We start from the raw sequence: 56569 nt of genomic DNA on the forward strand, positions 1-56569 counted from the left end.
AAGATTATTTAGTACATTTTAGAATAAGGCTGTAACGTAACGAATGTGGAAAAAGGGAAGGGGTCTGAATACTTTCCAAATGCACTTGGTGGGGCAAACAATGTAGTTTTTTTTTAATGTATGCCAGCAAAGCAACAACACAACACAAAACTAGTAAATATGACTATTTGTTCAGCACTTTTGAAATGAACAGCGACAGAATTCAGAACATGGCCCGTTCTTACAGTATTCTTCCTGTACACCAAGTCAGAACCGTAGGATAAATAAAGGGGCATATAAGCAGACAATGAAAGCTCTTAAAATATTCAATGATTACATTTCTATACAACAGGCTGTAGGCTACATGTGCACCACCAAGTCAGAACAGTAGGCTAAATTAAGGGTGGGAAAGGGACCAAATTATTAGGGTGAGGCACATGGGCTACTAGCAGCTTACTACATAACATACACGTTGTATTACTTTCTTAGCTACAGTATACATATCTCCCTGGCATATTACATAATTTATGCAGCAGCATACAAGACCTATTTGGACTCACCTTGTTGTGCTGTGCTCACTTGATCAGGAAGGTGGTGCGGCGGTCCTTCATGGGCTAATAGCCAGCAGCATACCACCCTGCATCCCACTGTTGGCTTGATTCTGAAGCTAAGCAGGGTTGGTCCTGGTTGGTCCCTGGATGGGAGACCAGATGCTGCTGGAAGTGGTGTTGGAGGGATAGTAGGAGGCACCCTTTCCTTTGGTCTAAAAAAATATCCCAATTCCCCAGGGCAGTGATTGGGGACATTGCCCTGTGTAGGGTGCTGTCTTTCAGAAGGGATGTAAAACGGGTGTCCTGACTCTCTGTGGTCACTAAAGATCCCATGGCATAATCATCCCCCGATTACAATTGGCTCATGTCCAATGGCCGATGAGCACCGATACGTTATATTTATAATTTCACTTCATAATTTCTCTTCATATGACAAGGATTGAAAAAGATTTGCCAGTAGATTGTTGACTTCATGATGATGGCTGCCAGCTTACTAGCAAACATTTAGAAAGTATGATGTTGACATGATCAGTCCAATCAAAGTAGATATTGTAGATATAACGTGATTTGATATCCTGTTATCTGTGGTCAATGACATTGAGCCTTTTTAGATGTGTACTTCTAATATAACTCTATGGCAGCACCGACGGTGCTTGAATTATCGAGCTCTACACGTAGATTTTGCGGTGACGTAGTGTCCCAATGAATGACAGAACACTGAGCCAATCACGGCGCAACTACAGAACATTACCAAACCTTACACTCCGCATTTTCCGCTGGCTGCCCCACTACGACAGAAAGCACTGACCTAGGCTGAAACACCTGCTTCTTGGAGCTGCCTTACTTAAAAAGCAAAATAGAGACCATGTTTGTATGCGGCTTTATTAACTCAAATATTAATATTTTTTAACATTGTTTACAAACTGATATGTGACTAGTATTAATGCCAAAATAACATGCAAAACAGGCAACACCAAAAAAGGCATGTATATAAACTCAGCAGAAAAAGAAATGTCCTCTCATTGTCAACTGCGTTTATTTTCAGCAAACTTAACATGTGTAAATATTTGTATGAACAAAACAAGATTCAACAACTGAGACATAAACTGAACAAGTTTCACAGATATGTGACTAACATAAATGGAATAATGTGTCCCTGAACAAAGGGGGAAACAACATCAAAAGTAACAGTCAGTACCTGGTGTGGTCACCAGCTGCATTAAATACTGCAGTGCATCTCCTCCTCATGGACTGCACCAGATTTGCCTGTTCTTGCTGTGAGATGTTACCCCACTCTTCCACCAAGGCACCTGCAAGTTCCCGGACATTTCTGGGGGGGAATGGCCCTAGTCCTCACCCTCCGATCCAACAGGTCCCAGACGTGCTCAATGGGATTGAGATCCGGACTCTTCGCTGGCCATGGTAGAACACTGACATTCCTGTCTTGCAGGAAATCGTGCACAGAACGAACAGTATGGTTGGTGGCATTGTCATGCTGGAGGGTCATGTCAGGATGAGCCTGCAGGAAGGGTTCCACATGAGGGAGGAGGATGTCTTCCCCTGTAATGCACAGCGTTGAGATTGCCTGCAATGACAACAAGCTCAGTCCGATGATGCTGTGACACACCGCCCCAAACCATGATGGACCCTCCACCTCCAAATCGATCCTGCTCCAGAGTACAGACCTCGTGTAACGCTCATTCCTTCAACGATAAATGCGAATCCGACCATCACCCCTGGTGAGACAAAACCGCGACTCGTCAGAGAAAAGCACTTTTTGCCAGGCCTTTCAGGTCCAGCGACATTGGGTTTGTGCCCATTGGCGACATTGTTGCCGGTGATGTTGTTGAGGACCTGCCTTACAACTGGTCTACAAGCCCTCAGTCCAGCCTCTCTCAGCTTATTGCGGACAGTCTGAGCACTGATGGAGGGATTGTGCGTTCCTAGTGTAACTCGGGCAGTTGTTGTTGCCATCCCATACCTGTCCCGCAGGTGTGATGTTCGGATGTACCGATCCTGTGCAGGTGTTGTTACACGTGGTCTGTCACTGCGAGGACGATCAGCTGTCCGTCCTGTCTCCCTGTAGCGCTGTCTTAGACATCTCACAGTACGGACATTGCAATTTATTTCCCTGGCCACATCTGCAGTCCTCATGCCTCCTTGCAGCATGCCTAAGGCACGTTCACGCAGACGAGCAGGGACCCTGGGCATCTTTCTTTTGGTGTTTTTTAGAGTCAGTAGAAAGGCCTCTTTAGTGTCCTAAGATTTCATAACTGTGACCTTAATTGCCTAGTGTCTTAACCGTTCCACAGGTGCATATTCATTAATTGTTCATGGTTCATTGAACAAGCATGGGAAACAGTGTTTAAAAGGCTAGGCATCCCGCTAGCGGGGCAACTTCCAGTGAAACTGGAGGGCGTGCAATTCAAATAAATAATCATAAAAATTTTGGATAGAAAAAGATTTAGGAACATACAAGTGTCTTATATCGGTTAATAGCGTACATTCTTGTTAATCTAACTGCACTATCTAATTTACAATAGGCTTTCCAACGAAAGCATGTCATGTGATTGTTTGAGGACGGTGCCCCACATAAAAAAAATCCACCAGCACATGTTTCATAAATACACAAATAGCGATTAAATATTAACTTACTTTTTGAAAAGCTTCCTCTGATTTGTCATGCAAAGGGTCCCAGCTACAACATGTAGTGTCGTTTTGTTAGATAAAATCCTTCTTTATATCCCAAAAAGTCAGTTTAGTTGGCGCCATCTATTTGAGTAATCCACTCGTTCAACATGCAGAGAAAGGAATCCAAAAAGCTACCGCTAAACTCTGTTAAAACAAGTCAAAATACATTTCTATTTAATCCTCAGGTAGCCTAAAATGTAATTAAACTATAATATTTCAAACGGAAAGAAGTATGTACAATCGGAAAACAATATTAGCAGGTGCGCGTCCTCTTCGTCAAGCGCGCACAGACTGATTTCCAAGTCTGTATCCCAGTACTAAAACTCATAATTCTTCCTTGTTTGGGAAGAAACAAGCCTGAAACCTTGAACAAAGACTACTGACATCCAGTAGAAGCCATAGGAATTGCATACTGGGAGCTAGATTTCATTTTTCCCGATATGTTCTAATGGAAGAGCATAGGCTCTCTCAAAAAACAAATTCCTGTTGATTTTTCATTGGATTTTATCCTACCATATCTATTGTGTTATAGTCTCATACATTATGTTAACATTTCTACAAACTTCAAAGTATTTTCTATCCAATGGTACCAATTATATGCATTCAGCCAGGACGGTTTGTGCCAGCTCTACACTCCAGACCTCCAGTGTGCTTCCACGGTCCAGTAAATCCTGTGCCTCCTCCTCACACTCTCCCTGAAGTGTGTGTCCTCAGTCAGGTACGTCCTGTGCCTGCTCCCCGCGCTCTCCCTGAAGTGCGTGTTCCCAGTCAGGTACGTCCTGTACCTGCTCTTTGCACTTGCCCTGAAGTGCGTGTCACCAGTCTGGTGCCACATGTCCCGGCTCCACGCACTAGGCCTCCAGCGCGCCTGCCCAGTCCGGTGCGTCCTGTGCCTGCTCTCCGCACTCGCCCTGAGGTGCGTGTTACCAGTCTGGCGCCACCTTTGCCAGCCCCACACATCAGGCCTCCAGTGCGCCTTCCCGTTCCAGAGCTTCCAGCGACAGTTCCCAGTCCAGAGCTTCCAGCGACAGTTCCCAGTCCAGAGCTTCCGACGACAGTTCCCAGTCCAGAGTTTTTGGCGACAGTTCCCAGTCCAGAGCTTCCGTCGACAGTTCCCAGTCCAGAGCTTCCGGCGACAGTTCCCAGTCCAGAGCTTCCGGCGACAGTTCCCAGTCCAGAGCTTCCGGCGACAGTTCCCAGTCCGGAGCTTCCAGTGACAGTTCCCAGTCCGGAGTCTCCTGAGACGATCCACAGCCCGGAGCCTCCTGTGACAACCCATAGTCCGGAGTCTCCAGCGACGGTCTGCGGTCCAAAGTCTCCAGCGACGGTCTGCGGTCCAGAGTCTCCAGTGACGGTCTGCGGTCCAGAGTCTCCAGCGACAGTCTGCTGCCCAGAGCCTCTAGCGACGGTCTGCAGCCCAGAGCCTCCAGCGACGGTCGGCAGCCCAGAGCCTCCAGCGACGGTCAGCAGCCCAGAGCCTCCAGCGACAATCGGCAGCCCAGAGCCTCCACCGATGCTGGCGGGTTCGCAGGATGAGAGGGTTCTTCGTCCTGCACCAGAGCCGCCTCCTATGCTGGCGGATCCGCAGGATGAGAAGGTTCTTCGTCCTGCACCAGAGCCGCCACCAACACTACACACCCCCCCCCTAACCCTCCCTTTTGGTTTCAGGTTTTGCGGCCGGAGTCCGCACCTTTGGGGGTGGGGTACTGTCACGTCCTGACCATAGAGTGGTCTTATTTTCTATGGTAGAGATGGTCAGGATGTGACTAGGGGGTTTATCTAGTTTATTTTTCTATGTTATGTTCTAGTTCCTTTTTTCTATGTTTTTTTTTGTAGGATTCCCAATTAGAGGCAGCTGGTCATCGTTGTCTCTAATTGGGGATCATATTTAAGTAGTTGTTTTTCCCACTTGGTTTTGTGGGAGATTATTTTGAGTTAGTGTATGTTGCACCTCTTCGTCACAGTTTGCTATTTTTTTGTTTATAGTTTATTGTATGTCTTGCATAGTTTCACAGATAAATAAATATGTGGAACGATACACACGCCGTGCCTTGGTCTCGTTCATACAACAACCGTGACAGCCATGCTGACTCCATGAAAGTACTACAGCGATTGGCAGAAAACAAAGCTTCAGTACTGCCAGCCCCAGGTTGAGTACCTAGGAAGAACCATAGCTCATGGAACCAAGGCAATAGCACCAGGACAGCTGGAAGGAATCAGCAAAGCACCATTGCCACAAACAGTAGCTCAAATAATGACCTTTTTAGGAATGACTGGATTTAGCTTAGATTGGATAGAGGAATATGTAGTTAAAACAGCTCCTTTGCGAGAGATAATGAAAGAAACAGGACAACTTAATCTTAGAGCAAAACTAGACTGGAACACTGATGCTCTGATGGCATTTGAGACCCTAAAAAAGGAAATGCAAACAGCACCAGCAGCCCCAGATTACACAAAACTATTTTTGCTATATGTAGCAAATAGGTGTGATAGATACATATGCAGCAGCAGTACTTATGCAGGAAACATGTAGTGCTAGAAGGAAACAGCGAATTCCGTACTACAGTACTAAATTAGATCCAGTAGCTCAAGGTTATCCACCGTGTTACCAAGGGTTGGCAGTATTGCATTATGCTTATGATAAATCGTCAACCATAACTATGGGATATCCTGTGACAATAAACACACATCATAAGAAAGTGGAGCTGATAGAACAGGGAAAATTTGTATTAACTAATGCAAGAACTTTGGATTACATGACCCTACTAATTTATCCAGATGTCTCCATTAAAAGATGTACGAATGTTAATCCAGCTGAAAGAGTTCCATTAGAATTTGAAGGGAAAGCACATGATTGTGTAGCAGAATCTCAAATGTTTACCAAATTTCATCCAGATCTTGAATCTATACCATTGCTAGACAGAGAGGGAAGTGATTTGGAGAATGACTTTGTAGACGGTTCCTGTTATAAAGACTATACAGGTAATCATGCAGGGTATGCAGTGGTAAGAAAACAGGATAAATATTTTAAAAAGGGAAAAATTTGAGTATTGTCCTCAACCATGTTCAGCCCAATTGGCAGAACTTAAGGCATTGACAGCAGCATGTGTGCTAGGGAAAGGAAACACAGTTAATATCTATACTGATTCAGCTTACCCACATGGTGTGTCATGTTTTTGGTGCAGTTTGGAAACAGAGAGGATATAAGAAAAGTGATGGTACCCCCATTCAACATCACGCACAAATAGTTACAAGGACATCACTTTGTTGTTAATCACTAGACACGTAAAAACAGAAAGTAAGCAGAAAATGTGTACCTTAGTTAATTGATATAGGCACCAAAAGCCATGTATCTTTAATAAGAACATATGTTTGTACTAATCAAATATTATTAGAAAAGCACTTATATCAGGAAAGTATATATGCAATAAATGTATTATTTTTGTATTAATACTATGGCGCTGCCACCAATATAATCTAAACTGAGCAGATGTGGGCTTTAACAAGCAAGAATTGAGACAGAAAGATAATGGTGGTGAGAGGCCAAGGGGTGTTAATCATCTACATAGAGGGCAATGACCATGAGTGTTATTTGAAGGTGGAAGCCTATAAAGCCTGAGGTCTGTAACAACAAAATTCAGTTGTCTTTTCAAATTCAAAGTCTTTCTGAATTTACAAGTTCCAGTATATGAGAAATATTTGATTCAATATTTCCACGACATGCTCTAAAAATGTTGAAATACAATGTTCAGAATAACAGACAATTCAAAGTCAACGGGTTAGAATTGAGAATTATCTTATAGAATTGTATGCTCTGTTGCCCACTGGTGTTAATAGGGTTTTTCTAACAGAAACATGAGACATGCTCCTTGTTGTTGTAAATTAAGATTATGTTGTTGGTTTTAGGCTACTTCTTCGATCAGTTTCTAAGTCTGAGCGAAAAACACAAATTATCAAAAAAAAATTAATTTCAAAATGAGAAAGATAGGTTAAGCTGTTTCTTTGTTGATACTGTAGTAGGTCATCCCATTCTAATTCAGTTGAAATAAAATACCATTCTAGTACAAAACAGGACATTTTAATGAAGTTTCATCAAATAGCTAAAACATTAGAAACACTTCAAATGTGTTACATGTACACAGACTGAGTCAGGTTTTTATAGTTCATAACTATTGCAGTTTGGTGTAAAAGGTCACACGAACTGACTGGGCACTTTGGTCTTTTTGGGAGTCCCGTTAATTTTCTTCACCTTTGTATAATCGAGCAGAAAGAGAGGCATGCAGGAATGTCGCGTCTCAATTTGGGTTAGAGCATGTAATTTGCAAACAACTTTAATAGATAGCACATGTGAGAATTTAGATCATGTCATTAGTGAGGAGTCGTGCTGTACTTCGCTCCGCGGGTAATATTACATTTATTACATTTCATTACAACGGAACAATTTGATTAGTGTAATGTTAGCTGGTAATGTTAGCTAGCTACATAGTTGTCTTTCCTGTCTTTGCATCAAAGATAGAGGTGTAGCTTTGAAAAACTAACAAGGTTAGCTAGCCAGCTGTACTCATTCGCTTCGACGCCGTTTTACAAACAAAGCCAACACCACAGCCACTGCTAGCTAGCCAGCTTTACCAACTAGCAGTACAGTAGAAACTAAATACATTACAACGGAACGATTTGATTAGTGTAATGTTAGCTAGCTACATAGTTGTCTTTGTATCATAGATAAAGGTGTTGTACAGAGTAGCTATCTAGGTTAGTTAGCCAGCTACATTTTCAAACAAAGTCAACAACGCAGCCACTGCTAGCTAGCCAACTCTACCAGCGAGCAGTACTGTGTCATTGAGTGTTCATTCCAATCCCCTTTGTATTAGCGTAGCCTCTCCTGTAGCTTGTTAACCTAGAGTGGCAGTCTGCCTATCCCTGTTCTCTCCTCTCTGCACAGGCCACACAAACGCTTCAAACCGCGTGGCCGCTGCCACTCTAACCTGGTGGTCCCAGCGCGCACAACCCACGTGGAGTTCCAGGTCTCCGGCAGCCTCTGGAACTGCCGGTCTGCGGCCAAAAAGGCAGAGTTCATCTCAGCCTATGCTACCCTCCAGTCCCTCGACTTCTTGGCGCTGACGGAAACATGGATTACCACAGAAAACACTGCTACTCCTACTGCTCTCTCCTCGTCTGACCACGTGTTCTCGCATACCCCGAGAGCATCTGGTAAGCGGGGTGGTGGCACTGGAATCCTCATCTGTCCCAAGTGGACATTCTCTCTTTCTCCCCTGACCCATCTGTCTATCTCCTCATTTGAATTCCATGCTGTCACAGTCACTAGCCCATTCAAGCTTAACATCCTTATAATTTATCGCCCTCCAGGTTCCCTTGGAGAGTTCATCAATGAGCTTGACGCCTTGATAAGTTCCTTTCCTGAGGATGGCTCACCCCTCACAGTTCTGGGTGACTTTAACCTCCCTACGTCTACCTTTGACTCATTTCTCTCTGCCTCCTTCTTTCCACTCCTTTCCTCTTTTGACCTCACCCTCTCACCGTCACCCCTTACTCACAAGGCAGGCAATACGCTTGACCTCATCTTTACTAGATGCTGTTCTTCTACTAATCTCACTGCAACTCCCCTCCAAGTCTCCGACCACTACCTTGTATCCTTTTCCCTCTCGCTCTCCTCCAACACTACTCACTCTGCCCCTACTCAGATGGTATTGCACCCTCGCAACCTTCGCTCTCTCTCTCTCCTGCTACTCTCTCCTCTTCCATGCTATCATCTCTTCCCTCTGCTCAATCCTTCTCCAACCAATATCCTGATTCAGCTTCCTCAACCCTCCTCTCCTCCCTTTCTGCATCCTTTGACTCTCTATGTACCCTATCCTCCCGGCCAGCTCGGTCCTCCCCTCCTGCTCCGTGGCTTGACGACTCATTGCGAGCTCACAGAACAGGGCTCTGGGCAGCCGAGCAGAAATGGAGGAAAACTAGCCTCCCTGCGGACCTGGCATCTTTTCACTCCCTCCTCTCTACATTTTCTTCCTCTGTTTCTGCTGCTAAAGCCACTTTCTACCACTCTAAATTCCAAGCATCTGCCTCTAACCCTAGGAAGCTCTTTGCCACCTTCTCCTCCCTCCTGAATCCTCCTCCCCCTCCCCCCCCTCCCTCTCTGCGGATGACTTCGTCAACCATTTTGAAAAGAAGGTTGACGACATTCGATCCTCGTTTGTTAAGTCAAACGACACCGCTGGTCCTGCTCACGTTGCCCTACCCTATGCTTTGACCTCTTTCTCCCCTCTCTCTCCAGATGAAATCTTGCGACTTGTGACGGCCGGCCGCCCAACAACCTGCCCGCTTGACCCTATCCCCTCCTCTCTTCTCCAGACCATTTCCGGAGACCTTCTCCCCTACCTCACCTCGCTCATCAACTCATCCTTGACCGCTGGCTACGTCCCTTCCGTCTTCAAGAGAGCGAGAGTTGCATCCCTTCTCAAAAAACCTACACTCGATCCCTCCGATGTCAACAACTACAGACCAGTATCCCTTCTTTCTTTTCTCTCCAAAACTCTTGAGCGTGCCATCCTTGGCCAGCTCTCTTGCTATCTCTCTCAGAATGACCTTCTTGATCCAAATCAGTCAGGTTTCAAGACTGGCCATTCAACTGAGACCGCTCTTCTCTGTGTCACGGAGGCTCTCCGCACTGCTAAAGCTAACTCTCTCTCCTCTGCTCTCATCCTTCTAGACCTATCTGCTGCCTTTGATACTGTGAACCATCAGATCCTCCTCTCCACCCTCTCCGAGTTGGGCATCTCCGGCGCGGCTCACTCTTGGATTGCATCCTACCTGACAGGTCGCTCCTACCAGGTGGCGTGGCGAGAATCCGTCTCCGCACCACATGCTCTCACCACTGGTGTCCCCCAGGGCTCTGTTCTAGGCCCTCTCCTTTTCTCGCTATACACCAAGTCACTTGGCTCTGTCATATCCTCACATGGTCTCTCCTATCATTGCTACGCAGACGACACACAATTAATCTTCTCCTTTCCCCCTTCTGATAACCAGGTGGCGAATCGCATCTCTGCATGTCTGGCAGACATATCAGTGTGGATGACGGATCACCACCTCAAGCTGAACCTCGGCAAGATGGAGCTGCTCTTCCTCCCGGGGAAGGACTGCCCCTTCCATGATCTCGCCATCACGGTTGACAACTCCATTGTGTCCTCCTCCCAGAGTGCTAAGAGCCTTGGCGTGACCCTGGACAACACCCTGTCGTTCTCAGCTAACATCAAGGTGGTGACCCGATCCTGTAGGTTCATGCTCTATAACATTCGCAGAGTACGACCCTGCCTTACACAGGAAGCGGCGCAGGTCCTAATCCAGGTACTTGTCATCTCCCATCTGGACTACTGCAACTTGCTGCTGGCGGGGCTCCCTGCCTGTGCCATTAAACAATTACAACTCATCCAGAACGCCGCAGCCCGTCTGGTGTTACACCTTCCCAAGTTCTCGCACGTCACCCCGCTCCTCCGCACACTACACTGGCTTCCAGTTGAAGCTCGCATCTGCTACAAGACCATTGTGCTTGCCTACGGAGCTGTGTGGGGAACGGCACCTCCGTACCTTCAGGCTCTGATCAGTCCCTACACCCAAAGAAGGGCACTGCGTTCATCCACCTCTGGCCTGCTCGCCTCCCTACCTCTGCGGAAGCACAGTTCCCGCTCAGCCCAGTCAAAACTGTTCGCTGCTCTGGCACCCCAATGGTGGAACAAGCTCCCTCACGACGCCAGGACAGCGGAGTCAATCACCACCTTCCGGAGACACCTGAAACCCCACCTCTTTAAGGAATACCTGGGATAGGATAAAGTAATCCTTCTACCCCCCCCCCCCCCAAAAAAGATATAGATGTACTATTGTAAAGTGGATGTTCCACTGGATATCATAAGGTGAATGCACCAATTTGTAAGTCGCTCTGGATAAGAGCGTCTGCTAAATTACGTAAATGTAAAAAATGTAAATGTATATAAACAATGTATTTTACATTGACACATTTTTGTTATCCTTAAAAATCAGGTAAACAAGTAGGCCTAAAACAATTTAGTGCAAAACTCCCTTCAGTATAGGTATATCAGAAATGTATATATTTTAAGAGGTTATGCATTTAAAATAAGGAATAGGTGCCCATATGAGTAGTTTCAATATTAGGCAACTTGTATTTTAAACACTGTTAAAACATCTATTTAGCAGAATTGGCAAAAGAGTGACGGCATCATATGCCTTTTAGTGTGATGTCCCCATTGGGGCCTGGCTTTCACAATTCGCTTGAATTCAGTAAATCAACATGGGAGTCCAACAGGATGTGCATAAAAGCTGTGTGTTAAGTATACATGCGTAAAAGTTAATGGACACCACTGACGGATCACACAATGATATATAGTCTGGCTTGATAATGACAAATAAAAATTAGTCTGGGTTGATAAAGACAAAAAAAGTAAGGTTCAGACCAGATCTTGTCCAGATCTGTGAGGACATCTTGGGTGCTTGGTCTCCACCTTGGCTCGCCAAGGACTTGAGCACAATGTTTCCACAAACATTGTGCACTTGAGCACAATGTTTCCACAGGGTCTCCTTGAAATGTGGAGGTCTCATCAGTGACCAAGGGGCGTAAATTGTATGCAACCACTACATAACACATGTTGCCTGTCGCCTCTATAGGGCCGCTCTCTGGTGATCAGTTGCCAAAGAGTGATGCCAAAGGAGTAGATGTGTCACGGTCGTCGTAATGGATGGACCAAGGCGCGGCGGTTATGTGAATGCTCATTTTTATTAAACACAAAACAAAACAAGAAAACGATGAACGGACGACAAACAGTCTTGTAGACTCACACAGCAATACAAAGAACAATCTCCCACAATCCCCAAAACAAACAAACTCCTAATTATAGAACGTTCAATCAGAGGCAACGATAACCAGCTGCCTCCAATTGAAGGCCCCAATCCCAAATACTAAACATAGAAATAAACACCCTAGAAACAGACATAGAACTGTACAACATAGAACTAAACCAAAAACCCTGGAAACATAGATAAAACGCCCCTCTACAAATAACCCCTTTACTGGTCAGTACGTGACAGTACACCCCCCCCCCCCCCCCAAAGGTGCAGACCCCGGATGCACCTGACAACAAAAATACCCACAAAAAAAACCTAAACTAAAGGGAGGGTGGCTGCCGTCATTGACGGTTCCCGTGCTACACCCCCCCTCCCCAAACCTCCTACAGTGGAGGTGGCTCAGGCTCAGGCCTTAGTCCCCTACCTGACCAGTCCACCCCCACTGAATACCTCTGCCTGAAGCCCGTCACTGTGGACCCTGGACTGTACTCTGGGAGCTCCGGACTGTAGGGCAACTCTGGGAGCTCCGGACTGTAGGATGACTCTGGGAGCTCCGGACTGTAGGACGACTCTGGGAGCTCCGGACTGTAGGACGACTCTGGGAGCTCTGGACTGTAGGACGACTCTCTTGGTTCCGGACAGTGGGACGTCTCTCCTGGTTCCGGACAGTGGGCCGTCTCTCCTGGTTCCGGACAGTGGGCCGTCTCTCCTGGTTCCGGACAGTGGGCCGTCTCTCTTGGTTCCGGACAGTGGGCCGTCTCTCTTGGTTCCGGACAGTGGACCGTCTCTCTTGGTTCCGGACACTCTGGACAAGGCACTGTTGCCGGACACTCTGGACGAGGCACTGTTGCCGGAAGTTCTGGACGAGGCATTGTTGCCAGAAGTTCTGGACGAGGCACTGTTACCAGACACTCTGGACGAGGTACTGTTGTCAGAAGCTCGGGACTGGGCTGACGCACTGGAAGCCTAGTGCTGGTAGTGGAGGTACCAGACTGGGGACACGCACCTCAGGGCTAGTGCGGGGAGCAGGAACAGGACGTACTGGACTGGGCTGATGCACTGGAAGCCTAGTGCGTGGGGCTGGTACTGGAGGTATCAGACTAGGGACACGCACCCCAAGGCTAGTGCGAGGAGCGGGAACAGGACGTACTGGACTGGGCTGATGCACTGGAAGCCTGGTGCGTGGTGCTGGCTTGGGATGTGCCAGACTGGAGACACGCAACTCACGGCTAGTGCGAGGAGCGGGAACAGGATACACTGGACCGTGACTGGCGGTCTCGAGCGCAGCACTGGCTCCACCCTTACTGGCTGGATGCCCGCTTCCCCCTGGCAAATGCGGAGCGCTGGCACCGCGCACACCGGCCTGTAAATACTTGGCCTTGACGCAGTGCGCATTATTCCGAAGCACGGGACCTGTCCAGTAATAGGTTGCCTCCAAAAAGCACGGGGATTTGGCTTGGGGCTTAATCCTGGCCCCGCAAAACTACCAATGTGCCCCCCCCAAAAAAATTATTGGGGCTGCCTCTCAGGTTTAAACGCCAACCGTGTACCCCTGTAACATTCCCGGTCCTCTTTAACCTTCCTCCATGGGCCCTCTCCGGCTATAATCTCCTCCCAGGTCCACGACTCCTGATAGTCCACCTGCTGCTCATTCCTCCGCTGCTTGGTCCGTGGTTGGTGGGAGATTCAGTAACGGCCGTCGTATGAATTGGACCAAGGCGCAGCGGGTATGTGAATGCTCATTTTTATTAAACACGAAACAAAACGATGAACGGACGACAAACAGTCTTGTAGGCTCACACAGCAATACAAAGAACAATCTCCCACAATCCCCAAAACAAACAAACTCCTAATTATAGGACCTTCAATCAGAGGCAACGATAACCAGCTGCCTCCAATTGAAGGCCCCAATTCCAAATACTAAACATAGAAATAAACACCCTAGAAATAGACATAGAACTGTACAACATAGAACTAAACCAAAAACCCCGGAAACATAAATAAAACGCCCCTCTACATAAACACACACTCAAAACCATATAAAACAAATACCCCCTGCCACGTCCGGACCAAAATATAATAACAAATAACCCCTTTACTGGTCAGGATGTGACAAGATGTCTGACTTTGGAGACATGTCTTCCCCGTTCAACCCCTCAGGCACTCGGTGGGTGTAGGTGTCCCTGCCATGACTCATTTGGGGCGTGAGGCTGGACAGACCCTCCCCCCCGAGCTCCAATTTCAGTGAACAGCCAAAGTCAACAATCTTACACAAATCCTCCCTTGAGACCAATACATTGGCCGGTTTGATATCCAAATGCACTATACCGTACCTTACGGCAAAAAAGAGCTTCTGGATATCAGGACAGCGATCACTCACCTCGGATTAGACAAAGATTTTTTGTTCAACAAGCAAGATACACAGGGCATTCTCCAAATACCCGACAGGGACAACATCCCTGTTATTTGCAAGAGGAAGCAACGCAGGTACAGAGGACAAAGAGCCGGATGCCTGGTCAGGACCCGGAAAGGCGAGTGGGAAAGCTGCCGTTACCGTCAATACTACTCGCCAATGTGCAATCATTGGACAATAAACCAGATGAGGCACGATCACGAATATCCTACCAACGGGACATTAAAAACTGTAATATCCTATGTTTCATGGAATCGTGGCTGAATGACGACATGGATTTTCAGCTAGCGGGATATACGCTGCACTGGCAAGATAGAACAGCACACTCCGGTAAGACGAGGGGGAGTGGTCTGTGCATATTTGTAAACAACAGCTGGTGCACGAAATCTAAGGAAGTCTCTAGATTTTGCTCACCTGAATTAGAGTATATTGTTATAAAATGCAGGCCACACTACTTGCCTAGAGAGTTTACAGCTATACTTTTCGTGGCTGTTTATTTACCACCACAGACAGATGCTGGCACCAACACCTCACTCAGTCAGCTGTATAAAGAAATAAGAAAACAGGAAACCCCTCACCCAGAGGCGGCGCTCCTAGTGGCCGGAGACTTTAATGCAGAGAAACTTAAATTACTTCTACCAAATTTCCATCAACATGTTAAATGTGCAACCAGAGGGAAAACAAATCTAAATCACCTGTACTCTACACACAGAGACGCTTACAAAGCTCAGCCTCGCCCTCCATTTGATAAATCTGACCACAACTCTATCCTCCTGATTCCTGCTTAAAAGCAAAAATTAAAGCAGGAAGCACAAGTGACACGGTCTATAAAAAAGTGGTCAGATGAAGCAGATGCTAAACTACAGGATTGTTTTGTTATCAGACTGGAACATGTTCCGGGATTCTTCCGATGGCATTGAGGAGTACACCATATCAGTCACTGGCTTTAACAATAAGTGCATCGAGGACGTCGTCCCCACAGTGACTGTACGTACATACCCCAACCAGAAGCCATGGATTACAGGCAACACTCGCACTGAGCTAAAGGTTAGAGCTGCCCCTTTCAAGGTGCGAGACTCTAACCCGGAAGCTTACAATAAATTCTGCTATGCCCTGTGACGAATCATCAAACAGGCAAAGCGTCAATACAGGGCTAAGATTGAATCATACTAAACCAGCTCCGACGCTCATCTTATGTGGCAGGGCTTGCAAACTATTACAGACTACAAAGGGAAGCACAGCCGCGAGCTGCCCAGTGACACGAGCCTACCAGACGAGCTAAATCACATCTATGCTCGCTTCGAGGCAAGCAACACTGAGGCATGCATGAAAGCATCAGCTGTTCCGGACAACTGTGTGATTACACTCTCTGTAGCCGACGTGAGTAGGACCTTTAAACAGGTTAACATACACAAGGCTGCGGGGCCAGACGGAATACCAGGACGTGTGCTCCGGGCATGTGCTGACCAACTGGCAGGTGTCGTCACTGACATTTTCAACATGTCCCTGATTTAGTCTGTAATACCAACATGTTTCAAGCAGACCACCATAGTCCCTGTGCCCAAGAACACAAAGGCAACCTGCCTAAATGACTACAGACCCGTAGCATGTCCGTAGCCATGAAGCGCTTTGAAAGGTTGGTAATGGCTCACATCAACACAATTATCCCAGAAACCCTAGACCCACTCCAATTTGCATACCGCCCAAACAGATCCACAGATGACACAATATATATATTGCACGCCACACTGCCCTTTCCCACCTGGACAAAAGGAACACTTATGTGAGAATGCTATTCATTGACTACAGCTCAGCGTTCAACACCATAGTACCCTCAAAGCTCATCATTAAGCTAAGGATCCTTGGACTAAACACCTCTGCAACTGGATCCTGGACTTCCTGACGGGCCGCCCCCAGGTGGTGAGGGTGGGTAGCAACACATCTGCCACGCTGATCTACAACACTGGAGCTCCCCAGGGGTGCGTGCTCAGTCCCCTCCTTTACTCCCTGTTCACCCACGACTGCATGGCCAGGCACGACTTCAACACCATCATTAAGTTTGCAGACGACACAACAGTGGTAGGCCTGATCACCGACAACGACGAGACAGCCTATAGGGAGGAGGTCATAGACCTGGCCGGGTGCTGCCAGAATAACAACCTATCCCTCAACGTAACCAAGACTAAGGAGATGATTGTGGACTACAGGAAAAGGAGGACCGAGCACGCCCCCCATTCTCATCGACGGGGCTGTAGTGGAGCAGGTTGAGAGCTTCAAGTTCCTTGGTGTCCACATCAACAACAAACTAGAATGGTCCAAACACACCAAGACAGTCATGAAGAGGGCCTGACAAAGCCTATTCCCCCTCAGGAAACAAAAAATATTTGGCATGGGTCCTGAGATCCTCAAAAGGTTCTACAGCTCCAAAATAGAAAACATCTTGACTGGTTGCATCACTGCCTGGTACGGCAATTGCTCGGCCTCTGACCGCAAGGCACTACAGAGGGTAGTGCCTACGGCCCAGTACATCACTGGGGCTAAGCTGCCTGCCATCCAGGACCTCTACACCAGGTGGTGTCTGAGGAAGGCCCTAAAAATTGTCAAAGACCCCAGCCATCCCAGTCATAGAATATTCTCTCTACTACCACATGGCATGCGGTACCGGAGTGCCAAGTCTAGGACAAAAAGGCTTCTCAACAGTTTTCAACCCCAAGCCATAAGACTCCTGAACAGGTAATCAAATGGCTAACTGGACTATTTGCATTGTGTGCCCCCCCCCCCAGCCCCAATCCCTCTTTTTACGCTGCTGCTACTCTCAGTTTATCATATATGCATAGTCACTTTAACTATACATTCATGTACATACTACCTCAATTGGGCCGACCAACCAGTGCTCCCGCACATTGGCTAACCGGGCTAACCTGTCCACTGCAAGCATACCCGCGCAACCGTAGATGACCTGGTGAAGATTTCCTTCACGTGCATATTCCATTACTCGAGTGCCAATGTTGTCCCCGTTTACCAGATTCACCGGTATGCACGTGGTGTTTGCTATAATGCACACAATGTTCTTATGGCGTAAATGAGCGTGCCTGGATGCGAGCTTATTCTTGGCGCACTTCTTCACTTTTTTGACACCGACAGTCTCCTCAAAGTACACGCCTCTGTAAATGAACCCAACCCCCCTGGTCCGATGGGCTGCATGGGTTGTAGTTCCTGGTTGCGACCTTCCCATGGAACCATTGAGTTGGGATATGTAGGGTGAAATCGTTGCAATAATTTGCCTGTGGAATGCTGCTAGCTCCAAAATCGAGAGATGGATAAAGTTCTTCAGGCAACACGCAAATGAGAGCTTGCGCATGTTGTTATTCGATTAGTTGATAGCTGGAACAAGAGGTAGCCCTAATAAGGAGTAGCCTCGGATATTTAAAGTCAGTCTGTCAATTTTCCAGACATTATAATTATGAGATACCCCTTGATTTTTAGAAGAATATAACTTTTGAAGATGTACACTCTATTGTTTTTTATTGAAGAGACTTCAATAATGTTTAAAAAGTAAACGTTGCTCTCATTGAATGTCATTCCTTGAGCACTAAAGTTAGCCTACTGTAGATAAAATAAATCGTTTTTTGGGTGTGTACTTTACTTGACTATTTTTGACATCTTTTACTTTTACTTCACTACATTCCTTAAGAAAATAAGTTACGTTTTACTCCATACATTTTTCCTGACCCTCAAAAATACTTGTTACATTTTGAATGCTTAGCAGAACAGAAGAACAGTCCAATTCAAGCACTTATCAAAAGAACATCCCTGGTCATCCCTACTGCCTCTGATCTGGAACATTTACTAAACACAAATGCTTCGTTTGTAAATGATGTCTGAGTGTTGGAATGTGCCCCTGGCTTGCCATAAATAAATAAAAAATAACACAATCGTGCCATCTGGTTTACTTAATATAAGGAATTTGAAATGATTTTGATACTTAAGTATATTTTGGAAATTACATTTACTTTTGATACTTAAGTATATTTATAACCAAACACTTTTTAATTATTTTACTGTGTGACTTTCACTTTTACTTGAGTCATTTTCTATTAAGGTATCTTTACTTTTACTCAAGTTTGACAATTGCGTACTTTTTCCACCTCAGATTTTTTGTCAGAAACGCACTCTTTGATAATCTGCACATAGTCGCTAAAAGCTGAAATTTGTTCAATATGCATGGGATTATCTTCCAGTAAAATGTATCTATTATAAATTATTTTGGATTGTAGACCTTACACACATACTGACACACACTTAAAAAATGGACCAACAATTGTGGACTTTTGCATTAATTCTTATTTTATGTTGATTGAGCTTTCATTACACTGTGTAATAACACTGGAGTTGAAGACTGGAGATCTTCACTCTCATAGCAGCAAGGTAGTATGGAAACAAATCAGGTTATTTGGCCGGACAACAAATAATCTGTCTCTTTGGATGTCAATGTTTAAAAATTCATAAAAAGCTGCAGCGTTAATTTCTATTTTACACAACTTATATGCAAACATTATTTTGCCAATATTTATACAAATACAACAGTAGTTTGTAAAATGGATTTTAAGGAATATATAAATGATTAGCAACACGAGTCCATCATTCTCCCAGGATGGCATTGCAATGAAAAATAAATCCAACATGGCTGGAATGCAGTTTGCCTCTAAACAAATCCCTCTGTATAAGTACTACTAGTCCTTTCAGAGATGTGTCCCTTCTCGTGGAGTCATTATCTTCTTCTTCATCATCGCCATCAAGGTCATCTCAGCCTGATTTAATACTGAGGTGACAAGTGAACACTCGCCCAAGCCCTTTTCTGTCAATAAACAGCATGACAAAGGTACCCCATCATACCGCCATACAAAGTGAAGGAGAGAAGCTTGTGACATTACAGGAAAGTCCATACAATACCACAAATAGTCACAGTACATAAAACATATGTACATGAAAACAACTAGGCACACACATGTCAACCATTCAGCTCAATTTGATATTTTTTGTAAAAACAAAGCAAAGAACTAGAAAAGAGGTCTGTGGCACCTTAAGGAGCTTTAGAAGTAATGTTAGCAGCTTGATCCAATACCAAAATATTGCAATATTGCAGTGTTTCTTACATACACATTCAACATGGTTCAATGGTACCACTGAAGCTTATAATGAAGGTTGGCATGAATTGCTAAAGGTCTGTGTCTCTCACTGAAGAAACCCTTGTATCAGATACTCAATAATCCATCAGTGGACACAATAAGTGCCTTCTGAAACCATAAAAAGTATAAAATATGGAGGATATAAAAATATCAGTATCCCAAGCACTTGAACCTTATAAGCTACTCCAATACATTTTCTCAAATTTGATATATAGTTCTCGGATTACTTTTTCATTATCAAGGGTTAATAAAGTGATAATGTCAGAGAAGCCGGTGTTTGGAGGATATATTGGCACAGGTGTTGTTAGGCCCGAGACAAAGTTGAGTAACAAACATATTCAAATAATGATTGACATATTTTCATTAAAAACGTTATTTTGATGAATTTATTCATACTATTTCATCCTTCCACAAGACATATGCTCCCGAGTGGCACAGTGGTCTAAGGCACTGCATCTCAGTGCAAGAGGCATCACTACAGTCCCTGGTTTGAATCCAGGCGGTGTCACATCCGCCTGTGATTGGGAGTCCCACAGGGCGGAGCACAATTGGCCCAGCGTTGTCCGGGTTTTGCCGGGGTAGGCATCATTGTAAATAAGAATGTGACTTGCCTAGTTAAATAAAGGTTAAATAAAATAAATAAAATTGTCCCGACACAAATCTAGGGTTGCTTCCCAAGCCGGCTGTTAATTTGGTCTATCGGTTCGGTTGCCAGGGACGAGACTCAGTCCTTTTGTTATGCATCTATGGACGCGACCCAGATGTTAGTTCAAAATGTTCTTATCCCTTGCTTGCTAGCTAGCCAACTACGGCTAACTTACAGTCACGTCAAACAGTGCAGCCAGAATAACAACAAAGTATTGTTTAAGCTGTTTTCTAGTGACATTTATTTGTATACATCCATATGAGCCAAAGATGCGCGATTTTGCCTGGCATAGAAAATGTCCTCTCTCGTCAAGACACCGTTGTTCAGTGGAGCTAGAAAACAACACTGCTAACACAATCACTTCAAACTTAAGCTGGAAAGACAGCAAACTAGCTGCATTTCGTTTCGTTTGACCTGTTTCTATTGACATTTCTTTGTATATATCCATAAAAATTATGCCAGCGGAGTCATGATTTCGACTGGCTGAGAAACGCTGCCTGCCTGTCTGTCTGGTCTTGACATGTTCATTACTATGGGACAGCTGGAGATCGAATTTCAATATTGAACATTTCAAATGTCGTGGAGACAGACAGCAAGGTTTATACAAATCTCAGCTGTTGAAAATCAAATGCTAGTCTAAAAGAAATGGGAGGTAATGTCTAGATGCTTTTTATAGTGGAGATCAAGTTTATATATTGCCTCGGTGGGCTAATAAGACAGTGGATTGCAAAGTAAGATGGAACAGAGTAAATAGGCATTTCAACATCATAGTTTTAGCTGGTGGTAACTTGTGGAATAGACACTGGCTGGAATGCGCTTTTAACCAATCAGCATCCACCCGTTGTATAAAAGTCAAACAAATTGTCAGCATAGATATAGATGCTAAGGAATTTGGCATATGTAAAATGACTGCAATGATGTGAAAATAGAGTCTTTAATATCTGACAGATAGACCCCTCAATGAGACACACGGAACATTTGTGCAAGTAAAGCAAAAATTAAATGTTGATAGTAAAACACTGTAAAAACTGTACCTGTAAAAATAAAACATTTAATATTGTATTTACACGTTAATTTTCTCTAAAGAGGTAACTTTGACATCTATACTTTCTGTAATAAAGATATTTTAAAGAAGAAAAAAGTATTGGAGGAAACAAAGGCAATCCATTTTCCAAAAGTGCTAAGATTAAAATAAATCTGGCTTACCAAACATTTTATGTAAAACTACAAATCTTCAAGACACACTGACAGCACACACCTCCATAACACTTGAAAACATTACACAGACATTCAGCTTCCCCTTTCAATGACATCACGTGGCCCTTACTAAAGTTATATTATTTTCAGTCAAGAAATGTTGAAGGAACAGGGGGGATTCAAAGCAGTTTTTTGCCTTAATGATTATTTTTAACAGAGTAGAACAATGTCATGTTTTGCTCCAAGGGAAAACACTGCTGGACAGTCTGTGTTATGTTAAATTAATGAGTTAAAGTAAACACTTCATACCAATTGTACAGTCACTAAACTGGGCACACAGACTTTTCTTTAAACATACAAGTTGGAGCTAAAGCTACAACCTAAAGTGGACCTCACTGTAAATGAACAGCCCAACTACTGTACTTTTTCGGTCATTATGATCAAGCGAATCAATATTACTCCCATAGGTTACATGAACATACAGAGTTAGTTTACATGAAAATGTAATGTTTTTAGGATTATAAAAATGTACTTGAATTATATCCAAATAGTTAATCAACTAAGACAAAGGTTTCTCACATAATATTTAACTATTTCAAATGGGATCTATGTATAAAAGTGATTTACGGTTTACATGACAGAATTAAATAGTAAAACTTGATTAATTAAACTGGATATGCAGTATGTTGCTACTATTAATCAAAATGCTATAGGCACAGATTGCTTGCTTGTAATCAGCCCTGCTGTACTGAAACGAACGAGGTTGAAAGTTGTGTGTGAGGTCCTCATTTTCAGACCTTCTCCCTTTGAGTGAGGCAAAGACACTTATAAATGCCACTTCTCGAAGAAGGGTACAAAATACTGTAAAATATATCCATTAAAGGCAAAGGTTGACTTTCATCTGAAGACAACACTCTCCATCACCATAGCATTACATCCCAGGTTTATCAATATCATTCCTCAATGATGGGTTTGAATTGATCTAGATACTTAGATCTCAGTTGTAACTAAAAAATATATATTCTCTGAGAGCCATACGCTATCATTGAGCAAAGCAGAAACAGAGGTGTTTAGATTTTCAGATGCACACGCACGCACACATGCACAGTCACACACACACAGCGCCAAGAACACAAGTTCCTAAAGACTGGCAGTGACCTAAGCCGTTTCATCTAACATAGCTGTTCAGGAACAGTTTGACGGCAGCAGAGTCAGTGCCTCTCAGCACAGTGTTACTGTCACTTCTTGAACAGACCAACCATGTCTAGTTTTTAATTTTGCAGTTCAAGTGAGAAATGTTTCCATTACACACACTATACATGAATGAAAGTATACTAACACAAACTCTGTCTCTGACCAAAGAGTGTCTTGAACCCATGCTGGTAGTAATATAGGCATGTCCTCTCACCGTCATCCATAGTTCATCATTGCTAGTTTCTACTGTATATCATACAGCACTATGCAACACAATGTACAAAATTGACAAGATCATTCTGAGCGACTAAAAACCAAACCTCAGAAACACTCTACAACCATGGCAGCTGAGAATGAACTCAAGCCGAATTCATATCATGCAGAGAGGTGTGCAATCCAGTACTTTATCTAAACCTACAATGTCAAAACAACTGCTACCTAAGTTGGTGCTAAGGGGCTACTTCAGGGACTGGTAAGCTAAAGTAGTCATGTATCAGTCTTATTGAAACAGCAATTGTGGGGAAGCATTTTCTATGCTGAGCAGAAAATGATTGATATGCTGTCTGCCATTGGTCGATATACTTATATTTGAGGAATCCTTATTTGTGAATGGTACTGTATAACAAGGGCAATGTCATTCCTGGCTGGCTGTAATATTGTATTTACATTCTCTACCTGTTAATAAAATGTATGTTCTGTCTTCACCTGACAAACTAACAACTTTTGTAGTTAAAACTCTAAAGATAGCTTATGTCATATGGATGCAAGCTTATGTCATTTTCACAAAATAAAAACCCAAATATTGTAATTGTATTATTATGGGCCTTGAAAATAATCTTGGATTACTGGATCCTGACTTGAAATTTAAAGTTGGGACATTACTTGGCACTGAGTAAATGAACAACCTGTCACATATGACATTAAAAGTGCTTTGCATTCATTTCTCTGAATGTCTGCATGTGTGAGGGAAAAATCTCCCATTCACACATGATTAATCCATCCCACCACCTTGATGAGTTGTAACAGACAATTCTGTTCTGACCCCTCTATAGTCTCCCAGATTGCAGAGAAGAGGACCCTCACATAGACAATCACTTAATTGCCCTTGACTGGAAACACAAACACGTGAAGTAGGCACACACAAACCTGCGCATACACATTCAAGGTGACCAGATATGTTTACAGATCCCACAGGAGGCTAGTGAGGGGAGTAAGGCTCATAATAATTGCTTGAATGGAGTGACTGAAATGGATACCATTCCATTTATTCAGTTCCAGCCATTACTATGAGCCCGTCCTCACCAATTAAGGTGCCTCTAGCCACCTGTGACAGACACCCATCTAGCACTTCAAACTGCACAATGGATATATTTTTCTTTGTAACTGGTGGCTCAACTTCACTTGTTTCCTGCTGTTGAAATATTGCTAACATTATCCTTGATTTGATGCATGATTGGGTTATAGTTCCCCATACTATTTCTAACCTCATATCCGGTATTAACACCTGTTGACTGTGGAAAGACAAATTGCCCCCAGTTATGTGGCAGTGCTTTATTGTTGTTTCTATTGTCTGGTTCCATTTCAGTCCTTAGTCCCTTCCACTAGCTCCTGGCCTTTGATAACCACAGTTATGAAATGACTGGATAGGTGAAAGCATAGATGATGGCTCAACAACCTTAATCCAAGTGGAGATTTTACAATTTTGCTTTCCAATCCAGTCCATAAAACAAAGCAGTAGGTAGCAGCAAAAGGCTAGGGGCCGAAATGGTACCGGGCCTATGTTAATAATCTTGCCTTAAAAAGTTATATTATCTTGTCACCTTTTATATGAAATAAATTGAAATGAGGATGAACAACTTAGTCTATTTCTGGTTCAGTTATTTCAAGGGTCTATAGGGGAACAACTAGGCAGCAGCAATGTTTACAACCATCAGCAACAGCATGACACTATTCTGCCTGGCAATTCAGTCCATATTTGGTTGACTTTGGTTTTGATAGGGTAACAGGGATGGTTCTCACACTATCTTCCAAAAGCGGCTTTTCAGTACCTTATGTCTAATAACGTATGATTCCAATTGCTTGAAATCCTAAAACAAAAAACGATAACAAAGACATTTTTAAATGTTTTGCATTGCTGACATTCAACATCACACAAAGTGCTATATGAAAATATGGTTAAATCGACAAACTAAGTTAAAGGAATTGCAAGGCAAGATAGAAATATAAATACAATATAGAAATACATCACTGTAATCTCATTCCTACATAAATTAATCTATGGAAAACTCCAAAACCCTAGATATGTTTGATTGTTGTTGTGTATACTAAAAGGGACTGTGTCAGTCATCAGCATTATAGTGGTGAATTTGTAAGGGTGGTGATATAGCATTGTTGACACTAACCAAATGAAATGTCATCCATTATCCCATGGCTTGAGCTATGTGGTTGAGCCAAACTACTTGTTTATCTGTATTTAAAGAATCCCATAATTGTTGAACAGAAGTGCAATTATGGAGTAGTTTTGTGCAGACACATGAAAAAAATTGTTACTGCTATAAAAATACAAATAAGCTTATTTTTTTTATCAACCTGTGTGTGTGTGTGTACTGTAAGTGTGTGCATGCGTGGATTATGGGTATGCGTGTGTGTTTGTGTTTTGTCATCTCACTGGAAGGCCTGGTGGAAGCGGGGCAGCGTGGTGGTTGTGCTCAGGTTTGAGGAATAGGAGGAGTGGCCAAGGAGGGGGCTGATACCCCCCCCACTTCCCGCTACCTTGTGGGAATCCGGGGGCTGGGGCGGTAGCTGGACGAGAGACAGTGCCTCCTCTGGCAGGTAGGGGAACCCGCCTAAACCCCCGCCGGCTGCCGGCTGGTGCCCATACGGGGGGCCATTCAATGGCAGGAAGTTGAAGAGCTGTGAGAAGTCGACCAACGAGGAAGAGGCCAGCGACTCACCCACTGCCACGATTTTGGACAGAGACACATCGCCGGGCGAGGTCTCATCCAACAAGCCCACCTGGGAGTCCAACTCCAGTTTGGAGGCGGAGGATAGCTGGGCCCCCTCAGCCCAGGAGGGCATGCCACTCTGCAGTTCCATCAGATACGTCTCCAGTTCTTCCTTTAGATTCTGCTCCCTCTCCAGGGTGGAGATGGAGTATGAGGTAAGGTTGGAGCCCAGCTGGTACTTTAGGGAGAAGGGGTGTGGGGGATTGGGCTCTATGTCCAGGGGGGGCATGGTGGGGCAGTGGTGCTGGGGAAGGAGAGGGCCGCCGTAGAGGTTGAGCTGGAGCTGCCTGCGCGGCACTGACATGGTGGCCAGCTCACCCTTGACACCTCCAGCCATCCCGTTGGAGAAGGGGGATGCCAGCGAATCGTCTGGCTCCGTCTTGACCCTCAGCAGCTCGCGGACGTGGCTTTTTTTCACATGACGCGTCAGGTGGTCCTTCCGGCCGAATCGCTGTGCGCAGTACTGGCACAGGAAGTCCTTACGGCCCGTGTGCACCACCATGTGGCGCCGCACGTCCTTGCGCGTGATGAAGCGGCGCTCGCAGAGCTCGCACCTGTGCTTCTTGTCTTTGGTGCCGCCCGAGGCCTTGCCGGCGTGGGTCTTGAGGTGCTCCAGGAGCAGGCCTGTGCTGGCGAATGGCTGCAGGCACACCTGGCAGGTGAGATCTCCGCTGTTGGCCGCATGCAGGGCCAGGTGGCGCTTGAAGCCCAGCTTGGTGTTGTAGCTCTTGCTGCATTCCTGGCAGGTGAAGGCCTCCTTGTTGGGGTCGTGAGTGTGTAGGTGGTTCTTTAAGTGATCCTTGCGCTGGAACATTTTCTCACAGTACGTACATTTGTGGGTTTTCTCCGGCGAGTGTGTCACCATATGCCTTCGAACACAGATGACATTCAATCAACACTTCATATTTCAGCAATAACTCTTTCTGCTTATTAGGGCCAGGACGGTACCAGTATCGTTATACTTGTTAGTATCGTGGCAAGGAAACAAAAAACAAAGCAGATTTCACTTCTTTAGGAAAACAGCCCTAATGTTGGAAACAAACATCATTATGTAGTCCACCAGAGTCACATTGATTTATTTTCCAAGGTATAGCACACAATATTTTACAGCAGGTTTTTAAAGGCCCAAAGAGTTCGATCTGCTTCATGTTTACATTTTTGCCATGGAAAAAATATTGCGATACTGGAATCGTCACTGCCCTAGTGCTTATGTAAGCATGCTAGTCAGGACAGATACATATGATCTTAAAACTTCAATAATCCATGAATGTATACAATGACAGACTACTAAAGATAACAACTACATATTACAGTAAGTGTTGTACATACAGAAGAATACAGAATGGCCTACTAGAAGATAACGGGCGCTTTTTCTGTTACCGTAGCAGCTTGTATTTGGAGACGAAGGCTTTGGTGCAGTCCTGGTGGGAGCACCGGTACGGTCTCTCTCCCGTGTGTGAGTATGAGTGCACCTTTAGCTTCTCCACGCTGTTGAAGGCCTTCTCACACAGCTGACAGGGGAAGTTCTTCCTGGGCTTGCCCCCTTCCGCTCTCTTTCGCCTCCCTGTGGCCACCGCGAGCCTGGCTTTATCTGAAATGTGGTCTAGGTGCCCCTGGGTTCCCGTGGCCATTGCACCCTAGGACAACGCGGCTGGCTGGACAGGGACGCGGTTCCCACCTAGTGTCGATGACGCTTGTTCTTTATCCAGTTTTATGTGCTCAACACCGCCAGGACTCAGAGGCCTGAGGCTGTGTGTGTGTGTGTGTGTGTGTGTGTGTGTGTGTGTGTGTGTGTGTGAGAGAGAGAGAGAGAGAGAGAGAAAAAGGTCAATGTTCACATTCAAACGGGTAAGAAATTCTACTGAAATTCCATATCATTCTACAAGTAGGGGAATACATTTGTTATTTTGATTATTTCCACAGTTTCCAAATATTTCACAGATGACGCTGAAGGTATATCAAATTCAATGAAAGTAGTGAGATGTATAGGGTATGAATAATATACATTTTTGAGTTGATACAATGTATTTATATAAAGCCCAGTATTGATCAGAAGCCCCTGTGTGTCATTCATTGATTACATTTATAAGATTGAAAATCCAGACAAAATCCAGTCATAGAGAAGGTTCTAAAACAGTAATCAAGCTATTGCTTTTAAATATAGCAATCAATCCATCTTGATCCTGTATTTCTCCACTATCGGGACATGATTCAGAAGGCTTCCAGTATAACATTCCCGCAGCAACAGGAACGCAGCTTCTGCCAAATCCGCATGGCTAATTACCAAGTCGGATTATCCCGGACGTGGAGCAAATAGTCCTAACTACCAATGCAAGCGGAGAAGGGAAATGTGCAACAGGGAGCAGAGGAAGCGCACAGGAGCTCTCATTAAAAACCTGTCTGCGCTACATAATAAATACCTACTGGATATAGCATAAGAGGAAGCTATAGTACACATTAAGGATCAGTTGATCTCCACACAGTGACCAGGTTATAGCCCATGGGAAGACAAGACTGGGCGATACAGAACTAGGAGAAACAGTAATGGAACCAGCGATGGAAGAAGAAATTAGATGTATAGCAGAAGAATATGGGGAGAGCAAACATGTTTTGTAATGATCACACTTATTAGAGAGGGTTATTAATACTAAGTTCAGGTGTGCTAAGACAGGCATCCATAGCTTGATAGTTATGTCTTTAGATTCAGCTTAAGCATTTATCATTTTTCATTACTCTCAATATATAGGTAATGTTGTGTAAAGGGCAATTTTTTTATAGCTAAATGTATGGTAAAGGTCTTGTAAGCTCACTGCTCTGATGCCTTGTTTTAGCTGCTTAAAAAACTCTGAGACTGCACATTTTAACTCATCTTTGTAGGATGAACAATCACAGCAGTCTTATACAATTAAAGATGGTTAAAATGTGCCGTCTCAGAGTTTTTTAAGCAGCTAAAACAAGGCATCAGAGCAGTGAGCTGGTTGTATTCATTAAACAACAATAAAATATAATGGTTGGGATACAATCATTCATAGACGGACAATTCATAACAATGTATTAGAATGCTAGTGAAAAATAATGGAGGTGTTCCATCATCTTTAAAACATTATGAAATCAAAAATAACACTTTCTGATTAATCAAATGATTATCAAAACCCTTTCTGGTGATCTGTATTCACAATGCACAAGTCTAATAAAAGACAAATTAAAGCACTTAAAAACTGGTATTTAGAATTTCAACAGGGTGACATATTTTAGTGTCTAAAGATGTTTTGATTGATTAGAACTTAGTGTTCTGTCTTTGATAAGTTTTGTGATAATGAGGTTTGCAAATCATCTCTAAATTACCATACTTCTTATTAAGACAAATCCTCTTTCTTAATGTAACATTAAACATACTTTTTTCTCTTTCTCAATCCTCTCACTATCTGTCTAAGAACATTGCTTTATAGACATATAATACCATTGATGTTAGATAAGTAAACTATGACAAAGTAGAAGTGAATCATTGGGTTGTACTAATATTTCTAACACTATTCTCGCGATATTCATACATAGAAAAAAAATCATAAAATACATAATCTCAGTGAGACAAGATGGTTAGCCTACACAACTGTACTTGATACATTTCTTACACTGGTGAGCATTTGAGCTCAAGCCCCAATTGAGTACTCCAATTTTAAACACATCAACCAAGACAACAGAGGCCATCTTCAAAAAGATACTGGATCACTGGAATAGGTCAATTAAAATGTGTATATTTAAGGTCTTATGATTTGAGTAGATGAAAAAACATTACATCAACAATGTAAAGATATTAAGTACATCAAATGCTCTATCAATATCAACACTTTGGAGCCAATTGTAGATTTTATTCTACCTTATACCAACAAGAAAATGTAACCTAACTTGTTTAACGTAACTGTACAGTTTTTAAGATCTTAAGTAGTATATAAGTAGTATTATACCACCATCTAAGATATATACAAGTTGCATGAAACTAAGTGTTTTAATGCAACAGATTCATCTTATTTGGCTCAATAACACATAATGAATGTCAAAGAAACAACGTTTCTTTCTCAATATCTCGTGCAAAGTCTTCTAAAATACAAACTTGATTAAAATATATCAAATCAAAGACAAACAAAAGGCTTATCTTTAATACAATACAATACACCAAAAACACCATGCATATAGTCAAGTTATTACATTATGATAGGAAAAATATGTGAACCACTGGTAGCTTAACTCAGATAATAAGAATGCAATGATTTTGACATTATGTAAAACTATATTTAGCATATAATTGAACGTTTTTTTTCAGAGCTGTATGCCTACATCTATATGCATTACGTAAATGGCGATCAAACTGGTTTATAAACTTGGAAACGAAAGTCAAGGGAAAGCTTTCTCTTTAAATTAAAAAAGTTTTCCCCATGTGAAAACCAATTTAGCAAAGCATCCACTTCAAAATCAGGGTTTACACATCTTGCCATTCACCATATGAGCCAAATATGTATTATATTGAAGTCAACATCAACATATTGTCTAAACATGCACAATAAGATTTCCATAGCGCAACTGTGGCATTCAAAAGAAACCATCCCAAAACAACCAATAGCCTAGCTTACATGACTAAAACCAAAGCCAAACAGCAGTGTGTAAACCCATCGAGAGTTCACTTGTAGGCTACAGGTTTTGCCATGTTGCTATAGGCTCCTCGTGCGTCCTATAGCCATGAGCAGCAACATTCAGATAGCAGGGGATCATTGTTATGGCTAACAATAACCTGGGAATAGTTTTCTACACGACACAAAAACTAGGTAGCCTACTGTATCAGTGCATTATACATGCAATGATACTAATCATCATGTCCAATCTGAATATGATATATAAGCAACATACAAATATAAACATTTTAAATAGTCGCATCAAAATCAATGGGACATTATTATGATTTGATAACACAGCAGGGCAGCATAATAGCATCCAATGCATGTTGTTAAAAAAAGTTGTAATGTCACGTGCACAGTGCAAATGGCTTAGTATAACTATTTCTGTACAAAATAGACGGACATGAACAACACAATGTTTAGCATCGCCTAATTAGTTTGCCCGCAATTCTCCCTCCATTTTGGTTGTTTATGGTTTTGACAAGCAACTTCTTCTCTTCGATACTTGTAAACTAACTCAAAGTTGCACTGTCATCTCAGATTTTAGTCAAAGACGTGTTTGGTCTACATTCTGGATGAAAACATTACTTAATACAGAGAATTAAATCACAATGCACATATTACATTTCATTTTTAATGCATGTTTCGGCAATGCAAATATGCTTCTATCCATCTGGGTATGTTTACAGTGATTTCAGGTGAGTAAAAATAAAACCTGAATGCGCACAGCATGCATTTTTTTTATTTATAACTTTGATATAGGCCAAGTACGCGTGTTTCAAGTCAGCTGTTCTCGCAGCACGGTTGTCGATATATTCAGAAAAAAACTTAACTTGTTCACTTTTCTCAACTCAACTATTTAATCGTTGTTGACATTCAGTAGCATGCAACATAGTCATGACTAGCACTAACGTCACAATTTATTTTACTTTTCTTAATATTTATGCCATGTCTTCCTTTAGTTTCCTCTGAGGTCCCGAACTGGGTGCTGATTAACACAAACGTTTCCCCCCCAGCTCACCCCTCTCTCATAATTTGAATAACCCCGATATTTTAATTCAATAACCCCGTAACAATTTACTTATATTACGCCAAACTCACCCCATGAGCTTTAACATCCTTTCTGCAGAATTTTTCTTGACTTTCAACTATTTTACGAATTTTTAACAATTATTTTTCTCATATTTTTTGCTAGACGCGGCGGGCCTGAAAATTGTTTGCTTTCCCCTCTTTCCAGCAGCCATGCAACCAAACATACATTTTGGGCACGCCCACTCAATATCCCTCCCACCTCTTATTTTTAATTTGTGTAACGTACTGTCACTTTCATATTTCAGTGTCCTTGATAGTCCCTTTTAATAAAGCTACATTTTGGACTCGCTAGTGATACTGTCAATTGCATTGACTTAGTTTTATTTATAACAATAGGTGGGCTAAGTATGTCATTAGAATCGTCCTATTGGCTAATCGAACTGTCAGTTAACTGAAAAGTATACGGTCGTCGTTTCTGTATTTTGTTATGTTGGTCAGTTTTGCTGTCAATTTGTTGCGAACGTGATAATCGTAGTGCGATGTTGTTAAATTACGTTCGAACTGAATAGAAACACACGTATTCAAGATGTTTCCGTGACATCAAGAAAAGTAAGTGTGGCACACGCTGAGTAGTCATTTACATTTTACCTAAGCATGACGATGGCACTCGACACAATGGCAAACTCGAAGCGCACATTGATTTGTGTGAAGTTAGCTAGCTTTCGCGTGATGGATAACATTACCAAACGATTCGACTTCATGACTAGCTAGCTAACTTAGTTAGTTGCATCACTATCATAGCCAACTTGGGGGAGAGCCGTACAAAACTGTCGAGGTAAACTTCTGCATTTGCAGTCTCTTTTTGTCACATCAGTTATCAGAGAGCCTCGTTAGCCCTCTTGCTGGCTTTTTTTTTTACTAGCTAATGTAACCGATGTGAAATGGCTAGTAATTAGCGGTGGTGCGCGCTGATAGCGTTTCAATCGGTGACGCCACTCGCTCTGAGACCTGAAGTAGTAGGGTTTCCCCTTGCGTTGCAAGGGCCGCGGCTTTTGTGGCGCGATGGGTAACGATGCTTCGTGGGGTGTCAGTTGTTGATGCGTGCAAGGGTCCCTGGTTCGAGCCCGGGTTGGGGTGAAGAGAGGGACGGAACCTACACGGTTACACTAACAGTTAGCTGCTATACTATAGTTGCCATAGCTTAAGGTCAATGACATTCAATTCAGTAGTTTGAGCTGTTGTAAGTAAAAACAATGTTGCAATTATTAGCTTGCTGTTCCTGAAATTATGAAATGGAAGTTTCGGACATGATATCTTGATACATTCTCTCGTGCAGCGAATAAACAATTTATCGAATGAACAAATGTAATGCACGTCTTTTTCACACAGTCACAGCAAGAAATTTACAAAAACGTGCGCGCGCTTTGAAGTCGAGGTATAAACCCATGCATTGAAGTAAGTATAGAGCTCAGCAGCTTGTAGTCCTAAAAAATAGAAATGAGATACCGGTTTCGTTCAGTCATTGCTATGGGGTTTATTTGTCCCCCAAGTTTTCTGAGTAAAACATACATTTTTTAAATTATTTTTGTTGTTGGACTGTAAAAACACCAGGATATCGGCTCCAAGTGATTTTAATTATGGAAATCAGTTCCCAAGTATTCCCACCCATAATGGAGAGACACATGAACGTAAACAAGATTAGAAATTATGTTTTAGTCAAATATTATCTGTTTGGGATTTTTGCGGTCAGTTTGCAGTCTACAAATTATTCGGAGTTATGTTCCGGACCCACTACCATCCACTTGAAAAAATTCGGCCCACGGCTGAATCTACACTGAACAAACATATAGGATGATGCCGGCCCAACCTCACCCGTTTGCCCGTCGGGAGCTGGGATTCGAACTGGCAACCCTTCCAGTTGCACCTGTCGTCCCCAGCGGTCCAAAACAATTGCCCCTCAGACACAGCAAGAAATGGACTTAACACATGAGTCACCGCTGCTTCCTCTGTTTTTCTTTCAGCACAACATCATGGTGAATAGGAGACGAGAAGGTGTGAAGCCTGACATGCCCACCGCTGAGGATTGCCAGGAGATGCTAGCTACCATTTGAAGCAAGCCCTTCTGAGCCACTGGCAAGACCATGCAGAAGAAAACACTGGAGTGGTGTGTGGATCACCCTTTCCATTAAAGCTCTGGGACAGACACTTTCTTTATGAAGATCTGAGTAATCCTCCACACACCTCACCATTTTGAAAGCCGACCGTAGCCCAAGAGGTTCCTCTGCCGCTGCAGGCTGATGATGGCACTGGAGTCTGTCAAGTACCGATATCAATTTTAAAACACTACAGTATGCCCAGTGGTGTAGTGCTATTTCTTTAGGTGCGGGAGCTTATTTTTTTTTATTAATTGAGAAAATGATTGGCATGCAGTTTGGACATTAATGGTAAGTAATGTATTATGTCATTTTGTCATTTCACTTCATTTCACATTATGTCATTTCACTTATGTTTCTAAACACTTCTACATTAATGTGGATGCTACCATGATTACTGATCATCGTGAATGAAGCGTGAATAATGATGAGTGACAAAAAAATGCACATTATTGTAATGGTGAGAGGTTAGCATGTCTTGGGGGTATAATATTTGTGCCTCTTAACTTCCTCACTCATCATTATTCACGACTTATTCAGGACTACCCGTAATTATGGTAGCATCCACATTCATGTAGAAGGATCTTCTGTTACGGCAGCACTACATTCCTGAGTATGCCTAATGCCACATTCTAGCTATGAACGCGCATCACAGGAGGCTCCTGAGGGGAGGATGGCTCATAATAATGTATTGAATGGCGCTAATGGTATTGAAATCATGTGTTTGATACCATTCTGCTCCAGCCATTACCACAAGCCCGTCCTCCCCAATTAAGGTGCCACCAACCTCCTGTGAAGTGGATAGTTGGTTAGTATTTGTGGAGCTGTATGGAGAAGCACTGCACGATGCAAGTTGCCTTGATTCAAGTGTGTTAACAGTTTTTCAAGAAAGAACTGAAGACTATGAACTTACTCGCCTTTGTTTGCAAACCTTGCCAGCATCTCTAATATAAACGTAATGTTTATTTGTGAAAAGTGATTTTATTTATTAACATATTGGCACCTAGCTTGATCCCAGATATGTATGTGCTTTAGCCAACATCTATGACTTGTTATGCTGTACAGTCTAACTTTGTTGCATTGTAAATGTCTATTCTATTGGACACTTGAGCGCAAGAAGTAGCGTGGACCTTTCTGGAATTCAATACACCTATGCAACTACAGTGTTTACACCATCACATACACTGAGTGTACACAACATTATGAACACCTGCTCTTTCCATGGCATAGACTGACCAGGTGAATCCAGGTGAAAGCTATGATCCCTTATTGATGTCACTTCTATCAGTGTAGATGGAAGGGAGGAGATAATAGAGACCTGGATTGTGTATGTGTGCCATTCAGAGGGTGAATGGGCAAGACAAAAGATTTGTGCCTTTGATAGGGGTATGGTAGTAGGTGCCAGGTGCACCGGTTTGTGTCAAGAACTGCAACGCTGCTGGGTTTTTCATGCTCAACAGTTTCTTCTGTGTATCAAAAATGGTCCACCACACAAAGGACATCCAGCCAACTTGCCACAACTGTGGGAGGTATTGGAGTCAACATGGGCCAGCGTCCCTGTGGAACGCTTTCGACATGTACTCTAGGGCACATACAGATCTGAAACCATGGTAATTTGGACCCCAAAGTGAAAATATTTTACTTGGTACTGATTGTTTCAAGTGTATGCATTATGTAAGGTAATAATAGCCTATGACTTGATACAATAAAACACTTGAAAAGCTTCTGTTCTTTTGTTTTCCAACACAATTAATTTACAGTGCCTTCAGAAACATATCCCTTGATTTATTCAACATTTTATTGTGTTAGTCTTAATTCAAAACAGATTAAATAATTTTTTTCCTCTCTCACCAATCTACACACACTACCCCATAATGTACAAAGTCGAAACATGTTTTTAGAAATGTTTGCAAAAAAGAAATACACATCTATTTACATAAGTATTCACACCCGAGTCAATACTTTGTAGAAGCACCTTTGGTGGCGATTACAGCTGTGATTTATTCTGGGTAAGTCTCTAAGAGCTTTCTACACCTGAATTGTGCAACATTTGCCCATTATTCTTTTCAAAATTCTTCAAGCTCTGACAAATTGGTTGTTGATCATTGCTAAACAACCATTTTCAGGTCTTTCCATAGATTTTCAAGTAGGTTTAAGTCAAAAGTGTAACTTACCTACTCAGGAACGAACATTCACTGGTCTTGGTACTGTAAGAAACTTCAGTGTATATTTGGCCTTGTGTTTTAGGTTGTTGCCCTGCTGAAAGGTGAATTCATCATCCAGTGTCTGGTGGAAAGCAGACTGAACTAGGTTTTCCTCTAGGATTTTTCCTGTGCTTAGCTCTATTCCATTTCTGTTTTATCCTGAAAAACTTAGCAGTCCTTAATGATTACAAACATACCCATAACATGATGCAGCTACCGCTATGCTTGAAAATATAGAGTGGTACTCCGTAATGTGTTGTATTGGATTTTCCCCAAACATAACGCTTTGTATTCAGGACATAAAGTTTATTTCTTCGCCACATTTTTTTACAGTTTTACTTCAGTGCCTTATTGCAAACAAGATGCATGTTTGGGATATTTATTCTGTACAGGCGTCCTTCCTTCTTTTCACTGTCATTTAAGTTAGTATTGTGGAGTAACTACAATGTTGCTCATCCATCCTCAGTTTTCTCCTATCACAGCCATTAAACTATGTAACGGTTTTAAAGTCACCTTTGGCCTCATGGTGAAATCCCTGAGTGGTTTCCTTCCCCTCCGGTAACTGAGTTAGGAGGACTCCTGTGACTTTGTAGTGACTGGTTCTATTGATACACCAACCAAAGTGTAATAATAACTTTACCATGCTCAAAGGGATATTCAATGTCTGCTGCTTCTTTTTTTTACCGTCTACCAATATGTGCCCTTCTTTGCGAGGCATTGGAAAACCTCCCTGGTCTTTGTGGTTGAATCTGTTTGAAATTCACTGCTCGACTGAGGGACCTTACAGATAATTATATATGTGGGGTACAGAGATAAGGTAGTCATTAAAAAAAACATGTTATTGCACAGAATGAGTCCATGCAACTTATGAACAACCCCCTGCACACAGCAGGTGTGCACTGCAACATTGTGGCTTTCAGAGCTCAGATTAAGAGTGGCAATAATAGTCAAATAAGTAATCAAGTAAGCAATGTCTTACTCAGTGCCAACCTATCACTTTAAACAGATGTCCTACTTTTGTTGAATGGCACAAAGATAAACATTTAAGGCTTTCCAAACATGCACAACTTTCCAGCCAAGTTTAATATGAGGCATACATGGTAAATCATTAAGACATGATGTACAATTGGGATAATCTGAAATTATAACCATGGCTGCAACTGCAAATGAATAATGATATGTGCCATAATTTCACACTATCACATAAATTAAAAGAAAAACAGCAACCTTCAAAGTGTACTTTAGCATACTATTAAATTATAAAAGTTTCTTAGCAGCTTTATTGCAATGACAATGTATTACAGCTTTTTATTTTACATTTTTGATGTGGATACTGATGAACGAGCTACATAATAAGACAATAACATAATTAAGGCAGAAAATACATATACTTCAAATGAAATACTAGAGGTCGACCGATTAATCGGAATGGCCGATTAATTAGGGCCGATTTCAAGTTTTCATAACAATCGGTAATCGATATTTTTGCCCACCAATTTGCCGTTTTTATTTTTTATTTTTTTTATACCTTTAGTTAACTAGGCAAGTCAGATTAAGAACACATTCTTATTTTCAATGACGGCCTAGGAACGGGAGTTAACTGCCTTGTTCAGGGGGGATTCAGGGATTCGTTTTTGCAACCTTCTGGTTACTAGTCCAACGCTCTAACCACCTGCTTTACATTGCACTCCACGAGGAGCCTGCATGGCAGGCTGACTACCTGTTACGCGAGGGCAGCAAGAAGCCAAGGTAAGTTGCTAGCTAGCATTAAACTTATCTTTTAAAAAACTATCAATCTTAACATAATCACTAGTTAACTACACATGGTTAATGATATACTAGTTTATCTAACGTGTCCTGCGCTGCATATAATTGATGCGGTCCCTGTTCATTTCTCATCGAATCACAGTCTACTTCGACAAACGGGTGATGATTTAACAAGCACATTTGCAAAAAAAGCACTGTCATTGCACCAATGTACCTAACCATAAACATCAATCCCTTTCTTTAAAATCAATACACAAGTATATACTTTTAAACCTGCATATTTAGTTAATATTGCCTGCTAACATGAAATTGTGTCACTGCTCTTGCGTTCATTGCCTGGCTCGTTGCGAACTAATTTGCCAGAATTTTACGGAATTATGACATACCATTGAAGGTTGTGCAATGTAACAGGACTATTTAGACTTAGGGATGCCACCCGTTAGATCAAATACGGAACGGTTCCGTATTTCACTGAAAGAAAAAAACGTTTTGTTTTCGAGATGATAGTTTTCGGATTCAACCATATTAATGACCTAAGGCTCGTATTTCTGTGTGTTTATTATATTATAATTAAGTCTATGATTTGATAGAGCAGTCTGACTGAGCGGTGGTAGGCACCAGCAGGCTCGTTAGCATTCATTCAAACAGCACTTTCGTGCGTTTTGCCAGCAGCTCTTGCTCTGTTTATGACTTCAAGCCTGTCAACTCCCAAGATTAGGCTGGTGTAACCGATGTGAAATGGCTAGCTAGTTAGCGGGTGCGCACTAATAGCTTTTCAAACGTCACTCGCTCTGAGACTTGGAGTAGTTGTTCCACTTGCTCTACATGGGTAATGCTGCTTCGAGGGTGGCTGTTGTCGATGTGTTCCTGGTTCGAGCCCAGGTAGGGGCGAGGAGAGGGACGGAAGCTATACTGTTACACTGGCAACACTAAAGTGCCTATAAGAACATCCAATAGTCAAAGGTATATGAAATACAAATCGTATAGAGAGAAATAGTCCTATAATTCCTATAATAACTGCAACCTAAAACTTCTTACCTGGGAATATTGAAGACTCATGTTAAAAGTAACCACCAGCTTTCATATGTTCCCATGTTCTGAGCAAGGCACTTAAACGTTAGCTTTCTTACATGGCACATATTACACTTTTACTTTATTCTCCAACACTTTGTTTTGCATTATTTAAACCAAATTGAACATGTTTCATTATTTATTTGAGGCTAAATTGATTTTATTGATGTATTATATTAAGCTAAAATAAGTGTTCATTCAGTATGGTTGTAATTGTCATTATTACAAATAAACAAACAAAAAATCGGCCGATTAATCGGTATCGGGTGTTGGTCTTCCAATAATCGGTGTCGGTATCGAAAAATCATTATCGGACGACCTCTATTAAATACAAAGAGAAAGAAATCATTCAACATCCATTTTAAGCTACTAGCTTTTGTAAAAAATTAATACATTTCAAAAGACTCAGAAGAGAAATCTCATTGGATGTGAATATCCAATGGCGTAAGAGTACACATTTACTTTATTTTCCCACACAACAGTAAAACAGAAGATATGGCAGAATTAATTAGTCAGCATTGTTTCATACAAGCATGCTGTTAATGGCTCTTTTGAACATCCTTCGTATGCAATAGTTATTTGCACACTAACAATAAAATACTACATTGTATTAAATGTATAGGCAGTTAGGCACCGGTATGTAGGATATACATTACTTCCATTATAAAAAACAGAAAAATTACTTCCATTATAATAGCCGGAAAAGCGTTTTAAAAGTAGGATAGATTCACAATGGGTTGTAAACTGCAGATGCGAGAAATGGATTGAGCCCCTCCTCCTGAGCATTTCAGCTTCAGTCCTTCTTCCCATGGCCTTTGAATGTATCCATGAAATTGAATCCCCCCAGGTAGTCTCCCAAGAGGAGCCCCCAGCTTAGTGGGCAAGAAACTGTGAGGAGAGAACACACATTATAAAAAGAGACAGCGGCTGTCAATTATTGACCAACTTTTTCCAAACGCACAAAAATAATGAACAAATAAGTTGATGTCATGTACACATACTGTACATCATGTATGTGCAGTAAAGAAATTCTGTAAAGAACTGCTGCACTTCAAACATCAATAATGAAACATAAATACCTTTATGACTGACAGAAACACTCAAAGTGCAATAGGAACCATCGAAGGCTTTGTGGCAGTGTGCAGATTTTCATACAGATTTCCATCACATCTGCCACGCTGATCCTCAACACTGGAGCTCCCCAGGGGTGCATGCTCAGTCCCCTCCTGTACTCCCTGTTCACCCACGACTGCATGGCCAGGCACGACTCCAACACCATCATTAAGTTTGCAGACGACACAACAGTGGTAGGCCTGATCACCGACTACGACGAGACAGCCTATAGGGAGGAGGTCAGAGACCTGGCCGGGTGCTGCCAAAATAACAACTTATCCCTCAACGTAACCAAGACTAAGGAGATGATTGTGGACTACAGGAAAAGGAGGACCGAGCACACCCCAATTCTCATCGACAGGGCTGTATTGGAGCAGGTTGAAAGTTCTTTGGTGTCCACATCAACAACAAAACTAGAATGGTCCAAACACACCAAGACAGTCGTGAAGAGGGCACGACAGGAAACTCTCAGGAAACTAAAAAGATTTGGCATGGGTCCTGAGATCCTCAAAAGGTTCTACAGCTGCAAAATCGAGAGCATCCTGACTGGTTGCATCACTGCCTGGTACAGCAATTGCTCGGCCTCTGACCGCAAGGCACTACAGAGGGTAGTGCGTACAGCCCAGTACATCACTGGGGCTAAGCTGCCTGCCATCCAGGACCTCTACACCAGGCGGAGTCAGAGGAAGGCCCTAAAAATTGTCAAAGACCCCAGCCACGCCAGTCATAGACTGTTCTCTCTACTACCGCATGGCAAGCGGTACCGGAGTGCCAAGTCTAGGACAAAAAGGCTTCTCAACAGTTTTTAACCCCAAGCCGTAAGACTCCTGAACAGGTAATCAAATGGCTACCCGGACTATTTGCATTGTGTGCCCCCCCAATCCCTCTTTTTACGCTGTTGCTACTCTCTGTTTATCATATATGCATAGTCACTTTAACTAAACATTCATGTACATACTACCTCAATTGGGCCAACCAACCAGTGCTCCCGCACATTGGCTAACCAGGCTATCTGCATTGTGTCCCGCCACCCACCACCCCCTCTTTTACGCCACTGCTACTCTCTGTTCATCATATATGCATAGTCACTTTAACCATATCTACATGTACATACTACCTCAATCAGCCTGACTAACCGGTGTCTGTATGTAGCCTCGCTACATTTATAGCCTCGCTACTGTATATAGCCTGTCTTTTTACTGTTGTTTTATTTCTTTACCTACCTATTGTTCACCTAATACCTTTTTTGCACTATTGGTTAGAGCCTGTAAGTAAATATTTCACTGTAAGTAAGCATACACACCTGCTGTATTTGGTGCACGTGACAAATAAACTTTTGATTTGATGTCCCATTCTTTCCGAATTCACCCTATGTGGGGCGTATGATGATATTAACTATAAAGCTCCACTCACCGTTTAATTCTAAATGCCTACTTCTTGCAAAATCAATTTATTCAACAACAAAATTATGTTTCTTTACAAGACAAGGAATTACACAATAATTATTAGAATACAGTTAGTCAAATGTATGCCCGCTAGAGCTGCCCCGGTCAACTGTAAGTGCTGTTATTGTGAAGTGGAAACTTGTAGGAGCAACAAAGGCTCAGCCGCAAAGTGGTAGGCCACAGACGCTCACAGAACAGGACTGCCGAGTGCTGAAGCGCATAGCATGTAAAAATCGTCTGTCCTCGGTTGCAACAATCACTACTGTTAACATGGAGCCGAAGAGGATGGCTACGTTTTACATGCCCGTAAACAATTGTGCTATTTTGTTCGTTTTTTTGCATTGTTTGAAACGTATTTTTTAACATATTTTGTACACAATGTTGCTGTTAACGTCCCTTATGACCGAAAATAACTTCTGGACATCAGAACTGGGATTACTCACCACGAACCGGAAGAAGCTTTTTCCTTTAACGAGTCCGACGATATACTGCTCTCCCAGGAACAGGCCCAGATCCTCGTCATTTGCGTAAAGAAAAGACGGAGGAAAAGAGGATGTAGATCAGCCTGCCTTTTGAGAATCCGTAGGCGAGCGAGTAAACTCCAACTGCCATCTATTCTACTTGCTAACATGCAATAAAATTGATGATCTACGATTATGATTATCCTACCAACTGGACATTCAAAACTGTAATATCTTATGTTTCACCGAGTCATGGCTGAACGACCACACGGATAATATAGAGCTGGAGGGATTTTCAATGCACCAGCAGAACAGAGAAGCTACGTCTGGTAAGACGAGGGGTGGGGGTGTGTGTCTTTTTGTCAATAACAGCTGGTGCGCGATGTCTAATATTAAAGAAGTCTCGAGGTATTGCTCGCCTGAAGTAGAGTACCTTATGATAAGCTATAGACCACACTATCTACCAAGAGAGTTCTCATCTATATTATTCCTAGCTGTCTATTTAACACCACAAACCGATTCTGGCACTAAGACCGCACTCAACTAACTCTATAAGGCCATAAGAAAACAAGAAAATGCTCACCCAGAAGCAGCGCTCCTAGTGGCCGGGTAAAACTTAAATCAGTTTTACCAAATTTCTACCAGTATGTCACATGTGCAAACGAGATTAAAAAAAATAAAAAAAATAGACCACCTTTACTCCGCACACAGAGATGCATACAAAGCTCTTCTCGGTCCTCCATTTGGCAAATCTGACCATAATTCTATCCTCCCAAATCCTGCTTACAAGCAAAAACTAAAGCAGGAGGTAACAGTGACTCGCTCTATGCAGATGATGTGCTCAGATGACGTGGATGCTATACTGCAGGACTGTTATGCTAGCACAGACGGGAATATGTTCCAGGATTCATCCAATGGTCTTGAGCAGTATACCTCAATCACCGGCTTCATTGATAAGTGCATCGACGACGTCGTCCCCACAGTGACCGTACGTACATATCCCAACCAGAAGCAATGGATTACAGGCAACATCAGCATTGACCTAAAGGCTAGAGCTGCCACTTTCAAGCAGCAGGACACTAATCCGGATGCCAATAAGAAATCCCGCTATGCCCTCAGACGGACCTTCAAACAAGCAAAGCGTCAATACAGGATTAAGATTGAATCCTAATACACAGGCTCTGACGCTCGCCGCATGTGGCAGGGCTTGAAAACTATTACGGACTACAAAGAAAACCCAGAAGCGAGCTGCCCAGTGACACGAGCCTACCAGACGAGTTAATGCCATTTATGCTTGCTTCAAGGCAAGCAACACTGAAGCATGCACGAAAACACCAGCTGTTCTGGATGACAGTTTGATAATGCTCTAGGTAGCCGATGTGTGCAGAACCTTTTAACAGGTCAACATTCACAATGCCGCAGGGCCAGATGGATTACCAGGATGTGTACTCAAAGCATGCGTGGACCAACTGGCAAGTCTATTCCCGTGTGGCTCAGTTGGTAGAGCATGGTGTTTGCAACACCAGGGTTGTGGGTTCGATTCTCACGGGGTATCAATATGAAAAGAAAAAAAAATGTATGAAATGTATGCATTCACTACTGTAAGTCGCTCTGGACAAGAGCGTCTGCTAAATGACTAAAATGTAAATGTATTCACTGACATTTTCAACCTCTCCCTGACGCAGTCTAATACCTACATGTTTCAAGCAGACCACCATAGTCCCTGTGCCCAGGAAAAGAAGGCAACCTGCCTAAATGATTACCGCCATGAAGTGCTTTGAAAGGATGTTCATGGCTCACATCAACAGCATCCTCCAGGATACCCTACACCCACTCCATTTTGCATACCGCCCCAACAGATCCACAGATGACACAATCTCAATCTCACACCACACTGCCCTTTCCCACCTGGACAAAAGGAACACCTACGTGAGAATGCTGTTCATTGACTGTTGTTCTAATTAAAGAAGCAATAAAACTGTCCTTCTTTAGACTAGTTGAGTATCTGGAGCATCAGCATTTGTGGGTTCGATTACAGGCTCGAAATGGCCAGAAACAAATACCTTTCTTCTGAAACTCGGCAGTCTATTCTTGTTCTGAGAAATTAAGGTTATTCCATGCGAGAAATTGCAAAGAAATTGAAGATCTCGTACCACGCTCTGTACTACTCCCTTCACAGAACAGGCCAAACTGGCTCTAACCAGACTAGAAAGAGGAGTGGGAGGCCCCGGTGCACAACTGAGCAAGAGGACAAGTACATTAGTGTGTCTAGTTTGAGAAACAGACGCCTCACAAGTCCTCAACTGGCAGCTTCATTAAATACTACCCACAAAACACCAGTCTCAACGTCAACAGTGAAGAGGCGACTCCGGGATACTGGCTTTTGTGGTGGCTAATTTTTGCATTACCAAATGAGGAGAGTTACAAACACACCAGTCTGAGTTAAACTACATATTTAATAATTAAGATACTTTTGCAAAAGCACTTGACCTTCAATAATGCACTCTCTCAAATGAACCATTGAAAAAGGAAGGTCCCAACACAATGGCTACTGAGATATTTTATAGCAAATATCCCCCCCCTTTGACATGACAAACCACAGACATTTAGGAACGGTTCACAAAGAAAGACTGTTTACTTTAGAGAGGAGTATCTACAGCCAGATAGCATTCGCTATAAATTATCGTTCAGTTTGATCCCTAATGACGAGGTTCTAATCTCATCCCTGGTACTTCATAGAACAAAAACACCATTTCATCCAATGGCATATATCAATTGTCAACTCTAGATACTCCCATCTCAAGCAAACCCCCTCTTGACCCCACTCCTGGACAAGCTCACTGAGGGGAGTGACCTGCGCACAGACATTGTGGAGACAAATAATTGGTTCCCCATTAATCACGCCATCCTTTCACATTTAAGAATAGGTAAAGACACATTCACATATAAAAGACAAGTCTGACCTCTCCCCTCTCTGGGCCCCAAGTGACTGAGCCCCAGCTAAGGGAAATGTGCAACTGAAACATACCAGAGTCCAAAGGACACTTTCTAATGACAAGTATCTCACATAAGCATATTATACTAATAAAACATCTTAATTATCTATGTTACCCAACTCATTCTGATTCATCCACCACACTTTCTAGGCAACCACCCGAGCCACTGCCTGTTCACCCCGCTACCATCCAGAAGGTGAGGTCAGTACAGGTGCATCAAAGCTGGGACAAGAGACTGAAAAACAGCCTCTATCTCAAGGCCATCAGACTGTTCAACAGCCATCACTAACACAGAGAGGCTGCTGCCTACATACAGACATGAAATCATTGGCCACTTTAATAAATGGATCACTAGTCACTTTAATGATGTTTACATATCTAGCATTACTCATCTCATATGTATATACTGTATTTTATACCATCTATTGCATCTTGCCTATGCCGCTCTGTCATTGCTCATCCATATATTTATATGTATATATTCTTATTCCATTCCTTTACTTTACTTAGATTTGTGTGTATTAGGTAGTTGTTGTGGAATTGTTAGATTACATGTTAGATATTGCAGCACTGTCGGAACTACAAGCACAAGCATTTCGCTATACTTGCAATAACATCTGCTAACCATGTGTATGTGACCAATAAAATTTGATTTGAATGCAGACTGTGAGCAAGACCTAATCGCCCAACATCAGTGCCCGACCTCACTAATGCTCGACCTCACTAATGCTCGACCTCACTAATGCTCGACCTCACTAATGCTCGACCTCACTAATGCTCGACCTCACTAATGCTCGACCTCACTAATGCTCGACCTCACTAATGCTCGACCTCACTAATGCTCGACCTCACTAATGCTCGACCTCACTAATGCTCGACCTCACTAATGCTCGACCTCACTAATGCTCGTGGCTGAATTGAAGCAAGTCCCCGAAGCAATGTTCCAACGTCTAGTGGAAAGCCTTCCCAGAAGAGTGGAGGCTGTTATAGCTGCAAAGGGGGGACCAACTTCATATTAATGCCCATGATTTTGGAATGAGATGTTTGACGAGCAGGTGCCCACATATTTTTGGTTATGTAGTGTATATTATTGCCACCAGCCAGCCTTCTAAATAGCAGCAATGCGACACAGTAGGCCTATAGCTTCGTGAAACATAACCATTAGGCTTAACAATCTGGCAGCGTATCGATAGGCAGCTGTCCAGAGTAACTGCACTACGCCAATGTTTTTTGTCATGAATCTTGTTCTGGAGGCAGCTTTGGAGAGTGGTCACGAGCTAGCATAGCCACAAAATTTGATTTTAAACCTAACTACACTAACCCTAATCCCTAACCCTAACCTTATATTAAGACCAAACATGACAATACAAAAATCTACATTTTGCAATGGACATTTCGGGTTCCGGACTTGAAATCCTGTGGTTTGAATTGAAGAGGGCAGTCCATAAGCTCAGATGAAGGAGATCAAGAATCTGGAAGGATGCTGTATGGACTAATGGTCTAAGATCTCTCCCAATGTGTTCTCCAACTCATAAAACATTTTAGAAAAACGCTCAGTGCTGTTATCCTCATAAGGTGAGGTATTGAAGAGTGGTGTCAATAATTTTGACTCTTTGAGAAATGTTAAACAAAATTTCTTTCTCTGAGCAATTGTATTAGTATAAAATAATATTACCCAATGTTTTTTGCAGACAATATAGCTCAGTATTTGATTTATTTTATACAGTCAATTTCTCAACTTTATCAAGGTTGTCAATAATATTTTATGTGCAGTGCACTCTTCAATCAGTTTTGTCATTAAACTGATGGAATTTAATGTCAACTAATTGTAATTAATCCTAAAACTAGTGTGTTGCTGCTAGCCTTCGCTGCACACCATACTGGTAAGGCTTTAGGATTATTTGTTCCTCACTTATTTTCATAAAAAACACCAATCATTTAACCAATCGATCAAATAGTTTTTTGTAGCAATATGAATAGCTGTTTGCTAGGTCAACTAATTGTAATTAATCCACAAACTAGTGTGTTGCTGCTAGCCTTCGCTGCACACCATACTGGTAAGGTTTTAGGATTATTTGTTCCTCACTTATTTTCATAAAAAACACCAATCATTTAACCAATAGCTGTTTGCTAGTTCAATGCAGTTGTCTCAATGTCTTCCTGATTGTTGGTCCTGTGCAATTATGCAACTGTTTACTTGCATTCAATTTCCCACAGTGAGATTATAATTCAATTGAGTTTATTTTGCATTTTCTACAACTTGCTGTAAACCAAAATAAAGATGAGATATTTCCATATAAAATTATATTTTAAACTTCCATTTATATTTTTCCTACAATGTCTAACTTTAAGGTGAGTAAAACACCTATTTCATTGTATAACACATTTATTTAATAAAATGTACGCTTCAACAAATTATATAATTATCTACAAATACACCAAATAAAAAAATAAACAGACACTAGTTGTCAACAGTGCATATTCGTTTCAGAAAGAATAATTAACTGAGTTTTTTGCAGCATATTCTGTATTCATTCCATGAGGACATTGGATTACTCTGTAGACCTGACAGTCTATTCAATTTTGTTTATAAAATTATAAGAATGTGTCTGAGTGAGTGGGTATATGACCCTGTCTTTCAAAGATGATTCGTAAAAATCTAAATAACTTCACAGATCTTCATTGTAAAGGGTTCATGCTTGTTCAATAAACCATAATTCAAAAAGGCACTCGCACATCTGAGCAATCTTGTTGCAGGTGCATGGCAACAGTTGAAACAGGATGAAGGACAAAAGGAAACCGCACACTGTTCTTGATAGTATCACTGATATTTAATAAGCTTACGTATCGGCCTCACGGCCTTCGTCAGAGCTTTTGTGAATTTTCTAAAACAGCACCTCTATGTAGACCTAGCCCCACCCACATCCGTTCCACGTATGGAAAGGAGTTGGAGGCAAAGGAAAAATAAATAAGTGCTACCAAACATAACAATATGTATTTCACAAATATAACAAAAGTGTATAGACAAGACGCACCGAACACGTCCATAAAATCACAACAAGGACATAGCAAGTTTTCATTAATCATTGGGTACATCATGCGAAAAAACAAAGTGACCTTAAATAGGAGCATATTTTAATTCACAACATAACATGCATAGGCATTTCATCATTAAGTCCTTTAGGAAATAATGTCTGGAGGGTGAAAATCCAAAAACATTCTCTTTTGCTGAGAGTATTATTAATATCACCTCCCCTGTCTGATATCTTGACTTTCTCTATACCACAAAATCTAAAGGTAGAAATGTCATGCTTTAGGTCATTAAAGTGTACTGCGACTGGATAATCCCTGTCGTTTCTCCTGATTGAACTCTTATGTTCACTAATTCTCTGTTTGAGAGAGCGGGAGGTTTTACCGACATAGCAGAGCCCACATGGACATTTAATAATGTAAATAACATGGGTGGTGGTACACGTGATGATATCGTTAATTTGAAACCGTTTTCCTGTGTGGGGGTGGCAGAAATATTCACATTTCATCATATTGTTGCACTGAGCGCATCCTCTGCATTTATAGCTACCATTTGGTAGAGGGCGTAAAAGAGCCTGGCTGATTTTCTTTCGTGGCTGGCAGTTGGCATGAACCAATTTATCGCGTAAATTGCGACCTCTCCTAAACACAATGAGTGGTGGATTTTTAAATTCAGCCGGCAAAGCTGGATCCGATGATAGAATATGCCAGTGTTTCTTAACCACACCTCCCACTTTACGCGAATTCAAAGTATATGTGGTTGTGAACATAACGGAGTGTTCTTTTGCTTTAGCAGGTCTTTTTTGTAACAATTCATCTCGTGTTTTTCCCAATGCCAAATGAAGAGCTTCATCCACACATTGTGGCGAATAGCCTCTTCTTAGAAACCTAGTGCGCATCTCCGCTGCTTTTTCTAGATAATCATCATTGGAGTAGCATATACGGCGCAGTCTGAAAAACTGGCTTCTTGGAAGTCCTCTTTTTAATGGCTCAGGATGGAAGCTGTCCCCCTGTAATAGAGTATTTCTGTCTGTTTCTTTTCGATACAGAGTTGTAAACAGGGTTCCATTTGATTTCTCAATCCACATATCGAGGTAATGAACGCGTTGAGTGTCACTTTCAATAGTGAATTTGAGATTGGGGTCAATGTCATTGAGTAGTGACATAAAACCTGACAGCTCTTGTTCAGTTCCTTCCCATATGCAAAAAATGTCGTCAATATATCGATACCACTTCAGGATTTTATTCAAAAATGGATTTTCGTTTTTGTTATTGACAAAACGTTCTTCAAATAGACCCACATAAAGGTTAGCATAGCTCGGAGCGAATGTGGAACCCATCGCCGTTCCATTCGTTTGGAGGTAGTATTCATCATCAAACCTAAAATAGTTATACTTCAAAACATATTCTGCCAGCTCTAAAATGAAGTTTGTTGGTGGATATTCATTAGTATCTCTGTCTCCCAAATAGTGAGCTAGTGCTGCCAGCCCCCCCGCATGGGGAATGCTGGTGTATAGACTCTCGACATCTAATGTGACCAGAATAGAGTCTTCTTTCAAACCAGTTATTGGTGAGATCTTGTTTATGAAGTCTATAGAGTCTTTTACATATGATGGCAATGCTTGCACATGAGTTTTAATAAAAGCGTCTATAAAGTTCGACAATGGCTCTAGCATTGAGCCTATTCCTGCAACCACTGGTCTGCCTGGATAATTGCCTTGTTGTGTTTTAGGTTTGTGTAATTTCGGTAAAATGTAAAGGCATGGACGTATAGCACATTTACAGCAAAGATATTCATATTCAGCTTTTGAGATAAGGTGGTTTAATAGGGCTTGCTCCAAACTAGAGCCTATATCCCTTAGGAACACCTGTGTGGGATCAACACTTAGTTTTCTATAGAAACGTTCATTACTGAGTTGTCTCTGAATTTCTTCTTTATATTTTTCATAGTCTAAAACAACCACAGCACCCCCCTTATCTGCAGGTTTAATAACCAACGAAGAATCTTTCATTAATTCATTCAGTGCCTGTTCTTCTGTTCTAGTGAGATTTTTCTGAATGTGGTTTGTTTGTCTCGTATATACTGACATGGCTTCTTGTTCGACTAACCTACAATAGGTATTAATCGAAGAGTTGTTGACTATGGGACAGAATTTGCTTTTGGGCTTAAAATGTGTGCCAGTTCGTTGATGTGTTTCCTGGCCCGAAGCAGTGTTTTGTGAAAACACATGCTTAAGTTAAGGTCACTTTGTTTTTTCGCATGATGTACCCAATGATTAATGAAAACTTGCTATGTCCTTGTTGTGATTTTATGGACGTGTTCGGTGCGTCTTGTCTATACACTTTTGTTATATTTGTGAAATACATATTGTTATGTTTGGTAGCACTTATTTATTTTTCCTTTGCCTCCAACTCCTTTCCATACGTGGAACGGATGTGGGTGGGGCTAGGTCTACATAGAGGTGCTGTTTTAGAAAATTCACAAAAGCTCTGACGAAGGCCGTGAGGCCGATACGGAAGCTTATTAAATATCAGTGATACTATCAAGAACAGTGTGCGGTTTCCTTTTTTCCTTCAATAAACCATAAACAATTAAACAACTAACAGTTTACAGACGGTAGGCAATTAAGGACACAGTTAGGAAAACTTAGGACACTAAAGAGGCCTTTTTACTGACCCTGAAAAACACCAAAAGAAAGATGCCCAGGGTCCCTGCTCAGCTGCGTGAACGTGCCTTAGGCATGCTGCAAGGAGGCATGAGGACTGCAGATGTGGCCAGGGCAAAAAATTGCAATGTCCGTACTGTGAGACGCCTAAGACAGTGCTACAGGGAGAAAGGATGGACAGCTGATCGTCCTCGCAGTGGCAGACCACGTGTAACAACACCTGCACAGGATCGGTACATCCGAACATCACACCTGCGGGACAACAACTGCCCGAGTTACACCAGGAACACACAATCCCTCCATCAGTGCTCAGACTGTCCGCAATAGGCTGAGAGAGGCTGGACTGAGGGCTTGTAGGCCTGTTGTAAGGCAGGTCCTCACCAGACATCACCCGCAACAACGTAGCCTACAGGCAAAAACCCACCGTCGCTGGACCAGACAGGACTGGCAAAAACTGCTCTTCACTGACGAGTCACGGTTTTGTCTCACCAGGGGTGATGGTTGGACTCGCGTTTATCGTCGAAGGAATGAGGCCTGTATCGATTTGGAGGTGGAGGGTCCGTCATGGTCTGGGGCGGTGTGTCACAGCATCATTGGACTGAGCTTGTTGTCATTGCAGGCAATCTCAACGCTGTGCGTTACAGGGAAGACATCCTCCTCCCTCATGTGGTACCCTTCCTGCAGGCTCATCCTGACATGACCCTCCAGCATGACAATGCCACCAGTAACACTGCTCGTTCTGTGTGTGATTTCCTGCAAGACAGGAATGTCAGTGTTCTGCCATGGCCAGCGAAGAGCCCAGATCTCAACCCCATTGAGCACGTCTAGGACTTGTTGGATCGGAAGGTGAGGGCTAGGGTCATTCCCCCCAGAAATGTCCAGGAACTGCAGGTGCCTTGGTGGAAGAATCTGGTAACATCTCACAGCAAGAACTGGCAAATCTGGTGCAGTCCATGAGGAGATGCACTGCAGTACTTTAATGCAGCTGGTGGCCACACCAGATACTGACTGTTACTTTTACTTTTTGACCCCTCCCTTTGTTCAGGGACACATTATTCCATTTCTGTTAGTCACATGTCTGTGGAACTTGTTCAGTTTATGTCTCAGTTGTTGAATCTTGTCATGTTCATTCAAATATTTACACGTTAAGTTTGCTGAAAATAAACGCAGTTGAAAGTGAAAAAAAGTTTCTTTTTTTGTTGAGTTTATATCGCACTGAAGGCACACATATTCCTTTGTGAGGCACTAGGATTATGAGCGTTTCAATGTTGCCATGAAAATTAAATACAGTTTTACAGTACATTTGATTGGGTATTTATTTCCCCCTACTGGTTAAGGTCCTCTGCTCCTTGCCTTTGGGGGAGAATATGGCATTGTGTAAGGTCTTCTCCTCCTCAAGCGCTGCTCTGGATCATTATCTTATTTTATATAACCTGGTAGGAGAAACAAGAAGCACAATGTTGTTAAACTCATGAACTTCTATGGGCCACCCACGGTTCACACTATTCAACAGCCAGTGAAAACTCAGTGCGCCAAATTCGAAAACAACAAAATGTCATAATTCAAATTTCTCAAACATACAACTATTTTACACCATTTTATAGATAAACATCTCCTGAATCCAACGCGTTGTTCGATTTCAAAAAGGCTTTACGGTGAAAGCATAAAGTTAGATTATGTTAGGACAGTACATAGACAAAAAATTACACATCCATTTTCAATGCAAAGACAAGCGTCACCAAAAGCAGAAAACCAGCTAAAATTATGCGCTAACCTTTGACAATCTTCATCAGATGACACTTCTAGGACATTATGTTAGACAATACATGCATTTTGTGTTCTATCAAGTTCATATTTATATCCAAAAACAGCATTTTACATTGGCGCATGATTGTTCAGAAAATATTTTCCTCCGAAACTGCCGGTGAATCAGCACAACAAATTACAAAATTACTCATTATAAACGTTGATCAAATATGAAACTGTTATTCAAATAATTATAGATTAACTTGTTATGGATAGGGGGCAGTATTTTCACGGCCGGATAAAAAACATACCCGATTTAATCTGGTTATTACTCCTGCCCAGAAACTAGAATATGCATATAATTAGTAGCTTTGGATAGAAAACACTCCAAAGTTTCTAAAACTGTTTGAATGGTGTCTGTGAGTATAACAGAACTCAAATGGCAGGCCAAAACCTGAGAAGATTCCAAACAGGAAGTACCCTGTCTGACCATTTCTTGGCCTTCTTTATCATCTCTATCCAAAACAAAGGATCTCTGCTGTAACGTGACATTTTCTAAGGCTCCCATTGGCTCTCAGAAGGCGCCAGAACGTTGAATGATGACTTTGCAGCCCATGGCTGAAAAACAGTAGCGTATTTGGATAGTGGTCGATCTGAGAACAATGAGACGGGTGCGCGCATGCACGTGAAGAGTCCATTTTAGATTATCAGTCTTTGAACGAAAACAACGACTCCCGGTCAGAATATTATCACGATTTTACGAGAAAAATTGCATAAAAATTGATTTTAAACAGCGTTTGACATGCTTCGAAGTACGGTAATGGAATATTTGGATTTTTTTTGTCACGATACGCGTCCGCGCGTCACCCTTCGTTACCCTTCGGATAGTGTCTTGAACGCACGAACAAAACGCCACTATTTGGATATAACTATGGATTATTTGGAACCAAACCAACATTTGTTGTTGAAGTAGAAGTCCTGGGAGTGCATTCTGACGAAGAACAGCAAAGGTAATCCAATTTTTCTTATAATAAATCTGAGTTTGGTGAGTACCAAACTTGGTGGGTGTCAAAATAGCTAGCCCGTGATGGCGAGCTATCTACTCAGAATATTGCAAAATGTGCTTTCACCGAAAAGCTATTTTAAAATCGGACACCGTGATTGCATAAAGGAGTTCTGTATCTATAATTCTTAAAATAATTGTTATGTTTTTTGTGAACGTTTATCGTGAGTAATTTAGTAAATTCACCGGAAGTGTTCGGTGGGAATGCTAGTTCTGAACGTCACATGCTAATTTAAAAAGCTGGTTTTTGATATAAATATGAACTTGATTGAACAAAACATGCATGTATTGTATAACATAATGTCCTAGGAGTGTCATCTGATGAAGATCATCAAAGGTTAGTGCTGCATTTAGCTGTGGTTTTGTTTTTTGTGACATTATATGCTAGCTTGAAAAATGGGTGTCGGATTATTTCTGGCTGGGTACTCTCCTGACATAATCTAATGTTTTGCTTTCGTTGTAAAGCCTTTTTGAAATCGGACAGTATGGTTAGATAAAGGAGTCTTGTCTTTAAAATGCTGTAAAATAGTCATATGTTTGAAAAATTGAAGTTTTCGGATTTTCAAGGAGTTTTTATTTCGCGCCACGCCCAATCATTGGATATTGGAGCGGTGTTCCGCTAGCAGAACGTCTAGATGTAAGAGGTTAACATCTCCTGAATACAATCGCGTTGACAGATTTCAAAATAACTTTACTGGGAGAGCACACTTTGCAATAATCTGAGTACTGTGCTCAGAAAAAAACAGCAGGCAATTATAGACACCGACCATCTTGCAGTCATCTAAACGCATAAATAGCATAAGAAATATTCACTTACCTTCAATAATCTTCATCAGAAGGCACTTCCAGGAATCCCAGGTCCACAATAAATGTTGTTTTGTTCGATGAAGTTCATAATTTATGTCCAAATAACTTCATGTGTTCAGTAGGCTACTCAAAATGTAGGGCGCGCGAGAAAACCTTCACGACGAAAAGTTTAAAAAAAGTACTATTTACGTTCGTTCAAACATGTCAAACGTTGTATAGCATCAATCTTTAAGGCCATATTAAGTTCAAACTTCAATAATATTCCAACCGGACCCATGCATTGTCTTGAAAAACGTTTTGGAACGCAGGTATCTTCTAATGTGAACGCGCCCTATGAACTGAAGTGTTTTTCTGGTCACCTGCTTACCAGTGTTCTCCTTCGGTCTGTGTTTACCGCAAAAGGCTCAAACAACTTTCTAAGACTGTTGACATCTAGTGGAAGCCTTAGGAAGTGCTATTTGAGTCCTAACTCACTGTGTGTCAGAAAGGCAAGGACTTGAGAAAACTACAGGAACCAGAATTTCATTTCCTGGTTGGATTTCTCTCAGGTTTTTGCCTGCCAGTTCTGTTATACTCACAGACATCATTCAAACAGTTTTGGAAACTTTAGTGTTTTCTATCCAAATCTATTAATCATTTGCAAATATTTGACTCTGGGCCGGAGTATTAGGCTGTTTACTCTAGGCACACTTTTCATCCAAAAGTGAAAATACTGCGCCCTAGCCCTAAAAGGTTTTAAGTGGAGTTTGACGTCTAGTACATCTGAATAGAAACAAGGGGGAAAACGCCCCTTCTTGAAGTCTGGGACAAAAGCAATGCACTTCTCGGATACATTTTTAAAATAAAAATCAGTAAATTCAGTGCTTAGTCACAATTAATTTATACATGGGTTCCCAAACTTCTGTGGCCCACGACCCCACTTTGATATTTGAAAAGTTATCACTACTCTACCATGTGAAAAAAAGAGTAATAAAATCAACAGCCAGTATTTACTTGGGGCTATGTTAGTATATTACAATTCACTCTGTCAGTATTTGACAGTATTTCAATCTGAAGGAGGATGGTTTGACGTGACTGAAATGCATCAGAGAGATATTGGGAAGTTCAGGAAACATCAGGGAAGATCATCATGCAAACTTGTATTATCTTCTGTGTAGAAAGTAAAAATTGTTGAATATTTTTCAGTTTCTCTCACCACCCCATTTTCAAATCAGGCTACCTCACGTGGAGTCGCAACCCCTATTTTGGGAAATGCTGAATTAATGCAATAATGACTACAGTATCAGCTACTATGGCTTTGATGACCATGTGGCCTGTTGAATTGATCAAACTGAATAGGGTATCATACCTCTGTCCACACAGGTTTGTGTTGAAGGGAAGCCTACTTCCCAAAAGTTTTCTGGGGTAGATGGAGGAATATAACGGAATTGGTGCCTAGAACAGGCTGACAACTTCTTCACCCTCTCTGCCTCTGGAAGGTCTGCGTAGTACTGAGTGAGGTTAGATGGAATAGATATGTTAGCTCAATGATGTGTTCGGTAGGTGGAAAAAAATTATAATCATTTGAAACTGAAAATAAAAATGAGTGTTTCTTAAGTTCAGGTCCCTGTTTGTCCGTTTTCTTCCTTTTGGTGACTAATGAACACGACCATGGACCGGCACATCAGCTCCATGTCAAGTCAACTAACGATTTCACACTCTTTACACGTGTGCCCCTTGAGTTTCCTCCTCTCAGATTTCTTGCGGACCACCTCCATGTGTGAAAACAATAATTTTTTACTACAGGACACAACGAGAGGGAAAGAAACCTTTTAGAAACTTTTCCTAGCATACAAATATTATTCTTTGCTAGTCTGATAATTATGATATCACCTGTCTTTAAGTTCTTCTGTATGTTCTCCATTGGGCATTCCGGGTTGAAGCATGTGTGCTTTTTGAAGAGAGACATAAAGAGGACAATAAAATGACATTAAAAAGTTGATATTAATACTTAACAATGAATGTTCAAATTACAAATTCATCTCAAGTGTCGTACTGCTTGACCAGGTCATTGTGGTCATTCTCAACCAATTTGCTTGGTAAAATAAAGGAAGCAAGTAGCAAAGATAGAGAACATACAGTGTAAAATCCTAACTATCCTCATGCTCTTCTTCCTCCACACCAAACTCTTCCTCCCCCTCATGAGGATGGGGCTCCTCTTGATGCAGATATGAGCAATCATACTGAGGACATGACTCGTACTGCCCATTACCTGTTTTGTCAAATATCTCAGCCAAGCTGTCGTTGGCCCTCTGGCCAATCCCTAAAAGAAGGGTTCAAGGCTGGTTACATGGTTGGTTCATTTATATGGGTCCTGCTCAAATACTTTTATCCGTCTTTCCTCCCATCACTGATCTAATGCATCTCGAAGGGTAAAAGACCGTAAGGCACTAAGGAGGGTAGTGCGTACAGCACAGTACATCACTGGGGCAAAGTTTCCTGCCATCCAGGACCTATATACTCGGCAGTATCAGAGGAAAGCCCAAGTCATAGACTGTTTTCTCTGCTACTGCATGGCAAGCAGTACCAAAAGGCTCCTTAACAGCTTCTACCCCCAAGCCATAAGG

General features: G+C 42.2%; 1 protein-coding gene, 1 long non-coding RNA gene and 1 pseudogene across 3 annotated transcripts; 1 reads left to right on the forward strand and 2 right to left on the reverse strand.

The window, feature by feature from the left end:
• Nucleotides 1-7413: 7413 nt before the first annotated feature.
• LOC115163068 (serine/threonine-protein kinase mos-like) lies at nt 7414-22958 on the reverse strand (annotated as a pseudogene).
• On the reverse strand, nt 21262-31783 carry LOC115155092 (zinc finger protein PLAG1-like). Of its 2 annotated transcripts, none has more exons than XM_029701873.1 (3): nt 31511-31699; nt 27120-27488; nt 21262-26608 (listed from the first exon to the last, which is right to left on the reverse strand). In XM_029701873.1, the coding sequence occupies exons 2-3, from the start codon at nt 27368-27370 to the stop codon at nt 25399-25401; spliced, it is 1461 nt and encodes a 486-aa protein (XP_029557733.1). In that variant the 5' UTR covers nt 27371-27488; nt 31511-31699; the 3' UTR covers nt 21262-25398. The 2 variants fall into 2 exon arrangements, with proteins under 2 accessions (XP_029557733.1, XP_029557734.1); XM_029701874.1 differs by lacking the exon at nt 31511-31699 and adding an exon at nt 31728-31783 and having other exon boundaries at nt 21264-26608.
• A 98-nt stretch (nt 31784-31881) lies between these two features.
• Nucleotides 31882-34962, forward strand: LOC115155117 (uncharacterized). The gene is made up of 2 exons (XR_003868015.1): nt 31882-32050; nt 33463-34962. It is a non-coding gene; the product is annotated as an uncharacterized LOC115155117 (long non-coding RNA).
• The last annotated feature ends 21607 nt before the right edge of the window (nt 34963-56569 follow it).

This window comes from Salmo trutta, chromosome 2 (assembly GCF_901001165.1).
Source record: "Salmo trutta chromosome 2, fSalTru1.1, whole genome shotgun sequence".
NCBI lineage: Eukaryota > Metazoa > Chordata > Actinopteri > Salmoniformes > Salmonidae > Salmo > Salmo trutta.

What these genes read in the sequence shown, in the direction of transcription:
- LOC115155092 (XM_029701873.1), bottom strand. Translation starts at nt 27,370, where the DNA reads ATGGCCACGGGAACCCAGGGGCACCTAGACCACATTTCAGATAAAGCC. An exon ending in TCCAAATACAAGCTGCTACG is followed by an intron (nt 26,609 to 27,119) that starts GTAACAGAAAAA and finishes CTGTGTTCGAAG; the next exon opens with GCATATGGTGACACACTCGC.